A 72089-nucleotide genomic window follows, 5' to 3' on the forward strand; every position below is an offset into this window, starting at 1 on the left:
TGGAGGGTGCCAATGTCCGTCTTCTGGATATCTGTCATATCAGCAGTCTTCCCCATGATTGTGTAGCCTACTGACCCAGACTGAGAGATCATTGAAAGGCTCAGGAAACCGTTGCAGGTGTTTTTAATTAATTAGCTGATTAGGATGTGACACCCTGAGATTCCAATATTGAACTCTTTCACAATATTCAAATCTTCTGAGACACTGAATTTTGGGTTTTCATTATCTGTAAGCTATAATCATCACCAAAATCATAATAATTTTGATTAATTATTTAGAATCGAATTCCAGGTAAACACAAGAAAGTTGTGGTAAAGAAAAAATAGATCAGACTCAGAAAACACTTCCCTGTAATCCCTATGTAGACCAATGAGCAGTGCTGGCCAACATGTCATTGGGGTCATCAGGTGGGAACCTCCTTTCATCGGTGTTTAGTCTAGTTGGGCCCACGACTCCTCCAGGAGGCTAGACAGTGATCACTGGTGTCCCAGAGTCACTCCCCTAACGCCAGCCATCACTGCTCCTCACACCACAACAACCATCTTTTTTTTTTTTTCCACAACCACAACCCTAGCCTCTCACCAACTGCACACCAGTCAATGGAGATACAAACCCTGGTTCGGGTAGGGGGTAGAAATAAAAGACGTAAAGATAAGTAAAAATGGGATTTAGACCCTGGTTCTGGTAGGGGGTAATGAAAGTAAAGAGAGTGCTGGAGGTGGAGGCAGGACAAGACACACCAGCAGATTCAGCAGACAAACTCACCTAAACAGTCCTACAATCACTAAAAATATCAGCAAATACAAGGCCATACAGGCCAACTCACCTGAAATGGCCACCTGCTTTCAAAAGGCTCACATTGGCCACACCCTCCACTTAAATATATCCTGCATTTCTTCCTTGCTTCTGCCAAGAGTCTGTTTACCTTAAGTGCTCCCCCTGCTGGTGCCCCAGCTACTATTACTTCTTCTAATCCAAATCCACTGACTGGACCTTAATGCCTCATCTGATATTTCCTTCACTATTTTCCTCACACTTACACCCAACTCCCTCAACAATGAGACAACAGACTTTGCAGCAAATCCTCTACTTCCGACTTCCACTGGACAAATCCTAAATTTCCATCCTCACTGCTCTGCTTCTGCCCCTAACTCCACATACCTAAGCTTTTTTCTTTCATATGCTTCTACTACTAAGTCCTCCCAAGGAACACTCAGCTCTATGAAATAGACTCTCATTCTACTCCTAGACCACAAGACTATATCAGACCTAAGATTTGTAGAGGCTATTTCCTGGGCAACAACAAGCTTTCATCCTAAATCTACCTGCATCTCCCAATCACAAGCATCCTCTCAGCTGCCTTGCCTCCTTATTGTCTTACTTTCTCCCCCTCTTGAACAAACTGAATTGCCCTTCTCCTCACCTTAGACTAAATTCACCTTCCTTCAGTTATCTTCAATACCTGCAGCTAAGCTTCTTAATACTTGGTTATGTCGCCACATATACCGGCCTTGTGACAGACTAACCTTACAACCTGACAAAATAGAGTTGCAGTACCTGAACATAATGAACATAACATGTCTCTATTTCCCCAGAGTTTTAGGTTCTGGGGAGTTGGCAATACATCATATCTTGCCCCTATCAAAAATCTAATACTCCTTTCCTCCATATTCCACAGCTCTTTCCAACTAAGCTTTTTCTTCTCTACACCTTCCCAATTCAACCACCGTCCCTGCTTAGCCTGAGCGACTACCTGTGTACCCCTTAGCATTTCCTCCTGTCTACGAACCTGTTCAACAACTAGCTTTCTCGTCTCCACACCGGTTTGCCTGGGCCAAGTCCCAAGCCTCCGCGGCCTATTTGAACATTACCCACAATCTCTGTATGTCTAAGAGTTGCTTCTGCCTCCTGAGCTGCCATTCTTGGATTCCATTTCCTTCCTTTGGTTGGGTTTAGAACCACCTTACCAACTACCATATCTTTACTCCCAGCTAACTGGAGCTCTGTCCTAATTTTACTACATTTAAACTCCTCCAATGGACTAGATACTGGGAGCTGAAGTATGCCTTTCAGTGTCCTAATGTAAAAGCTAACTAATCTTTCCTTTTTTTCTGCAAAAGATAATGGAATATCATACACAGTCCGTGGCCACATCAACTGAGGAAACTATCCAAACTTCAGACACCACAGCTTCAGCTTTCCTGGAAGCCATGATTTGTCTATTCTATCCAGTCCATCAACATATTTCCAAAACTGCACAGCCTGCTCTCCATCATTTAAGTCTGTCTGGTACCACTTACATAAACTCTTTTCTGCCTTTTCCCTAATTATTGGAATTTTTTCTTCATCTGTTACAAACTTTATATCACTTAATTTCCCTCTACTTATTGACATACTTCTAGACTTAATAGGTTTGATTTTCATACCAGCCGACTTTAGATTTTTATTAAGTCTCTCAAGTACTTTCTTCATACCCATGCACTGTTGTAGTCACCAAAGTCATATCATCCATGTAGGCCCTAATTAGTTTAAGGTACATACCATTCTGACATCTCTCTCCACCTACAACCCACTTGGAAGCTCTAAGAATTACCTCCATTGCCATTGCAAATGCTAATGGAGATATCGTACACCCTGCCATAATGCCTATTTTTAGACTCTGTCAACCTGTTGTGAAACCTGTTGTACTTAGGCACAATCTAATATCCTGGAAATATGCTCTTATTAAATTAACAACAACTACAGGCACTCTAAAATAATCAAAAGCTTTCGAAATAAGGCTATGTAGCACTGAACCAAATGCATTTGCTAAATCCAGAAATATAACATGCAAGTCTTTTTTCTCTAGCTTGGCTGTCTGAATCTGCCAAATCATACTTGTGTGCTCTAAACATCCTGCAAAACCCGGTATTCCTGCCTTCTGCACAGTAGTATCTATTAAGCTATTCTTTTCTAAATAACTCGCTAATCTCTGTGCAACTACACTCAAGAAAATCTTCCCCTCTACATTAAGAAGAGAACTGACTCAGGTCCAAGGACTCTTTTGCTCTAGGAATGAACTGTTTCTACCAAACTATTCTTAATTGCCTCCACAAAAACCTTAGGATATCAGGTGCACTTTTATTAACCTGGTAGGGGACTCCATTTGCCCCTGGGGCAGACAAAGCCTTTGCACGCCTGACTACCTCCTTAACCTCTTTCCATCTGAGTGGTCTAACATCCATATTATGAGCTATCTCTCCTAATGGTGGCATGTCAAGTGGAAGGCCTGCTACTCTACACTGCTCAAGATCTGAATGTGTATTTCTTAGATACTCTTCCACCTCTGACTTTTATTGCCTCAAGCTGCCCTCCCTTTTCATGGCTAAACAACCCTTTAACAAACTTGAATGGGTCAGTGTAAAATGCAGTCCTTACATATTCTTTCTTCTTTCTCGTTTTCCTAAGATATTCAGTCCTTCTGAGTACTGCTACCCTGCTTCTCAATTCTTCCTGCAAAACATTAATTCCCTCCCTCTCTTCTTCTGTAGCTTTTTTCCACTGCTTTCTTTAGTTCCTTCTTTCCTCCACCAATTTCTCCATCTCTCTTTGCCGTCTAGACTTAACTAAATGTACTCTTTCAACCCTCTTTCTATCTTGTGTGGGAGAGCAAAGCCTCGACTCTGCTCGACATATAATGTACATTGACTCTTGATCCACATATTGCACGAGTAACATGTTGTTGAAGTCAGAATGAACACTGTCTAGATAACGACGAAGACGCAGTAGCGTCCTCAGACAGCAGGCGCCAAATAGAGATTGGGTTTGGGACACATACACACTGAATGTTATAGAAAGGTATAAAGGGTTGTCCGAAAACTGAGATTATTGGTATTTCCATGTATGTTGAAATGTACATGTGTCTAAATTCCCCATAAGAGGATGACACAATGAGTCCGACTACTCTTTTCTCCACAACATAATGGTGACCCCGACGTGTGACGTCAAGAATCCAGAACTTTTCAAAGATATTCAAAAAATATCTCAAAAATGGGAAAAACAAACAAAAAATCTGTCCTCACCTTGGCCAAAATATGTCACTTTCAATGTAGCTGCGTGTGAGAGAATGGGATTTCGGATCGTAGATCACAAACCAAAAGATAAGAGCTAAAAGAGACAACGAAAAAAAGTGCTTGAATTCAAAGTTTCAAGCTTGTTTGAAAATGAAGGTCTTCACTACAGAAAGAATTTGAAGGAGGGTGTAGCAACACTGAAGAGGGAACTGGTAGAAATGGATAAGTCCAACCAACGCCCCTTTGTCAAGCAGCAATTTTCACAACAGGAAGATGCCAAAGCCAGTAAAGATAAAAGTTATGGTCTGAGATACAGACCCAATATCAACCCACCATATTCATACACAGGGGTTCACAGAATTATTACATATATTTTTGAACGATAAGGTCCATGCTTACATGTGAGTGAGGGCAGATTTCATCTTTCAAGATATAGCATCAGAATCAGATTGACTTGGCTTTTAGAGCTGATCACGAGGTAAGGAGAAAAAGACCCATATGAGATGAGTTTTCTTGAGTTAACAGAACATTGAAAAGTTCTATGGTCCGTCGGTACCGGACTGTTGCAAGCATAAGCTCGTCCACAAAGCTGTGCATGACCATCCAGAGAACTGTTTGCAACTGCAGCTGATGAGGAGGGGCGTAATGCTCAGGGCACACATCAGCATGTTGAGCCTTCTGGTGGCAGTAATAATGCCAACTTTCGGCCGAAGGAGTCATTCTCCATACTGGAGATGAAACATGATGCTCAAGTAAACTGTAAGGAAAGAGAACAATCTCATGAGTGAGCAAGGCATAGTAAGCAAGAGCTGCTGAAAAGCAGGCAGTGTGCTGTGTTGAAGGGCAGGAGAAGATCTCTACCATTCCACCTGAGAACCACACCATCTTCTGTCAAATGGTGTATGACTTTGGCTGGATTTCACTAACGTTCAGAAACAGTTGCTTCTGTTGTCCATGTGTTTGTTCAGTCCTTGATCCTTACCTGGTCACCAGTGTGCAACTGAGGTAGGTTCTGTACTCATCTGTTATAACAGAACTTTCTTTGTTGCTTCCTTAATTTCTTCACCTTCTCCCCCCTCTGTTGTAGTCAGAAGAGTCTTAGTGGGAGACCCAAGAAACCTTTTTCTTTGATCTCTTGGTAGTGGTTTCAAAACCACCTAATTTACAATCATGAGAAAGGGGGTGGAAAATCATTCCAACCAAGGACCTTCCACCTTCGGAAGATTCTGGAGTCAGATTAACATCTGCTCGCCCCCGGCCAGAGCTGGGTTTGAATAAACAAAGACTCACCTTTTGGTACCAAAATGGGGGAGAAGGATGCATACCAAGAAAGGACATTACCATTCTTGTCTAAAGAGTTGTAAATTAAAACATGACACTTTGGGAAATAAGAAAAGTCTTCAGAGCCAACTCCAGGCAGATTAATGAAACTATGACAAATATGCTTCTACAACTGTCTACAAGTTGTGAAACATAAAAACGGACAGCTCAAGATTAATTTTAAGAATTTTCACAACGTCATATGTAAAACACCAGGAAAGTATTTATTCTGTCAAAAGTCTCGGCTGTCGTGCCGTGGAGCCACAGTGCCATCTACAGATCGGTGGTACTGAACCATTGAATTAGGACCATTCTGCATTTGAGTATTCCTATGAATATCCTGTGACTGTAGCATTGATATGAATGAACTGTGTGCGTTATGGTAAACCAGAGGTCCAACTGACTGAATAACATTCAGTGAATTAAATGTGTATGTAATAACCGCCTCCTACTTGAAATTGGTACCGATTCAAACTCACAATAATCAATTGTCTTTTATTATATGGACACTGTCAACTGGTTGCTGTTTAATCATGCTTATGTTTAATGCCTGTGTTAAGTATTGTATTAACGTACTCCTTGAATATGCGTTGGGATGCTGGGATAAGAGAGATTACTTTTGCTTTTATAAAAGTTCATTTAGGAATGAAGCCATTCTGTTACGCCCAAACCAAATCAGACATCTTACTGGTTGAGAGCTAAAAATTAAAATCCGCTCTCGCCAGTGAAAACCAAGTGGCAGATATTCTAATTTCTCTCTTGTAAATTTCTTGACTCTCTTGTGTTCTTTTTTCTTGACCTCTTAGGCTTAGACTTGTTTTTAACTTTGCCCTGACTTCGCTTATTTTATTTTCCTCACTGCTTTTGTACACTTACTCAAAAAGAAACTCCATGTGGTAGACTGGAGTTAATTCCAAAAGGAAAGACCAGAGTATTGCATTTTGTTTACACTTAATCTAATTCCCTTTTTTGATAAAGTTGATTCAAACATTATTTTTGGTTATTTTGACTCAACACCATTCCGAAACTACTCAGCCACAGATCCAGCATCTTCTGCCAAAGGGAGAGGGGACTGCATGCACCAAGTGCCGTCCAGCTGATCCGAAGCAAACCACTTTGCCAAAGGAACAGGTACCAGCTTGGGACTTCACTTTCCATACAGCCTGAAAATTAGCTGGAGGACTCTATGAACCTGCTCAAAGTAAGATCGACCCACTTCTGATTTCCTGAGAGTTTTGGACTGTGGTTTGGTGTGAAATAAATGCCGAGTTTAAAATAATGAATACTTTATCCATCGTAACAAGCTATCTCCATATTTAGCATGAGACCCATATTAGAAGTGATATTAAGACAAAAGTCCCATATCTCTCTGAACCCTGTCCTTTGCTATTAACCGAAACGGTGGGGGCGCACGAGATGTCCTGAACGAATCTTAAGGTTTCTGTTTGCTGTTAATGTTAAATAAATAACCATATATAATCACTAGCCATGGTTCATGTTTCTTAAGTAATTCTGGTCAATTCAGAACTCTCTCCTTCAGTAATAAGCTCCCGAGTTTATAACTTCTGATCCTGTTTCCCTCTATATTTTGAATGGAGGCGGTGCCCCTTTGACGACGGTAATTGAACATTAAATTAATTTCATATCTAGAACGCTACACAGGGTTCCTTGTTTTGTATTTGCAGTGTATTATGCAGTTTGAAACCTCACACCGCACATCCTGATTAATCCCTGGTCAATAAATCCCATCACATCGTCATTTTGTATTTTTCAATCCCAAGATGTTCTGCATGAATTTGCCTGATTATCTCAGGGTGCAAGCTCTTCGGAGTGACTATTTTACTTCCCTTGTTTATTAGATCATTTCCAGTTCTGCCCTGTATTTCCAGTACTCTGCATCATAATATGAGCAATATTTCCTCTTAATGAGTTCTATTATGATTTTGCTCAGTTTTATCAGTTTTATCTTTTCTTGTCTCTGTCTTTATGACAGGCATGCCCAAAGACCAGCCCCTGGGCCAAATCTGGCCTCGTCCAAATTTCCACCAGCCGGAAGCATCCTGTCATAAAATCAATAATATGTGGCCCACCAGCAAAGTTTCCCACAGTCAACGATACACACATACGAAAAAGCAATTTTATATTTCACCATAGGCCGGCAGTAGACCCGTGGCTGCACTCTCATAACTAGTTGCCCTTGAAAATAGTCAGAAAATTGCCTTTGGAAAATGAATAACAGGGCACTTTTTAATGAAACTTTACGGTAAACTTCCTATCCCCTTTCCTGCTCTGTGACCAATCAGCTAACAGCATATTCACGCATGAGTAGGAGAATATTTTTGCCCATTTCGAAAATGGCAACTGGTAAGAAAAAGAGAAAAAGTTGACAATGAGTGCAGCCGTTTCAAGGACAAGTGGAAATCGGAGTACTTTTTCACTGACAACTGTGAAACAACTGTGTCTGCCTAATTTGCCAAGAGACTGTGGCTGTTTTAAAAGAATTTAATATTAAGAGGCACTACCAGACAAAACATGCTAACTACGACAAGCTAACCACGAACGAACGCACTGAAAAACTGAAGCAACTGGAAGCTGCTTTGATAGCACAGCAGAGTTTTTTCACAAGAGCCCGTGAATCAAATGAAAATTCTACAAAGGCCAGTTATGAGGTGGCAATGCTTATTGCCAAGCACTGCAAACCTTTCACTGAGGGTGAATTTATTAAAGACTGCGTGATGCAAATTGTGGAGAAAATTTGTCCTGAGAAAAAACAAGACTTTGCCAGTGTTAGCCTGGGTCGTAGCACTGTGGAACGGAGGATAGAAGAAATTTCATCTGATATCAAGACACGGTTAGAGGCAAAAGGAGAGGAGTTTGTCTTTTTTTCGTTAGCCTGTGACGAATGCACGGATGCATCTGACACAGCTCAGTTACTGATTTTTTTTGAGAGGAGTGGACAATGAAATGTGAGTGAAGAGTTTCTTGACCTTCAGAGCCTTAAGGACCAAACGAGAGGAATAGATTTGTTCGCTTCTGTTTGTTCCACCGTAGATGACATGAAACTACAATGGAATAAAATCACTGGGATTATTACAGACGGCGCACCTGCCATGGTTGGTGAGCAAAGTGGGCTATCAACGCTGGTCTGCAAAAAAGTCAGCCAAGAAGGAGGCAACGCTATAAAACTCCACTGTATTATTCACCAACAACTTCTGTGTGCCAAACATCTGAAATATGATCACGTTATGAAACCCGTGATGAAGGCAATTAATTATATTCGCTCCAGAGCCCTGTGCCACCGCCAGTGTCAGCAGTTTCTCCTCGACATCCACGCTGAATATGGAGATGTTGTGTATCACAATGGCATAAGATGGCTCAGTCGGGGGTCTGTACTGCAGCGATTCTACTCCCTCAGAAAGGAGATCGGACAGTTCCTGGCACAAAAGGGACAACCGGTGCCGGAAATCTCTGATCCTGTTTGGTTGGCTGATTTTGGAATTTTGGTTGACATAACATGACATCTGAACGCACTGAACACGAGCCTTCAGGGGCAAAATGCGATGGTAAGCCAACTGTATTCCTACATTAAAGCCTTTGGGACAAAGCTGCTACTTTTCCAAAGGCACCTGACACAAACGCCGCCCAATACCGCACATTTCCCATCACTGCAGGAAATCATGACCACTTTTCCAGAGAACAATTTTTGAGCGCAAATGAGGAGGTATGCAGAAAACATTTCATCTCTGAATGAGGAGTTTCAGCAGCGTTTCAGGGATTTTGTAGTTATTGAAAAGGAGATCACACTTTTTTCGTCCCCTTTTTCCTAATGACGCTCCAGACCACCTGCAACTGGAGCTCATTGAGCTGCAGTGTGACGTGGAGTGTCGCAATCACTACCAACAACTCCCTCACGGCAACTTCTACCGCCATCTGAACAAAGACAGGTTCTAAGAGATTTGGACATATGCGAAGAAAATGCTGAGCTTGTTTGGCTCGACATACCTGTGCGAGAAGACGTTTTCAGTTATGAACATTAACAAGAACCACGTGAGAACAAGACTAAGTGACTCTCACCTGCATAACATCTTGCGAATGAAAACCACTGCTTTTGATCCAGACCTGGCCCGTTTACTGCATTCGAAACACCAATATCACCCTTCTCATTAATGCAGGTAATTTTTTTTTGAGGAGGAGAATAAACTCCAAAGTCTCTGTGAATTGCTTTTTTGTGACGATCAGACCACAGTTTTTTCACATTTCTGATATCTGATTTGACTGTACTATTTTTCAAAATGCACTGGGATGTGATTTGTTAAAACAAAATCAATACATGGAATAAAAATTTCAGTCAACTTTCATAAAATCGTTCATTTGTATTCAATTTTTTATTATTTTAACCTTTAACTCTCCCGATAATGAAATTGACAAGAAATTCTCATTTGCAATATCGTTCTATCCGCAGACAGCAAAGTGATATAGTTACATATTTACAAGCTAATTTACAATGGTAATGGTTCGAGGAATGTCAGGTCAAATGGTCGGCCCCCATACATTTTCATCTGACCGAATTTGGCCCTCTTTGCAAAAAATTTGGACACCCCTGCTTTATGAGCTCCAATTTTTCATCTGCAATAGTACTGTAATCATGTTTACAGAAGTATTTATGTCATCATTTCAGTTTGTTGGACATTGGTGAGCCATGTGTATTAGCTTTCCAGGGATGTACACCATATTCACTTTTCTGGGATCTGGTCAAATCCCCTCGCTACTCAAAATGTGTCCCACATATGTCAGCACTCTAACCCCAAGCTAGCATTTTTCTTTGTTCAGCTTCACTTATCAGAATCTTTAATTACCAGGCCCCTCTCTTGTGGAACCAGCTGCCAGTTCCCTCACTACTTTTAAGATTAGGTTTAAAACTTTCTTTTTTGATAAAGCTTTTAGTTAGGGATGGGTCGAGTGACCCTGAAACATCCCATAGTTATGCTGATATAGTTGCCGAGCTTACAAGATATATGTTGCTCAAAAAAATGAAAAGGGAACACCTTAACAACACAATGTAACTCAAAGTCAATCATACTTCTGTGAAATACCTGTCCAGTTGGGAAGCAACACTGATTGTGAATCAATTTCATCTGCTGTGCAAATAGAACAGACAACAGGTGGAAATTAGAGGCAAATAGCAAGACAACCCCTATAAAGGAGTGCACAGCAGGTGGTGACCACAGACCATTTCTCTGTTCTTGATGTTTTGGTCAATTTTGCATTATGTCAGTGCTCTCACCCCTAGAGGTAGCATGAGGCGGTGTTTATATTTATGCTTTTGGCAGACGCTTTTATCCAAAGCGACTTACAGGTAGGCAGGTAGGGTAAGGGTGTCTTGCCTAAGGACCCTTACTGGAGGTAGTACTTTGCATGGGATTTGAACCCAGGTCACCAAAATGAAAGGTCTTACCACTACATTATCTTGTCCATGTGTACAACCCACAGAAGTTACTCAGGTGGTGCAGCTCATCCAGGATGGCACATCAATGCGAGCTGTGGCAAGAAGCTACACTGTTTCTCTCAGCACAGTGTCAAGAGCATGGAGGAGATACCAGGAGACGTGGAGGGGGCTGTATGAGGGCAACAACCCAGCAGCAGGACCACTACCTCCTCCTTTCTGCAAGGAGGAGCACTGCCAGAGCCCTGCAAAATGACCTCCAGCAGGCCACTAATATGCATGTTTCTGTTCAAACTGTCAGAAACAGACTCCATGAGGGTGGTATGAGGGCCCGACTTCCATAAGTGGGGCTTGTGCTTACAGCCCAACACCTTGCAGGGCGATTGGCATTTACCAGAGAACACCAAGATTGGCAGATTCACCATTGGTGCCCTGTGTTTTTCACGGATGAGAGCAGGTTCTCACTGAGCACATGTGACAGACGTGACAGAGTCTGGAGATGCCGTGGAGAACATTCTGCTGCCTGCAACATCCTCCAGCATGTCTGGTTTGGCAGTGGGTCAGTAATGGTGTGGGGAGGCATTTCTTTGAAGGGCCGCACAGCCCTCCATGTGCTAGCCAGAGGTACCGGGATGAGATCCTCAGACCCATTGTGAGACCATATGCTGGTGCAGTGGGTCCTGGGTTCCTTCTGATGCATGACAATGCTAGGCCTCATGTGGCTGAATGTGTGTCAGCAGTTCCTGCATGATGAAGGCATTGATGCTATGGACTGGCCTGCCTGTTCCCCAAATCTGAATCCAATCCAATCTGAAGCACATCCTGGACATCCCGTCTCGTTCCATCCACCAACGCCTCGTTGCACCACAGACTGTCCAGGAGTTGACTGATGCTTTAATCCAGATCTGTGAGGAGATCCCTCAGGAGAACATCCACTGCCTCATCAGGAGCATGACCAGGAGCTGTAGGGAGGTCATACAGGCACATGGAGGCCACACACACTACTGAGCCTCATTTAGACTTGGCTTGAGGAATTTCCACTGAAGTTGGATCAGCCTGTAATGTGATTTTCCACTTTTATTTTGAGTATGATTCCAAATGCAGACCTCCATGGGATAATAATTTTGATTCACATTGATCATTTTTATTTTTATTAATTTTGTTCTCAACGCATTCCACTATGTAATAAATAACAAATTTCAACTGGTATATTTCATTCGTTGAGATCTAGGAAGTGTTATTTAGTGTTTACTCTCCATTTATATATGACATTGTTCTTGTCATAAACGAGTGTTTCTTTTTTTCAGCAAGTGTCCTTTACCTGTTGTTATGTTTCTTGTTAACTCCTCTTTCCTGTCTTTTCAACCCACCACCCAGTCAAGGCAGATAGCCTTATTCTGCCAGAAGTTTCTTCCCGTTAAAGGGAGTTTTATCTTACATAGTACTATCCCGACGGGGGATTGAATAGAGAACATGTTTCAATGCAATCTGTTGGTTTTCTTTCGGAAGGAAATTTATTTTGTTGTTTTTTTATGAATTGGACTAATTTGTAATTCAATAAATTTGATTGGATTATTATTGCATTAAAATGAATTGGATTATAATTGACTTTAACTGGACTGTGTCTTTGAAATGCATTCAGAGAATGTATTGGGATTTGTTTCTATATAAATTGAACTTGAGTATGGCTCAAGAAAAAAAAACATTGTTAAATACATGTAAACATGTTAGTCTAACATAGCTCTGAAAAACGTATGAAATCAAGGTCTCTAAACCAGACTTACTCACGTATATAATGTAAATGTGGCTCAATTTAACCTTGCGTGAATTGTCTTAGCTGGATTTAAATGAGCCAAGGCTTCTGTACATACTTGGCTTTCTAGAACTTTTTTTGTAAAAATAGTAATATTGCATAATAATATGCATATTAAAACAGTCAAATTCCCAACAAAGCCGCTTTCTTTCACATATTTACGTGTCAACTCATGCTTGTTTAAAGCAATTGCATCCTATTACTCTGCTCTAATAAAATCTTCATCTTATAACCCCAGCATCATCAGACCAACATCATCATTCAAATAACTTGAATACAATGCATGTGCAGTTAATATGGCTAAACCTGTACAATGATCTCCCACTGATAAAGTTTAAGAATGCTTTGATTTTTTTCATATACAGTTGTCGTCATACAACAAGGCTTAGGGGAAAGTTGTTCATGCCTCTGAATCAAGGAGACCCATGTATCTCAAAATTACATGTCAGCTACAAAGTGGCACCATATTGAAGGTCAATGTGTTGTAGCTTGTAAGTGCCAAACAATCCGTCACACAGACAAAAACCTGATACCCACATATTCCTTGAATAGAGCTGAATCACATGACATACATCATGCCCATTTCTGCCAATTTTTTTTTGCTACATTGCTAAATATGCTAAACCTATTTTATACACTCCTGTCAGGGTCTAAGCCTTATCAGCGTAAAAGTTTGCACATAACTAAGAAGTCAATTTTTTTTTTTAAAAAGAGTGAAATTTTACTATGTTGCTTTAAGTTATTGCTTTCAAGGCTTATATGCAATAAGAAGTTATTGCATACAAGGTTTATCTTGATAGCTAGCAAAACAGAAAATGGGGCATATCTCAATTTTAGTCATTTCTATTAACATGTTCTCAATGAGGGAGACCCGCGCCAAGATAAGACAAAAAGGAATAGACTCCTACCTCGTCTATCCAGCGATTCTGAAGGTAAACTACAAGCGCAGGAGGATGTTGTTTAACTCGGTGGAAACCGCGAGAGAGGCCCTGAATCTGTCGGTGCGGGACAGCAAGGAAGAAAACCAGGAATAACGTAAAGTTAGATGCTTGGAGGAAATGGGTGAACAGTAACAGTTAACGTTATAAAAACCGTGACTGAAAATATTACAACATTGATAAGTGTATGTACCATGGCTGTAACAAGTTCTTTCGGCATGAAAACCGAGGCACAGTTGTAAGGTTTCCCGTCCATGTTGTTATTTTTTGCACTGCACCAAGGGCTAAACAGTAGAAGGACAATACTGTTTATTGGTTTGATTTATATAACACTGTAAAGAGGATATAACGGAGAAGAAATGCCGTCAGTGTTTAATTTGTCCATATATCTAGAAATGTTAACCACTCCTTCCAGATCCTAAATGAGGGACCAGAACAGCTCACAAGATCCTCATGACGAAGAAGAAAATTGGATCCCGTTATCCTTGGCTCGGATGCGGGTCGCCGGGGCCTCCACCTGGAACCAGGCCTGGGGGTGGGGCCCGGCAGCGAGCGTCTGGTGGCCAGGCCCGTGCTAATGGGGCTGGGTCGGGCACAGCCCGAAAACATAATGTGGGCCCCCCTTTCGACGGGCTCACCACCCATGGGAGGGGCAAAGGGGGTCGGGTGCAATGTGAGCAGCTGGGATAAGAATCAGCACCTCAAAATCTAGACCATGGTTCTCAGCCGGAAAAGGGTGGAATGCCCTCTCCGGGTTGGGAATGAGGTCCTTCCCCAAGTGGAGGGGAACGATCTCGAGTTGGGGTTGGGGTCTTGTTCACGAGTAACGGATGAATGGAGCTGGAGATTGACAGGCGGATTGGTGCGGCGTCCGCAGTGATGTAACGTCCGCAGTGATGCGGGCTCTGCACTGGCCCGTCGTGGTCAAGAAGGAGCTAGCTGAGTCAGAAGGCAAAGCTCTTGATTTACCGGTCAATATACGTTCCTACCCTCACCTATGGTCACGAGCTGTGGGTAGTGACCGAAAGAACGAGATTGCAGCCAAAATGGGTTTCCTCCACAGGGTGTCTAGAAACAGGGTGAGAAGCTCGGTTATCCGGGAGGGGCTCGGAGTAGAGTTGCTGCGCCTCTGCATTGAGAGGTGGCTCGGGAATCTGTTTAGGATGCCCCCTGGACACCTCCCTGGTAAGGCGTTCCAGGCACGTCCCACTGGGAGGAGACCCCGGGGAAGACCCAGGTCGCTGTCCCTGCGACCCGATCTTCGGAGAAGCGGCAGATGATGGATGGATGGATGGATTTACGCTTATCCTTAGCCAGCAGTTTTTTCTATGTCAACTGCTCTGGCCACTGAAATGCATTTGACTATGGTCGCTGGTGTCTCTAATGCCACGTTTCTGACTATAGAGCTGCCAATTACCAGGGTTTTGTCCTGCAAATTTTGTTTGAAAATTATGAATGGGGAGAAACCTCAATTTGTGATATCATTCAAATCATAAATGTGTGCCAGGTCTTCACAGCAGTGTGAGTACGATCTCCTCACAGCAAGAGGTTTCCTGGTTCGAATCTGGACTATGGCCTTTCTGTGGGGAGTTTGTATGTTCTCCTCTAGCTTCCTCCCACCATCCAAAAAAATGGATGGATGGATGGATGGATGGATGGATGGATGGATGGATGGATGGATAGATAGATAGATAGATAGTAAATATTCCAGTATTTGAGGTATAGAGTATTTAGTCCAGTTCTGTATTAGTGGCTCTGGCAGAGGTAGATGAGTTGTAAAGTCTGATTGCGGTTGGGAGGTGCAGCAGGGTTGAATGGGTCTGTTGCTGAAGCTGCTCTTTAGTTTGTCCAGTGTTTTGTGGAGGGGGTGAGAGGGATTGTCCATGATTGCCAGCAGTTTTGCCAGCATCCTGTCCTCCACCAACTCCTCCAGGGTGACACACTTAGAGCCAACAACAGACTCTTGAACAGTCTGTTCAGTCTGTTGCTGTTCTTTGCCTTGATGCCCGCACCCCAGGACACCACAGCAAAGAAGATGGTGGTTGCCACAACAGACTGCAGACTGATAAAACATCTGCAGCATCTTTTTGCAGATGTTAAAGGACCTGACCCTGCTCAAGACGTAAAGCCGGTTCAGGCCCTTCTTATAGATGGCCTCCGTGTTAGTGGACTAGTCCAGTATGACACCCAGGTACCTGTATGATGGTACCATCTCCACATCCGTCCCACCGATGCAGACAGGAGAGGGGAGGGGCTTGTTGCTCCTGACGTCTACCACCATCTCCTTTGCGATGTTCAGTTGCAACTGGTTCTCCCTAAACCACTTCAAAGAGCGGTCGACCAGGTCCCCGTACTCAGCCTCCCTCAACACACCCCACAGTGTCATCAGATCATTTCTGCAGATGACACGACTCAGTGCAGTACTTAAAGGCAGCGGTGTATGTGATAAAGAGGAAAGGGGACAGCACAGTTCCCTGGGGAGCTCTGATGCTACTAATCAGACACACAGTTCTGCAATCTCACAAACTGTGGTTTGTCCGCATTACTGGTGTCTGTAAATTGACCTTAAGAGTGAGTGTGCGAATGGCTGTTTGTCTCATTTGTCTCTGTGCAGCCCTGTAATGGACTGGTGACCTGTGGGGTGACCAGGATGTACCCTACTGCTTGCCCAATAACAGCTGGGACATGCTGCAACCTTGAATGGGTTAGGTGGGTAAAAAGTGGAAAAAAGCTTGTTGGATGGACATGGCTCTAAATTAACAGTAATGGAATATTCTGATATGTGATGTTATGTATGATAGGGAGGCTATTTTGCAAAAGACACATGATATGTAATATAATACACACACACATTAAAATACTAATATGATAGAGAAGCAGATTGTGTACTACTCAGCTTTTTTAATAAGTTAAAAAATGAAGAAATAATACATTATACATCTCTCTCTCTATATATATATATATACACATATAAGATAAAACACAATAGACAGAAGTTCTATATATATATGAATATCTATATCAAGATTGAGTCAAATTGGCTTTATTAAAAAAATACACAACAAAAGCACAACTTTTAGGGCAGCAGTAGCAGTGCTGTGCTGCTTTCTAAAACCTGACTGAAAGGGGTTAAGAATGTTGTTTGATTCTAAAAACTCCTTCAGTTGGTCACATATCAATTTTTCAAATACTTTCGCCAGAAAACATGATTTTGAGATCGGCCTGTAATAATTCACGAATGAAAGTTCGCCTCCTTTTAGCAGTGGCTGGACAAATGAGGAGTTCCAAACTGGGAAGTTTGCTTGTGCTTTGGCTTAGATTAAACATACAAACTAAAGGCTCAGTATCAGCTGACTTATCAGGACCAGCTGATTTTTTGGAGTCCAACTCTTTTAGCACACTATGAACCTCAAAATGAAAAGTACAGTCAACAGGGGGACAGCTTACAACAGCGGGTTCATTGTTTAAAAGAGTGTTTTTAAAATTACTGTTTAAAGAATCAAACAAGTGCCCTGCTGTGATATAATGTTAATTAAAATAGTTTAACATGGCACATTTATCAGCCAAATTTAGACCTGTGACCTACTCTCCTGCCAAACTTGAGGCTGCTGGGCATCCTCAAAGCAGTGCTTGCTCCCTGTGACATTGTAGGCTACTTTGATATCTCCTCAAGTTCCTCATGGCTGTTGCATTGATTTCTTTTTGTAGAGCAGACATCTCATCTTTCCTCTGCTTGTTGGATGAGTCCTCCTTAATATGCCTAAAATCCTTGTGAAATGTTACACAGTTCTGAATCCTGCTATGCTTCTGAAGATGATAAGAGGAGGGGGACCATGATTGTGATGATCTGAAAATCCAGATTGCATTCTTTTTGTGGATGGTTCTGTTTCTGGCTGGAAAGGCTACTGCCTCCTCCCCCTCATCTTCTGTGTCTCATGGTTTCATCTGATACGTCTCCTTTGTTCTTTCTCCCTGAAACTCTCTCACAGTGATTTTAAACATGCAATATTTTTATTTCTTAAGTTGGCCTGTGGGTATCTTCTAGGTGCCGTAAGTCTGACAACATCTGATCTGTCCCGACGCTGTTTCCCCATTATGCAAAGTTGACATATGGGTTAGACCATGTGTAAAAAGGGAGGATATGTGCTCTTATATACTGCAATACATATTAAATAATATTAGGTACACTGGTTTTCAGCTTTACAATGATGAACTTTCCAGTTTATACAGTGACTTTGATAATACTTTAATTCAACAAATTAGAGGATTTTGTCATATCATAAAGGTAAACGCATAGCAGTCCCTCATTTTATCAGAAGGGTTCAAAATTGGAAATGTATAAAAAAATTATTCTGAAAAACTGCCGGATGAATGAGTTGAAGTTAACATAATAAAAAAGTTAAACAGTCGTCTCTTCTGAATATAGTTAAATTAGTACAGTATAAAATTGTAGAAACTGGAATTACTACATTTGAATGCAAGAATAACGTAAAATGCTCACATGAGGGGGAGTCTGAGACTAAAAGACTGTGGGGTCAAATTTAAAATGGTTGCAAAATAACAGGTCTTTTTCAGTTTATCAAAATATATATTTATTTTCAATTTCATCCTGCCAAGCACCAATCACAGTGAACATTTAACCCCGCAAACTGTTGAGCCACACCTTTTTCTACAAGCTTTCTGCTGCCTTTTTTTTCTAACATTCATTCGCACATGAAAACATCCCCTTGATCCAGCAGTCCATGTTCTGCATCCATTTAATCCTGGCGACTGGGTTGTTGCAATGACCTGCGAGCCAAGAGGTGGAACCATCAGAGGTGGCGCGAGACATCTGGTTCCATGACAGGCTTTGTAGGATGGATCCTGAGCCAATAGATGACTTCTCTTCAGCAGTGCTCCTAAAGAAGACTAGATAGGCAGAGGGGTGATAAAGACCAGAAGTGCTGCTAACCTCTCCTGCCTAGTTAGTGGCTTAAAGCTAAAGAAGAAGAAGTTCTTCTGAGCTTCAACGCAGTCATAAGCAGACAACTGTGATGTGCTAGCGAGTTCTAGTGTCACCATTGCTGCCTTCTTGATTTTCACCTTTTGATTTCCCGACCTTCAGAGACACACATTTCATTTTAATATCTCTCATACAAATTTACACCCTCATTTTAACCTTGACATCTTTGATCATTCCGTGTCAAAGTTATCTTAATACCCAGCTTACTCATTACCATAAAGATGTCCGTGTTTTGAAAAAAACAGTTCCTTGTTTTCCTTTGCCATGATTGTGATGTGACATTGATGTGATAAACGTGATGTGCCTGATATTTTACGTCAAGATGTACATATTCTGTTGGTCAATAAATGAAAGAGTAAGCAAGTGTGATGGTAAAATTTAAACATACATTGTGTTAGCTCGATAGATGGGGAAACTTATAGATGTATAGATATATCTGTTATTGTGTCACTTAATGATTATCTTAGCTCAACAAAGAACACTGAGCAAAGCATATCGTATATATGTGGGCATCACCTTCAAAGAAGGAAAAGAGAGAATTTTAAAATTCTGATATGTTAAAATTAATGTTAATCAGTCTCAAATGAGTTCTCGCCTGAATTGGCTGAAATTACATAAAGAAGCATTCAACAATGACTTGTTAAATATATATATGAATTATTTATTGAAAGATGTAACCAAAAACGTGAACCTTAAAGGACAAACAGGAGAAATGCGGTGACTATGAATGGCTGTATAGGGAACACTTAATGATTTGGAAAAGGGCAAGAGAATGGAGAAATGAAAAATTGTCTTAATTTTAGTTACTATTTACGGTTTAAGGCTAACATCTTTGGAGTCATTTATGATTTTTAACAGTGAATTCTCTCAACATCACCGCACCGTCTGAAAAGGAGAAGAAGGCAGACCTTACTTTGGTTGGCACTTAGCCCAGTTAGTAAGCTTTGAACACACCAAGTTCATGGCCAGCGGTGTCCAAGTGGGTTTCTCTCGGTCCCGCTGTCTCCGGGCCTTTCTTGGTTGTGGATGACTTTCCGTGGACTTTCAAGTTGCTTGGGAAGGTCTCTCTTCTGCACCGGGGGCTTCTCGTTGCCAAGGAGACAGCTGTATTGAGCAGCTCATGAACAACTGTGGATGTTCACCTGAGTGTTGGAGTTGGTTTGTTTGCTTGGTCAACTCTGGTGAGGTGAACTCCAATTCACAAAAACGTTAACAAAAAGTTGACAAGCTTATGCTGCCTTTCTTAGTAGGGAAAACTATTACTGTGTGATCATTTATGCAGCAGCGGAGGTTAAAACGTGTGACGAAAAACAGACATGGAGACGAGATAACGATGGACAAACGAAAAACAAAAAAACATCTTTCTATTACTTCACTCTGTTTTCTTTCTTCTCTCGGATCTTTTTCTTCTTCAACATCTCTCTATCCTTTCATTTTTTCATCCGTCTTTGCTTCTTTCTTCCAACAACCATTCTTTTCTAACATTCTTCTCATGGGTCCCCTGAGTTTGATTCATAGAGGCAGGGAATGACGCAGGCTTAAGCTCTACTTTCAGCCAATGATATGCCTGAAACCGTTATGGCGTTCGTCTGGGCGTATAATTCCAGGTAAACACAGGAAACTTGTGCTAAAGAAAAAATGGACCAGACTCAGTGAATAATCCCTATATAGACCAGTGCTGACCAACATGTGATTGGGGTCATCAGATGGGAACCTCTTTTCATCAGGGTTTTGTCTAATTGGGCCCACGACTCCTCCAGGAGGCTAGACAGTGATCACTGGAGTCACTCCCCTAATGCCAGCCATCACTGCTCCTCACACCACAACAACCACCTTTTCTTCCACAACCACAAGCTGCCCCAGCCTCTCACCAACTGCACACCAGTCATAGCGGGGTGGGGATACAGACCCTGGTTAGGTAGGGGTAGAAATATAAGATTTAAAGATAAGTAGGAATGGGATTCAAACCCTGCTTAGGGTAGGGGGTCATGAAAGTATAGAGGGTGCCAGAGGTGGAGGAAGACAAGACACACTAGGAGATTCAGCAGACAAACTCACCTAAACAGTCCTACAATCACTAAAAATCCCAGCAAAAACAAGGCCAACTTACCGAAAATGGCCGCCTGGTTTCAAAAGGCTCACATGGGCCACACCCTCCACTTAAATATATGCTGTATTTCTTCCTTACTTCTTCCAAGAATCTGTTTATCCTAAGTGTAAAGTAGTAGTTTTAATTCTGGTGTTAAGAGTTTGATAAACAGAGAAAACTCAATTTCTCCATTCTTTTGTCTTAACACACGTTTGTTCAGAGGATTCTGAAAACATCACACCTTGTTAAGATATAAAGGTAAAGACATGACGGAAACGTATGGTATAAACAAGGTGCGATTTGTGAAAAAAAAAAAAAAACAGAGGGGGGGGTAACCTTGAGAAACATTTTATTCAGAAAAATTACTACACAACAGTGTGAAAACTGTTGGGAGCTCTCCTCAGACAGGGAGATGCTGCTGTCCACCATCCGATCAACAACGTCAGCTCTTGTTTCATGTTTATGTATTTAGCAGACGCTTTTATACAAAGCAACTTACAAATGTTTCATCTTCTATTATATTTTTTCTCGTGGTCCTGTAAAATATGACGATATGCTGCTCTGGATTCTTTTCATTTTTTCTGCATTTAATTTAAGCTTTTGTTTTGGTGTGGATGACGCAGACAGGAAGTTGGACTTGTGAAACGCAAGACAATCCGGCTGGTTTTCAAAATAAAAGTGCTTTCTGCGAGCGCAGCCCCTCTGACTCGCCGGGCAGCTGGAGTACCCGGAGAGAACCCACTCATACACGGGCAGAACATGCAAACTCCACACGGAAAGGCCCCGGGTGGAAATCAAACCGGGAACCCTCTTGCTGTGAGGCGACGGTGCGCACCACCACACCACTTTGCAGACCTTTTGAACACCTAAACGTTTCCAAAATAGTCCAAAAAAACCCCAAAAACATTCAATTATTGATTTAATAATTTGATATACAAGTACATACATTATTTACCTGCCAGTTTGTTGTGACCTTGTAGAATTGGTCACCGACTCCACTCAGTGCTCATGTGAACACCTGTTTCAGAAGATGCTGACAGAACACAAAAAAAAATGCTCGGAATTTTACACACGAGTGGCTGTAGCACAGGAGGAAGATTGGAGGGTCAGTGGTTTGACTCCTGGGCCACGTCACAGCATCCTTAGGCAAGACACCGAACCCCACGCTGCCTGCCGATGCATCCATCAGTGTGTGTATGCATAGAAGAAAGCACTTCTATGCATTCAGAGCGTAAGAGTGAATGCTGCAGTGTTAAAACACTGAGTGCTATACAAATAGTCCATTTACCATTTAGAGAAACAGCCTTAATAACTACAATTAGAATGATCTTACTTAAAACAAGCACGGCTTTGTCAAATATAATTTTAATGATTTCAGCTATATAGTAATACAATAAGATTCCAATAAAGACATTTCTTTTATGCCGACATATCCGACTACAAAACTTTAAAAATGTGTGTACAAGATTAAACACACACTAGAGGAAAAAGAGCAAAGAAATTAGACCACTTAACGAAGAGATTAGAAACTAATTCTGAGCAAAAGGAAACCCCATTACCAGTGCCTTCACCACAGTTTAAAATAAGATTGGGATATTGAGAAACAACCACCTTCCATTACAATGGCACCTGCTGCCCAGCTGTTAAAGCACAGGTCAGCCATTATGGAGTGGCATTTAAGGTGGAACTTGAGCTGCATTACATTAACTTGAAATAAGCAGATGGCTGTTAAATAGGTTTGACAACAGAGCTGGTCATTGAATTGCGTTTCTCCTTGCACTTCCATCATTATGGTCTTCCATTCATTCATTTGTTAAAGAACTGAAGTTACTAGAGACATTTACTGACGACATGAAGCAAAGGAGCATAGAAACGAAGGAATGTTACAGTAAAGATATGGTTCCTGTTGATGCAACTACTTCAGAACTGTTCTGGTAGACTTTCCAGTCTGCAGTGTGGGCTATGCTTTAAACATAGACACAAATCTAAATTATACATTGGAAGTATTTGTGTATAGTGAACAGATTGAAAATGGTACAACAAGCGCTAATCCTTTTTACATTGCATAGCCAAGCTACAACATTATGCTAATCTCAATAAAAGCACAGATCTGGAAAAAAAAGCTTTGCTTACAGCAGTATGAAACTATTTTTAGTGAAATCAGACCTCAAGACTGAAAATATCTGCGTGAGAGGAAACCTCTTTTTAACTAATTCTCAATGAAATAAAAAACAGTCTCAGTCAACATGCACTGTACATTCAGATCTTTGTCAGCTCTATGGCATATGGTGGGAAGTCCTGATAACTGCTCAATGAAGCCACTGATTCCGTTAAGACCAGCTCCACTTTTACCACACATCTGAAGCTCAGCTGTTCAGAGAAAACCTTTATCCTCGTTGGTTTGATGTACCCACTTTTTAGGAAGAAGCTCACGCTGCTGTGTGTATTTTAACACTACATAAATGTTATAATAACCAAACTATAGTTACAGTGATTGAGAAATAGTTTCTATGATGCAAATCTAAAGGACTAAAGTGAAATACTTTGCCCATAAGCCTTCACAGTACAAATCTTTTTGATCCTGGTTTGAAGATTTTTCAATCACTCCACCAAACTACCAAGTAATTATTCTTTTTCCAAACAGTAAGGTGCACTTGAGTCAAAGAGAAAGAAAGCACTTTGTCTTAAAGCGAAATACTGCTGACAATCCAGAAGATTCCAGAGAAGGAGAAAGTCTCATGGCTTAAAATTTGGTGCTGAGCAAAACATTCACAGCTCTGACATTTGATATTGAATTAGCTTTGGAAAAGACAGAAGTTCAGCTGGAACATCACTGATCATCCCCAAAATAAATCCAGGAGACAGCAGACAGGCACTGGGATGGAACAGAAGCTGGATAGACAGGAAACCAGAAACAGACACGCCAGTAGAGGTCCAGGGTCATCTTCTCACTGGAGGACCTCAAAATAGTGCAAGATAGCCATTATATGCTGCGGCATGAAGACATAACCGGTGTACACAGCCATGCCGGCCACAGAGATCAGCAGAGAATCTGAAGAGGAGAAGTTAGTTAAGGAAGGGCTTATGAATGTGAACAAATCCACTTTTGACTGTTTAAATGGAAACCTTCAACAGTTACTTGTTGATTGTACCTGAACTGATGTTTGCATCAACTCTGCATCCTCTAATCTGTCCAGTCCTGTTCACGAAACAATTGCAATCAAATGAAACCAGCCTTCCTAAATCTCTCATTTTTTTGACAATATCTTTTGATGGCAGATCTCACACCTAACATGTTGGCTCTGGACTTCGACATCTTTCAGTCAGATACTGGTTCAGGCCAAATAGTCTGTATTTCTGTTGCAGGCAGGTTCCTAACTGAGTGAAACGACCTAAGTGTCAGCCATGATAACTGGCTGAAAGCTAATCAAAGGTGCTTACTTAGCATTTCACCTGATTCGTACCATGTCTATCTGTTGTACATACTACTTTACAACTTTTTTCCTTCGCCCTCGATCCTACGACCTTGATCTTGTATATGCCACTTTACATCTTCTACATACCTTTTTGCAATTGTTCATATTCCTTCATCACAGAGCTCTGTAACGTGCAATTTTCTCACTCATGGGATAATAAAGGTTATTCTATATTGATTTAATGCAAAGAAAGCATTGGGTCATTGTTAATGAAAAAAAGATCATACCTTCCTTCACAACTCCCTGCAGACGCAACATTCAAAATGACGCTCGATTATTCAAAAACAATGATAACAACTGAGTAAAAGTGTAGTACAGTAAAGTCCAACGCATAACTGACTCTGGGCGGACAGATGAGTTCCATTCAAATGTTTTTGGAGGAAGCACTTGCTCCATACTCCGTATCAAAATGATTCCTTTCACCAATCGTTCATTGACTGGCGCGTGAACCTCACGGATCAACATCTGAGAGTCTAACTAAAACATATTACTTAATGCGGCGTTACTTACAAAATGTAAGCGTTACTTTATAAAAATTCTACTCTTCGAACACGTTGGCAACAGATGAACGATTATAATTAATTAAAATAAAAAGCATGCACCGACAGGTAAATACAGCTTATGACTTTGTTAAAAGCTTTAAAGTGCCACACATAGCACAACCATGACTGACTACATGTACATTTTAGCATTGACAATGCTTCCTGTTTAGAGGCACGTTAGCCACACTGACAATCCAGCTTGGGTTAGCATATTAGCTCACATACACAAGCGTCTTCAGTCACTCTCACACGAAAAAGGGATACTGAAAACTGTCCTCTCCCATGGCTCCAGCATGTATAACGCCGTCACCAGAAGATATTGGTTGTAAAACCAGGACAACTGCTTCCAACAGTCTCCCAGCGCCATGGCCCCAACCAGCTTCCCCAGACTCGATTTTTCTTCCCTCTGTGATTCGTCAAGGACTACTGTCTGATAGTTTGTGACGTTTACTAATGTGGTATTTTTTAGCCAATCACAACTCCTTTTTCCAGCACATGGCTCTGACGCGTTCAGGAGTTCTATTGAATAGTCCGTGGTTGTGTCCGAAATCACTCACTCATTCCCTACTCACTACTCCCTAATGCATAGGGAAATAAATGTAGTGCACTATGTAGTGAGCTCAACAGAAAAATCTTTCGACACTTTCGGACACTACTTTTGGCGCCGGTAATTACGTCATCGCTGTCGTACAATTAAAACGTACCACATTAATGTCGCCTCACACAATACTTGTCCGTTTACAACTGCATTTTTGTTAAATTAGAGGAATTTGATTACAGTCCTGTCATTTTTATTTTCGTATTTTGTTTACCATTTAAGCATATTTTCATATTTTATTCTATTGGCTCTTCAGAAAAAAAAAGTTACAGTGTAACCTACTGGAATGTTTAATTATATGCTGTTATTTTAAACAATGAAAGCAGGAAGCTATTTAAACTGCCTTGTTTTGAAATGTGTAATGACATAAACAATGGAATAAACTGGCTTTGTGACTGTTGTACTGCTCTATAACTCATGAATTTGCCTCGCACCTGTCATCCAACGAGCAATACACCTGATTCATTAAAAAAAATACTCACTCCCAACCTGCTGCGAAGGCGAAACGTTGCATGATGGGATATCTTGCTCCAGTTAGTGACCATTGGATGTCTACTACATTTCGCAGTGAATTGTGGGATACATTCAGTGCACTATATAGTGAACATCAGTAATCAGTAAACAACTACAAAATGGCGTGGTCACTATATAATGGTTAGGGAGTGATGTCGGACACAGAGCTTAAAGGGGAACTCTGGTATTTTTAAACCTAGACCTTATTTCTGGCATGAAATACGTTCATCTACTCACCGAGAACAGTTTGGTGAAAGTCGGCGTCCTTCGGAAGATATTTAGATAACTGGAGATCCATATAACGGAGAGAACGGGGCTTAGACGATGCAGCCTCTAAATAAGGCATTATCTGTCTTTATTTCAACAATACTTTAAGAAGAATGAATGAATGAACGTGTGCTATAGCTCTGTTAGCTCAGAGCTGCTGTGTTGTTGTTATTGGCAGCTATCGGGGGGCTTATAGAGGGCTTTCTACACACTCGTCTACTGGGATGACGTCATTGACGCCCGCCGCTGCAACACAGCTCATTCACTCCGGTAAGAACGTCCATCTTACTCAAAGTTGTCGTCCACGTCGTCAAAATCTGATAAATATCCTGTCATGTTGCACAAAACTATCAGCAGCAAACTCCGTGTGAAGACTGTCACAGAGCACGGAGTGAAGCGCTTTCAATCGATTTGAACAGGATGCAGCGCAAAAACAACTATTTTCTCCGCAATTTTTGGAAAATATTGACCAATAATGTGCACTGACTGTATTTTATCAAAACATTATTTTTGGGAGCGGCAGAGACTCAACATTTATCACTATTCTAAATGTTAGAGGGAAGCGAGACTGCAAACACACCTTTGAATACATTTACAGATTATATTTAGCAATGAAAAATAAATGTTAGTTTATACAAAACAGTGATCAATATGAGAATGTCTGCAGTGGATAATGATAGGGTTAAACACATAAAGAAAACCAAACACAGGAGGTAACACTCATTTTAAAGCTCTTTCTGTTGTTCTCTGCATGCTAACCTTGTCCTTCTGTATGATTCAACATCCCTGTGGTTCAGTGCTCTGCTCCAGTTTACCTTCATATCTACTTCCTTCAACAAAGCATGTGATATTACTGTCTGTTCCCAGGATTTAGTCCTAATGTCCCATACACCCCATCTGCAGAAGATGTCATTCAGTCTGTCTGTTCTCTATGCTTGGTGTCACATGGAAAATGAGCTGAATGGCAAAGCTGATCTAAATAGATTCTTTTAAAGAAGTTTTAAATGACTTGGAGGAAAATATGTGGCTGTTGATACTTTGACTGATGACCTGGGATGAATTCTTCTTTTCTGTAGAAGACATAATTATTCTGTATTTCACGTTTTGCTTTTCATGTGAACTGAATTCATGCATCTGTAACCATGTTTATTGTGCTTCAAGCCAGAACACTACTGTAAAATATGAATTAATCGATTTAGATATTGATCTAAATAAATCTTTTACTGGTTAAAACAAAATAAGTGTGCGTCAGTTGTACAAAAACAAACAGCTTTCAACCAAACATTTTATTATACAATGTCATGGAAAATGGAAAAGAAGCCTTAATAAAGAGGTGCTTCACTGGTATTTTTGGCAGTTTACTCTACAACAATGAACTGTATTTGATTAAATTAAAGGGTTTGGACATTGGAAATGTACTGACCTTTCAACAATTGGGCCCTTGTGGCCCAATTGTTGAAAAATGCGTGCGAAACTGCCCTCTCGGGAGCCAAAATGCGTGCTGAACTGTCCTATTGGGAGCCAAAACGTGTGCTAAAGTTTCCTATTGGGAGCCAAAACGTGTGTTAAAGTGCCCTCTTGGTAGCCAGAATGTGTGCTAAACTGCCCTCTCGGGAGCAAAAATGCGTGCTGAACTGTCCTATTGGGAGCCAAAACGTGTGCTAAAGTGTCCTATTGGGAGCCAAAACGTGTGTTAAAGTGCCCTCTTGGTAGCCAGAATGTGTGCTAAACTGCCCTCTCGGGAGCCAATATGCGTGCTGAACTGTCCTATTGGGAGCCAAAACGTGTGCTAAAGTGTCCTATTGGGAGCCAAAACGTGTGTTAAAGTGCCCTCTTGGTAGCCAGAATGTGTGCTAAACTGCCCTCTCGGGAGCAAAAATGCATGCTGAACTGCCCTCATGGGAGCCAAAACGCGTGCTAAAGTGTCCTATTGGGAGCCAAAACGTGTGTTAAAGCGCCCTCTTGGTAGCCGAAACGCGTGCTAAAGTGTCCTATTGGGAGATAAAACGTGTGCTAAACAGCCCTCTCGGGAGCCAAAACGCGTGCTAAAGTGTCCTATTGGGAGATAAAACGTGTGCTAAACTGCCCTCTCGGGAGCCGAAACGCGTGCTAAAGTGTCCTATTGGGAGATAAAATGTGTGCTAAAGTGTCCTATTGGGTGCCAAAACATGTGTTAAAGTACCCTCTTGGTAGCCGAAACGCGTGCTAAAGTGTCCTATTGGGAGATAAAACGTGTGCTAAACAGCCCTCTTGGGAGCCAAAACGCGTGCTAAAGTGTCCTATTGGGAGATAAAACGTGTGCTAAACTGCCCTCTCGGGAGCCGAAACGCGTGCTAAAGTGTCCTATTGGGAGCCAAAATGTGAACTAAACTGCCCTCTCGGGAGCCAAAATGTGTGCTAAAGTGTCCTATTGGGAGATAAAACGTGTGCTAAACTGCCCTCTCGGGAGCCGAAACGCGTGCTAAAGTGTCCTATTGGGAGATAAAATGTGTGCTAAAGTGTCCTATTGGGAGCCAAAATGTGAATTAAACTGCCCTCTCGGGAGCCAAAATGTGTGCTAAAGTGTCCTATTGGGAGCCAAAATGTGTGCTAAAGTGTCCTATTGGGAGCCAAAACGTGTGTTAAAGTGCCCTCTTGGTAGCCAGAATGTGTGCTAAACTGCCCTCTCGGGAGCAAAAATGCGTGCTGAACTGCCCTCATGGGAGCCAAAACGCGTGCTAAAGTGTCCTATTGGGAGCCAAAACGTGTGTTAAAGCGCCCTCTTGGTAGCCGAAACGCGTGCTAAAGTGTCCTATTGGGAGATAAAACGTGTGCTAAACAGCCCTCTCGGGAGCCAAAACGCGTGCTAAAGTGTCCTATTGGGAGATAAAACGTGTGCTAAACTGCCCTCTCGGGAGCCGAAACGCGTGCTAAAGTGTCCTATTGGGAGATAAAATGTGTGCTAAAGTGTCCTATTGGGTGCCAAAACATGTGTTAAAGTACCCTCTTGGTAGCCGAAACGCGTGCTAAAGTGTCCTATTGGGAGATAAAACGTGTGCTAAACAGCCCTCTTGGGAGCCAAAACGCGTGCTAAAGTGTCCTATTGGGAGATAAAACGTGTGCTAAACTGCCCTCTCGGGAGCCGAAACGCGTGCTAAAGTGTCCTATTGGGAGCCAAAATGTGAACTAAACTGCCCTCTCGGGAGCCAAAATGTGTGCTAAAGTGTCCTATTGGGAGATAAAACGTGTGCTAAACTGCCCTCTCGGGAGCCGAAACGCGTGCTAAAGTGTCCTATTGGGAGATAAAATGTGTGCTAAAGTGTCCTATTGGGAGCCAAAATGTGAATTAAACTGCCCTCTCGGGAGCCAAAATGTGTGCTAAAGTGTCCTATTGGGAGCCAAAATGTGTGCTAAAGTGTCCTATTGGGAGCCAAAATGTGTGCTAAAGTGTCCTATTGGGAGCCAAAACGCATGCTAAAGTGTCCTATTGGGAGCCAAAACACGTGCTTCGGTGCCCGCTCAGGAGCCAAAACGCATACTAAACAGCTCTCTCAGGAGCCAAAATGTGTGCTAAAAAGCCCTCTCAGGAGCCAAAACGCATGCTAAAGTGTCCTATTGGGAGCCAAAACGCGTGCTAAAGTGTCCTATTGGGAGCCAAAACGCGTGCTAAAGTGTCCTATTGGGAGCCAAAACGCGTGCTAAAGTGTCCTATTGGGAGCCAAAACGTGTGCTAAACTGCCCGCTCAGGAGCCAAAACGCGTGTTAAAGTGTCCTATTGGGAGCCAAAACGTGTGCTAAACTGCTCTCTCAGGAGCCAAAATACATGCTAAAGTGCCTCCTTGGGAGCCAAAACGTGTTAAACTGCCCTCTTGGGAGCCAAAACATGTTAAACTGCCCTCTTGGGAGCCAAAACGTGTGCTAAACTGCCCTCAAGTGCCCACTTGGGAGCCAAAACTTGATAAAATGTCCTGTTTGGAGGCAAAAATGCACCTCTACCGTGGTGAGGACGCGCTATATGTGCCCTTTTTTTTTTCCTTCTTTCTGCCCTTGCCCTTCAAAAAGTCTGTGCACGCCACTGACTGGCAGCCAAGTTGAGCATATGTGTTCCTCATCCGTTACTCATATTTGGGGCATTTGTATGTTCATTGTACTTTAGGAAATTCTGAGAAATAAAGCCACAATTGCCGAAGTAGAATGTTTTTGTTTTTGACTTTCTTGGAGTAATGAACATTGATTCCACTGTTCCCACTTTATCTGTGTGTAATGCCCAATCCTTAGATCAGAAAGTATTTCCCATTGGGTGGAAACTTTATAGGTCTAAAACCATTCCTTTATTATTGTAATTATTGGTGAAAATAGTCAATCTGCAAGCTCACAATGTGTTGAATGTATATGTGTGGCACTGCCCAACAGCAATCTCCAATACTTATTGACCTAAATGAATTTTTTTAAAGACTATACTTCTTTTTTTATTACTAAAACTAGACTAAAACCTCTTCGACTTTTCTTAAAGTAAAACTGGACTAGAACTATCACATATAGAAGTGAATAAAATCTGACTAAAACTAATAAGCATTTTAGTCCAAAAGACAAAGACTAAATCTAAGATGGTTGTCAAAAATACTGGTATCTCTAAGATAACTTCTCTTCTCAGATGCGATTCCATTTCCTGTCAAAACTTGCATAATCTACACATTATTTGTCCCACTGCTACATGTAGGAAGAGAAATAATTCAGAAAGTTTTTTGTAATTCTAAGGTCTTAATGGACTGTCTTTTCAAACATACCGTCCAGAACACGTCCCTTAATTATGCAGTATTTGTTTTCTTGAAGATTACATTTTGAAATAACTTATTCCTTCCTGCAACAGAGCATGTTCATCATATTCATGCAAAAACAAAAGCAGTAAGCTTTATATTGTTAAAATCCAGCTTCAGTAAAACAAACTACTCAATAAATAAGCCTTTTTCCACACATGAACACTGGAGATGTTCAGGAAAAAGTGTGGACTATTTCATCTGGTCTTTTTCTGCAGTTGCTGTTCACAAAAACACAAGGGAGGGGGTACAAGGGTCTAAGTGTGCAGGACGCAGCATGTTTAAACACGCAGTCATATTTATATTCCAGTGATTTTACTATAAGGCTGGGTGGAAAATCTCTCCAGAAACTTCCCAGCCAATGTTGAGAACATCTGTAGTATTTTTCAGGATTCTGGCTACTTCTTTCATGAAAATGAGGGATATAACATAAAACTAACTTATCAGAACAACCGTTGTACTAGAGTACCAACAAACACTCATATAAGATAGTAACTAAGATCCTAAAGGAGACAAAACTGTATAAATACATACAAACGTTACAACTGCAAAGTAAAAAAAAAAAGAAAATCTGTAGCTTTATGAAAAAAGTTTCAGAAAAAGGGTGCACAGGATTCTAATTTAGAGCTGAGCAGATTCATTTATTTTTTCAAAATCAGAAATTTAGATTTTTACAGTCAAGGTTTTTGTGAACAAATGACTGAAGCAGAAATGCATTTACCTTTCTTCTGCAGGCAGGTCTAATGGCCTGTCAGAAGACAAATCTGAACTGTTTGGGATCATTCTCATAGTGATTTGGTTCCCGAAACTGGTCCCAAGATGCTAAAATGTACAAGATGTCAGTTAGGCCAACCGCAGCAGGACTGTTACGCTGTTACACAAAGATATTACAATGAAACATGGTGAACTTAATTACAAAAGGTTGAATATGCGATTTATTCAGTTTTCATAAAAAGAAAAAGGGAAATAAAACAAGCTCCAGCTGAGAGCTTGCTTTCAGCAGTGGCTGGCCAGGATGTTAAAGAAATGGTAGACCTCGTCTTTATCGAACATAGCCACCTCTGTGGAGCACTCGGAACATTGCACCGGGTGGTAAACGTCATCGGTGAAAACTCCCGTTTTCTGTCCTCCTCTCCTCGTCCGTCGTTTCTTTTCCAGCTGATGTTTGTAGCGTAACACCTCATCTCCTTTTACTTTGCAGTTCATCACAAACATGGCTCGATACTGAGTGTGGTACTTTTCATGCCTGAATGAACAAAACCGAGACAAGTGTACATATCAGTGATCAGGGCGGCTGTAGCTCAGGAGGAAGAGCAGTTCCACCAATCGGAAGGTCGGTGGTTCGACCCCGGGCTACATGTCGAAGCGTCCTTGGGCAAGACACTGATTAGAAAGCACGTAGTTATGTGTAGTATACTTAAGACGTGCTGTGTGAGTGGGTGAATGTGTATAACATGTAGCGTTAGAAGCGCTTTTAGTGGTCAGTTAGACTAGAAAAGTCCATTTACCATTTAATTACTTCTCGAAGCAGATAATACAGAACTTTGTAAGAAAAGGCTTTCAATAAGACTTGTAACTTTTTTCTGTATTGATCAGGTTTGTTACTTTTTTATTCTAATTTCTTATCATATTTCTATTACATTTTATTTGTTAGCCAGATAAATGTCAGGAAATAGTTGACATGTATCATCTATGATGTTTAAGCAGATATCGTTATAATATCATTTGTATTTGATGAATGACTCAGCAAACACGAAACTCTTTCCAAACAAAAAAAAAAAAAAAAAAAACAGAAAAAGACTTTAGGCTCAGCATAACACAGAGTTTTTATTCTTAAGCTGCTTTGGAAGCGTTCTGCCAGATGTAAGGACCGTGTTTTTAACATTGGAATCATGTAACAGCTAATCAGTTATGGCTTTATACATATGGAAATTCTTGTCTGCATATTTTATATGATGTCTTGTATAACCCTGAACATATGAACTTGTATGAATGTGGATAACATAAAGAAATCAGTTTTGCATTCAGTAATGTATCATAGAACGTCAAACACATTGACTTACTTTTAATATTGTAAGCTCTACCTCTTAGCTGAGTTTTAAACTGCTCCGATATCTCCATCGTAGCTCCTTGGTGCAACAGGAAATCATAGGCCATGCCACTTTTCCCACACAAGAAGTATATTTTTACCCCCAAAGGGTGTGGTGTGCCTTTAATATACTGCTTGACAAACAGAGATCCACGAAATGGCACCATTTGATCATCAATACAAATGTTTTCCTCTGGTGTAAGCGCCATCATAGAGTGGACGTACCTTGAAAAGCACATCATTTTTCTCAGCTGGCTTCTCCAAATTGTTGACCAAATGTAAATGTGACCAGAGCTGGAAGAACCTGTCACCAATGTCCATCCCAGTTTCCCAGTACATGGAGACCCTTGGCCTTTTCATCACAGGCATGACTTAAACCCAGTGTGCCACTTTGTATGGCATAGACGTTGGCGCTGTCAGCCATCAGATTGAAGATCTCATCTGTTTGAAGTATTCATAAAGGCCTATGTCATGCTTCTTGGTAACTGTCATCTGCTCATGACCATCTTCCCTCCTGCTCACTGAAATCTCCTCCTGTTCCTCTGTGACTGCATTATCTTCTGTCTCAACCTCAGCTGCCACCTCAGCTTCTTCTGACATGTGTGAATCCATTGTCCCTCTTCCTATTCAATAATTCATTTTCCATGTTCTCACTTATGAACTCATGTATTTGCTCCAAGGGCCCTTAGAGCTGATCTAAAGCATTACATAGATAAAAACCTTCTGCTATACTCTTAACATTTACTCTTACCATCTATCTCATTGGCATTCTCATTTGCCTCATTTCCTGAATCCAACTCGTCAAGTTTGGATAGCTTTCCATGTAGAAGGTGCTGAAGGAGGTCTACGACTTTATACTCTTAAAGAACATCATGTAAAAATAAATAAATAATGGAGTTAAATACATGAAATAAATCAATTGTGAAATCATAGTTTAGCTTTGAAATGCATAAAAGTATTTTGTTTATTTGTATGTGATACTGGCTAATTGAGCGGTGGTTAATATCTCCTTACTCCTGATGATGTCCATTGGGATTAAACTTTGAAAAAATCTTGTAATTGAATGATGTGAGATATTCTCAAAATATGGGTTCAAATCCCCTGCATGAAAGGTACTACCTCCAGTAGGGGTCCTTAGGCAAGGCCCCCTTACCCTATCTGCCTACCTGTAAGTCGCTTTGGATAAAAGTGTCCCCCCCCCCCCCCCCCCCCCCCCCACACACACACACACATCTTTTGACCCCACATTGCGGGCGCACCATATGTCCCACAGGTTTATCCCGAGGTAGCCTTATTTCAGGTACACATCTGGAAACCTGTTCAAAGATTTATTTTCCCTCCATGTATTGATTTTAATCTCAAAAGTTCCTCTGTAACACACAGATTTGAGTCCACTCCACAAATGAAGACTGACAGCTGGGTAGTATCAGATGTGTCGCTGCTCTCATTCACAGCAAGGGAGAATACAATTAAATCTTTTCCCTTTCCCAACAGCTGTTCATGTAGATTGGTGGCAAGATGAAATGCATGATGGGCTATTATGTTCCTGCTCAGGCTCACATTTAAGAATGTTTGCCTTGTATCTGGGCACACCACGTCGCAAACTTTGGTCATGCACTTTTTGACAAACTCTCCCTCACTAAACGGCTGGGCTGATTTTACAATCTCTAAAAATAAAACTAGCCTTTGAAGCTGCCTCACCTTGTGATAAGGCTTTTTTAACATAGTCTGTCATGAAACCAAACTTCTTTTCATCTCCTCTCCTTTTAGGCACTTTGGCGTTACGTCCAGGTCCTTGTCCTTTCACAGTGTCTTCTTGTGTTATATTCCTTGGTTACGTTGGCGCCGCACACAGGACCAACAGTTCTGTCCTTTAAACTTGTATACAGATATTCTGCTTCCCACCTGTCTAATTTTTCTTTTCTTTGTCCATTTTTGGGAGGGGTGGCTGACTGGTAGCATGAGGTCGCTAATGAATGTCAGCAGAGGAGCGATGGCTTGTGGGTCCTGACTGGCGCGCCAATGCACCAGCAGAGCATTCTAGGATTTGTAATATTTGTGGTGCATGCGCTGTCTTTCGGTGGGTCAGCTCTAGTCTTTTGTTATTATCTCACAGGCCCAACATTATTAAACTGCAGGCCAGATTTGACCTGCAGTTTTCTAGTCTAGCTGACCACTCAAAGCGCTTCACTACATGCCGCATTCACCCCACTCACACACACTCATACAGCACGTCTTAAGATACACATAACTACGTGCTTTTCTAATCATTCACACACATTCATACCCCAGTGATACAACGGGGGCAACGTGGGGTTCAGTGTCTTGCCCAAGGACACTTCGACATGTAGCCCGGGGAAGCCAGAGTCGAACCACCGACCTTCCGATTGGTGGAACTGCTCTTCCTCCTGAGCTACAGCCGCCCCAATTGATTGTTAAAACTTCACAGAGGATCTGGGTTCGGTTTAAGCGCTATTTTGGCCTTTTCTTCCTGGATAGCAAAGCCTCTGGGGATCTGTGTAAACTTGTGTGCATGTCTGTGAGTCAATATAATCCCACACAGGAATGTTATGGGTCTCCTAGAGATTCAGCATCAGTTGTTCCATACCCGTACATCATGTTTAGATATGGAGTGTGTATCACTACCGCTTCTTATGACGCTCTTAGAGACGTGCTCAGGTAATGAAGAGAAAAGCAACTCCTTCATGAAGTATTGCATGTTTAAAGCTAGATTTGGCAAGTGTTGGACAAGATGTTACAGGAAGTCACATGTAATTAAAAACATTTCTTACAGATGTGTTAGATCATCTGGTTTTCTTACCTTCTGTATTTTGTGATTAGGCTATTTGTTGTCAACATAACGCAAGGCAAAATGTAGATTTCCAAAAATCTGGGGCATCACCCAACATACAACTGATACACATTTGATGTTGATCTTGTTCCAGTTCTAGAATGAAGTCCTGGAAGAGCTTTTTGGACTGCTCTCGGTTTACTTTTGTCTGTCTGCCACATTTGAACACTCACCGGCCACTTTATTAGGAACACCTGTTCAATTACCTGTTAACACAAACAGTTAATCAGCCAATCGCCTGGCTGCAACTCAATGCATTTAGGCAGGTAGAGGTGGGGCTGGTGGTGGTGTAATATTTTCTCAACACACTTTGGGCCCTTCGCACCAATTGAGCAATTCTTCCAGCAGGATAATGCACCATGTCACAAAGCTCATATCATCTCAAACTGGATTCTTGAACATGCCGATGAGTTTACTGTACTCCAGTTGCCTCCACAGAGCATATTTTTTTGGGCTTTTCAGTGCCTTTATTGATAGTACAGTGGAGAGAGACAGGAGACAGGAGACAGGGCAGAGAGAGGGAATGACATGCAGCAAATGGCCGTCCGGTTCGGGACTCAAACAGGGGCCAACTTCATCGAGGACTAGCCTCTGTATATGGGACGTCTGCTTAACCCACTAAGCCACCAGTAGAGCATTTTTGGGATGTGGTGGAACAGGAGACTCGCATCATAAATGTGCAGCCGACAGATCTGCAGCAACTGCGTAAAGCTATCGTCTCAATATGGACCAAAATCTCTGAGGAATGTTTACAACACCTTGTTGCAAGTATGCTACGAAGAATTAAGGCAGTTCTAAAGGCAAAAGGGCCTCCAACCTTTTACTAGCAAGATGTCCCTAATAAAGTGGCTGGTGAGCGTATGTCAGTCTCTCTTCTACATGTAACGAGATCTACTTCCATCAAAACATGTTAAACTTGCAATCATTTTTAAAAGGTGACTAAAGATGACTGATGCCACATGATACTGGAAAAAGCCACATACCTCTGACAGTCCAGGCAGAGTGTTGTCATGCAGGCAGGACAGTTGAGAACGGCGTCACTTTTCGGCAATCCTTGGGGCTGGCGAGGTTGTGATTGAAATGCTACAGTTGGTTCATTTTGGCTGCTATACCTGCACAGGAAGATAAGAGTCTGAATGACTCAGAAAAAAAAGAATCTGGCATAACTCTTTTTTGAAAGCCTGAAAGAAAAGTGTCCACCTCCTAGCATCAACCCAGGCCTGGTCATTGTCGTCCCCATCTGGGTCATAAAGAAGCTCATCGTTGGTAGGAATTACTCGTTGTGTCTGCCTCTGGCCTGTGGAGCTGCCTACAGTAGATATTTAAGAAAAATGTGAAATACAAGGTAATAAAAAAACCTTTGTAACCATTTCTAATGACGTTTCATTTGTTGAGAGGGAAAACCATTCATTCATTCTTACTTGGTGTGTCCTCCTCTTCTGAGTCCGAATCAAAGTAAATGTCATCATATACCTGAGGTTTAGGAATATTTTGATCCCCCTTAAGATCCTCACTTCTTGCTCCAAGAGCAAATTCTGTCACTGAATAAACATACATCAGCGTTAGAAATGCATCCACAAAGAGGGATGAGTGACTTAAGCTGAAAATAACATTGCTGCAGTAGTGTCACAAACTGGCAGGAACCCTTCAGTCTAAACCTGTGAAGAGATCATTTTGTTCAAGCCAACTTGACAATCTTAGAGTATAGATAAACAGATAATATACTTCTGTCTACTTGGGAGAAAGCAGAAACAAGTTGCAAAAGAAGCGATAGGATTTATTTTTAGGTTCAAACAGCAAACTTAAGCAGACTGAATGACATAATATTCCATTTCAGCGAGTGAATGAGCCCAGCTGTTGAATCTGTAACTGATTTTCTATTATCTCTATTATCTCTTTTTTTCTCTCTGCAATCTTATCAGGAAAATATGCCCACCTGTTGAAGAGGTACTTTTCTTAATAATCAGCACCAAATGACGCCTGTACATAGTAATTCATTAAAGCCACCACTGAACAGGCAAACTTTGCTGTCAATGCAGTGTGATAACCACTTCTACATATCTGTGCATGAGGTCTGTGTTCTAACAGTAGGTGGCGCAAGTGAGAAAATGTCATAATTGAGGAGGGACTAATGGAGGAAGGACAGTTGTTTAATTGCAGTTTTAAATCACGTAATTATTTTTTAGACATATTTTAGACATTGAAGAAACCTTTGGTCCTTCAAATTCATAATGCATTTGATCCCATTTAGCTGCAAACACTAAATGTTTCAGGGTTAACGTTATTTCATTAGCATATGGAAAAGAAAGCGAATTCAATCATGTTCAGTTCATTTAATAATTGACTGTAAAAGCTGCCAAATCTGAGTTAAGAAAACAGTTGCATCTTAATTGTAATGTTATATCAGTACAATAACTATAAAACAGTGCCAATGGGTACTACCTGCTGCTGGACCCCAGGACCCCTCCATCGCCTTGACGGTGGAGGTAAGTTCCGCCTCCATTTCTTTGTCAAACTCATCCGCACTGGATGACTCACTTTCCCCTGTCAGATACTCCCTAATTAGCTTCTTTTTCTGGTCTGGAGTTCCGTTCAGCAGCACATCTAACTCATCATCCGAACTGAAAAACAGAAAGATTTTGCTCTGATGACTTCTTAAAGTGACGATTGCCGTTCAAAAAATAAAAGCAGCTGCAATTCATAGCACACAACCAAATCTGAGAGATGGTGTCCTTATATTTGGACGTTTTTTAACAATTTGGTTTACAGACCAAGCAAAGAAGTGAACAATTTCATTTTTTTTTACATTTATTAAACTTCATGCTGGTTTTGCATACAATAGAAAAGCTGTTTGTTCAGAATGAAAACCTCAGTCAGCACTCATCGAAACTTTCTTTCAGTATCATGATTCAGTAATGTTCAAGACAGAAGCAGACGGCTCACATCGTATCTATCTTTCAAAGCAGGAGTATCGTGGCAGGACGCTTCAATGCCTGGCTTCGCCAAGTAAAAATCACACGACTCTCCAAATTAAGCTTCGACGTGTCACGCCAGTTTTCAATTTAGGGCGGAGTTATCAAACTCTCAAAATGCTTATAAACGGACACAATCCCTGCAAAGTTCGTAGGTTTTTTGCATGTTATTGCTATCGTTTCATTGATTGACAACCAGAGAGTCTCAGTATAAGATTAAACAAACTGACATAACGTACAGTCACATCGGCACAAAGACACTCCAACACTATCAGTGTTGTTATACATACTTACATATTCATATAGAGAAAGATTAACAGATTAGTTAGCAAACTGTGAATGTGGGATGTGTTTCTGTGTTTGAGACTGAGGAAAAGAGAGATGGGGGAGAATGGAGGCAGGGCCCCCAAAAACATCATGATCTTATCATATGCCAGCTCCTTCTGTGCCATGTGAAAGGGTTTTCTCCAAAGTTGGAGAGGTGGTAACTAAGAACAGGAACTCAGCTGTTTTCTTTAAAAAAAAAAAAACCCAACAACTTTGAACCCCCCCCCCCCAATTCCCCGTCCCAGCTTCAGCAGCATTTTGTACAACTACTATCAACAGTTACAAGATGGTGTTATGTTGAAAGTTGGCCAGCAGATGTCGCCATAATTAACTGTATCAAATACTTCTCAACATTGAACCATCTCAACACAATGGCTTCATATTGTCCATAAAGCTTTCATTTCTCCATCACTAGTTCAAGTTAATTTATTGCACATTTTTGCTGTTTTTCTTTGTCATAATTCTAAAGTGAAAAACTGCAGCCTGGTAACGTTTCAATAGATTGAAAAACAAATGAACAGATACACTGGCTGGCCAAAAGAAGAAGAAACATTTTTTGAATTGTGTCACATTTCAGCCCACGGTTAAACTAAAAAACTAGAGCCAAAGCTCAATTAAGCTGGTCGAATCCCAGTACGAAGCATCTTTATTAGAGATGTGTCAGCCAAAGGGAATATTTATGTGCCCTAAAAGAGAGACTGACGACGTTAAAGCTAGATGCTGCTGACTTTTAAATATTCGGAATTGTCATTTATAACTAATATTCAAAATCGCTTCCTTGACATTTCCTCTAAAACTACTAATACGACACTAGTAGGGATATTAAAATCACAAATTGGCATCAATTGATATATGTTCATATTCATGTATATTTGATTAAGTTTTTAAAAATTAAGTATAATAATAAAAAGAAGAAATAAAAAGCCCACTATCTGGAATCGCTTTCATGTTTTTCACGCTTTTCATGTTCTTTTTGGTCCTTTTGTAGCAGAGAGTAGTTGGAACATCCAGTATTGAATCTGACAGAAAAGGACCAAAACTTTATCAAATTCTTCAAGAATACATCTGTATTACACAATGGCAAAACGATCGAATCAACTTGGGCTTTAAAGGTGACATATTATGCCCTTTTCAACTATTTTATGAAGCTGTATGAGCCAGACTTCGATGGAAATACCTGTTTGTTCGTGTGGTTTGCAGTGACCTGACCTGACCCCCTCCGAAACTGCAGCATCCTGTTTGGAGAGGCGAGACTGAGCTCAACCCTGCAGTTCTGGTGAGCTAAGCTGCTAGTCTTGTTTCTGTAGTTGTATGTTGGGAAAGGACACACTTATGTAAGGTATGCAGGAATGTCACCGCACTGAGCCATGCTGGCTGTGGCGCTTTACAGTGTCTTTGCGTACGCAATCTGCGCAACCTTTTATCATTTCAACCACTAAACGCAAATTTAATGAAGCTGTCACAGTCATACAGGATAGTCTAGTCATAGCTCTCTGCATAGATACAGTTACTATACTGATCCAAGATGGAACTAGTTTAGCAGTGTAGTAGTAAAAGTTAGCAACTGATGCTGGTAAACAACGCTGGAAATGCACACAGCCTCGCTTATAGCGATTCATGAGTACCACCAATCACTGCATTTAAACATTTTACGTCATTAAACAATGGTACTTGGGAGAGCAGTTATGTAATGGTAAAAACCAGACCAGTGCACAGCATTCAGTGCAGCAACGAGCGTGAGAAGAGGACCGATGTTGTGCTTCAGCTGCGTCCGCGTTAGCGCGCGACTTTCAGCCCGAAGCGTCGGTGCTGGCTTCTTAGGAAACACCAACTTTACCGCGACAAGTTCGTGGGTCTTACAGATACTTCGCATCCAATTTACGACCAGTTAAGTCTTGAGAATGAAGGAAGCAGCTAAATTAACCCGTGACCACTGAGGCGTAAGGTTATGTGACCATCTCAGTTACATCGCATTTCGTTTAACAGAGATAAAATATCTGTTCGACTTCAGAGTTACTTCTTCACAAGTTGTAACTTTAAGTTGTCGTCATTGGGAAGAAATGTTCTTAATCGTGGCTTCATCGATTTGCTGTGTAAGAGACCTAATTGTTCTGCCTCACCCGTGTCGGCTTCACTCAGTTGCTGTTATGTTGTGTTAGCATTCAGTTAGCTGTCCTCACTAACCTCACCGGTTTTCTAAAAGCTGACACAAACTTCCTACCTGCTTTCAGATCGCTCCTCGTCACTCTGCTCATCGATCTCATATGGATCAAACTCCTGTGATTTACAAAGCCCGTTCATTTTAACCATGACAAGGTTAAAATACTAGAGCACGAGATGCTGGTAAACAACTAACTTGCAACTGAATCTTCTTTCGGGGGCTTCTTCTTTTGGTTAGGTAGAATAGACGCACCAATGGCGTACTTCTGCCACCTACTGTTCATTATTATCCAAGTCAGTCTACTTTTGATTGAACAATGTATCATTTTCAGGTTCCTATATTATCTTAAACAGATTAACAATGTGTAAATATTTCAGTAGTTTCTTTGTTTTGGTCCAGCTATCTAGATTCAGAAGTGTGTGCACATTGAAGACAGTTGCTCCAGTTGAGCCAAGCTCCTCTGTGATAAGTGCCTGACTGTTTCAATGCTCAATCACTGCATGAGATTGACATATTTTGCTTTTGATCCTCAACCTACCAGAGAGCCTATAAATTGGGCAACATCTCTGTATATTTTTACATATATTTTTACCTTGGAAAGTGTAGTGGAAAGATTGCCACCTTTCATGTGGGTGTCCAGGGGTAGAATCCTGCATGGAAGGTACTACCTCCAGTAGGGATCCTTTGGCAAGATCCCCTTACGCTACCTACCAGGGATATGAGTGTTAGTTGCTTTAGATAAAAGCATCTGACAAATGCATAAACATAGCCATTCAATTTCAATGCTGTTCCAACTATGATTGAGTTATTTTTACTACATCTCTGCATCATCGAGGAGGAACAGTGAGAGCACCCCTCACTAAGGGGCCCCCATGCTGCAGACTACCACCTCAAACACACAGTTACGGAGTCTCATGTACTGTGGCCTATTGGTGAGGTAGTCGATCGTCCATGATACCAGGTGTCCATCCGCACTACATTACACTGATCTAGATACATTCCAAGAAATTGAATCTGCTTGACTTATCCAAGTTTTTTTCTGCATACTTGCAAATGCTTGACTGGCATATTCTTTTTATGTCCAAATACTTTCCTTACTATCCTATTAAAGAGGATACATGTATTTTTTTTTTTCCGGCAAACTAGGCCCAGCATAGTCTACTGTGCTACTGCTCTACTCGTTTGCAGTCTGAATCTTATGATACACTGTGATAGACTGGTGACTTACCCAACTGAACCACAACTTTAGAGTCATAATCTGCTGCTTCCTCCATCACGAAAAAATGAGTTTGCACAATTAATATCCTCTACCAACTCTTCCTTGGACATTTTAAGAGTCACCTTATATATCAACCCTTTTGAACATTTTGAACAGTTTTTTCCCCCTGGAACAAATCCCCTATGGTGTCCAGTGAAACTGAGGAGCAGATTTACAGAAAACAAGCATTTCCCCATCTGTCAAAATCCTAGCATTTCTAACTGCAGCCAACTCTCTTTCAGTGTTCCAATGCCAAATTGGGTTTAATTAACTGAAACTCAACTGTTCATCCTTCAATTTGAATATAATTTTGAATGTCTCTGCCTGCCATCTTCATGATTTTTTCTTTTCCTTGTTTATTTGTCCCTCCACTCGATTCCTATGACGAACTAATCTTATTCCTCCTTTTCCTATTGTCACTCTAGCTTTACTACTTTCCCAACTTCTCCCACACTCATCCCCAAACTACAAAATGGAAGTGCTAGCTTCCTGAGAGCTCGTCAAGCAACTAACGTTTTCTTTGACTGAAAAGACTCTCTGACACACTCCAACTAATTTCTCACTGAACACATGCAATACTAATAACTAGTATTTAAAATAGGTTCAGCATTCCAAATTCTAGGTTAACATGGAAAGCCAGTATAAGCAAAGTAACTGACAGGTAAGAAACAGAAGCTCATCAGAACCGTCATGGAATGTCTCACATAAGTGGAGTGAGGAGCAGATTCTTCATTACTGAAATTCATCAATCAGGCATTAATCAGGACAAGGATAGATTATGGAAGAGTTGTTTATGGAACATCAGCTGTCTCTTCACTAAAACAGTTAGATGTAATCTGCTCTCAGGCCCTCAAGTTATGTTTGGGAGCTGTTGTGACCCCAGTAGAAGCTGTTGAAATGCCATTACATATTTTTAGTAAATTGTTCATGGATAACTACTGGATTCATTAAGAGGGACAGACACTCAATGAAAAGGTCTTGCAGTAGTTCTGAAAAAAAGAGAGGGGGAACTAGTAGTTTTAATTGGATTGGAAATAACATGGCGAGGTGCATGATAAAGAGTTTTGTGAATCTGTAGTCTTGTCTACAGTGTCAGTATGGACACTGAACTCAGTGGAAGAGGATTTGGAATTGTACAATATATGTTTATAGAATAAGAATGCAGATCTACTGCATGAATATTGTAGTGTCTGATGTCTACCATCTGTGCAAAGTTGCCTTGGGAAAATGATAAGAAGTCTGTTAATTGCCATCTGTGTAAGGGAGTTATGGGTATAAATCAGGACATTTTGAGAATAACTTACTCCCAAGTAAGTTTGTCCAAGAATAGGCTCAAAATTACGCACACACCATATCCGGCCTTTGTGCTTGGTGATGAGAACATGAAACATCTTCAAGGTCACTAAGAACAGTCAGATTCTTCTTAACGAAGAGCTGCACCCTCAGTAAGGCAGAGATTTTGGGGAATCCGGGCTTGACACATCTCTCCAGACTTGATGCATTATTCTGTAATTCTGATACAGACCTGGTTGACAATAAAGGTTTCTGTGTTCGACCAAGTCTGTGTCAGCAGAGTTCTTCCTGCATCATCTACACACAGGCTGTTTGAAGGCAACCATCCCCAATACACCACAATATTTCTAGAGAATTTACCAGTATTACAAAGAATATGTGCAGATATTTACAGATGGTTCAAAAGAACAGGCACAATAAATCTTCTAAGTGTATTTACTGTAGAAATATATTTCTTAATCATGCTATTACAGTGGATAGAAGACTGTTGGTCGTGACGATTCCTTATTTGCAACAACTCTATTGCTGCATTATGTTGTGTATTTTTTAGGGAGACTATGTCTCTCGGCTGGCCGAGGAACGCCTCGGGGTCCCCCCGGAAGAGCTGGAGGAAGTGGCCGGGGACAGAGACGTCTGGGCTTCTCTGCTCAAGCTGCTGCGCCCGCAACCCGACCCCCAGAGAAGTGGTAGATAATGGATGGATTTTTTAGGGAATAATGAGTAGGACAACATATAGCAAAAAGGAAGTTACAATAAGATGGCTAAGAAGAGATCATTGTAATTTCAGTTACACAAAGTATATGATAAAAAATCATCAATCTGAACTATGTGACACTTGGACTTTGGAATACTCATTCAAGTACTCCAACATGCAAAAAGCTTTCCTATTGCCATACTTAAACATAACAGATCCCAATTATAAATTTGATTTGTATAGTGCCTTTCCAAACATCCAAGGGCACTTTACTAGGTAGGGTTACACAGACAAGACATAAACATAGACAAAGTCAAAAGAATTAGGGGATTTAATTTTTTTTTTTTAAAGATGTGGTGAACAGATTGTGTTTAAGAAGTTTTTTGAAAGCGTCCAGAAATGGGGGCATGTTGGATGCCAGCAAATAATGAATTCCAGAGTAATGGGGCTGTGGCACTGAAAGCTCTGGCACCAAAAGTCATCAGTCGGTTTTGGGCAACAGCATCAGAGAGTGATGCTGGAGTTTCAAAATGTTTTTGAGGTGGAAAAGGGCTGATTTAGTGGTGGATTTGATATGTTGTGAGTAGAAATCATTCCAGTTAGACAGCATCCAAACCAGAATAGAAAAACATTTAAAAAATCTGTGTTTTCACAGAAAAATCAAAAGAAGATGCAAAGGATACAGTGAGTTCAGAGCTACTGCTACTCTGGTGTGGCACCATTCTAGAACTCTCACTCTTCGCTCTCATTTTCAAGACAGTATCTTTGCCAGGGGTTCTTTTGCATTCTTCAACAACACGATGCAAAACCACATTCTGCCCGTGGTACAAAGGGATAGCTGCAGAAAGTCATTTGAGCTTTCGGACTGGTCTGCCTGAAGCTTGCCTGACCATTTCCCGACAGAAAATGTGTGGAACATTTTTAAACAAATTTTTTACCTTAAGATGTGTTTCCAAAAACAAGTGGGCAAAATAACACTTGAAATGCTTACCTTGCTGATACCTTTTTAAGTATTGTGAAAAGGAATGGCAACATCACAAAGTGGTAAAAGCTTTACTGTTTCAACGCTTTTTGGAATGTGATGAAAGCATGAAATGCAAAAATTAATTTAAATTAACAAGAAAAATGAAGGTAACAATAAAGAACATTAAATATAGTGGGTTTGACTGGGCAGAATTAAATCAAAGTTTAAGAAAATATTATATAATAATATAATATAAGAAAGTATTCTCAGAATAAATGTAGGTACATTAAATCAGGAAATTATTTAAGGGAAAATATTACAGTAAGTTTCTGTCAGTATCTGTTGTATCCCTGGAATGAAGCGTAGATTAAACTCGGTAGAACTATGTGGGAGTGGCTGTGTGACCTGATAATCTGGTAGCCTGACACATAATGATGAGCTTTACGCAGTAGAACAGGCATTTCCTGAAGACAGTCCATTAAGATGGAGCAGTTGTTGTTTGTGCTGTTGGCCTGTGTCCTGGTGTCATTCTGCAGTGGACAAAGTTCAAAAATGTGCCATCAGCAGCCGTGTCCAGAGTACCAAGTTACTGAGACAAACAAGGTAGGCTTCACAGTGGCCCACACACTATTTCAATGCTGTAGACTAGATGAAGAGTTTTGCTTTTGTTTTGTGCAGGACTTCGAGGAACGTCTTTATGTTGCCACTGACTGGATTACCACTAAATTGGACAGTAAAGAGACCGTTGATGTCCTTGCTGCAAATAAGAGGCTGAAAGATTACTGCCAGAGACAGAAGGAAGCAGGTCGGTCAAGATCTGAACTGTTTATTTTAACCCATGCAGTAGTTTGGTTTGTGATGCTATTAGCACTAGTGGTATACCATACTGGCAAAGAATGAAATAATTAGTCACTGAAAGTGCAGCTGTGATATAGAGAAAGTAACATTTTAAAATTATACAGTTGTAATTTTTTTGCTTCCAAAAAAGATGGAAAGAAACCAAAAAAAAAGATTTAAAGTTCATATTTTAAAATATCTGAATTATTTTAAAGAACAGTGTCTTCAATTTTTTTCTAACTTAAGTAGTTTGGGAATTTTAGGTTCTGCCTTCAAAAAAAAATATTACAGGTACATTTTGAGAAATGTATATAGGATGGTGAGTTTTCTTTCTTATTAGAGGAAAGTAGGAATTACTTTTCTGTCTGCTGTACCTCACTGGTTTACATGGCATGATTCACGTTTTCCAACCACTCTTACAGGTCATGACATCCCTGACTCCTGGCCTGTACTGATAACAGTCACAGAGGGAAAAGATGCTTCTGATTTTTACTTGTCCTGGTTTGTCCCACCTGGTACAGAGCCTGAAATCCCTGATGCTTTGGTCAATGTGCAGCACAAAAATGCAGCCACCGTTTATGTCAGGTGAAGCTTTATTGATAGAGATGCAGGGGGAAATTGTGCACATAAGTCTAAACCAGACAGTCATTAATGACTTTAACGAATTGCAAATTAACTGTCCGTTTTCTTTTCTCTTTAGGTCTTTTGGTGGCTCTCCAAGTCTCAACAGTGGTCAGGAAAATGCAAAAGTCCTTCGTGAGGCCTTGATTAAAGCTGGGAAAACCTTTGATCCTCACACTTCTATTGGGGCTGCTTATGACTCCTATTTCTCCCTTATTCACCACAATGAAATCTGGATCTATGCTGCATTATAGCAGCTGATGTCATTAGCTGAACCCATTGTTGCATATTATATAGTTGTTGGGATTTATCTATAGTTATCCTCCAGACAGTAGTTTTTACTGTTCCTCCTTCCTCTTAGAATTCCAGTTCAGTGTAACAGAATCACAGGCCCTTATTGCATCAGCAGTGACAGTATTTCCCCTCAGTGCATTCCTCCTAAACTGAACACATTGTACCCAGATGACAGATAGTCATGCTAAGGTGTTTTTGTTGCATGATTGAAACTGGTTTTTATTCTGGTATTTAGAGCTGTCCTTTTGTTTACAGACTCTATTCTCAGACTCTGATACAATTATGTGATTGTACTCCATGCTCAAATATCTATTCCCATATATACTGTAATGAATCAATTTAAAACATGTTAATATCATATCTATAATATGTAGATTTCTGAAACTATTAAATTTACTAAAAGTTTATCCTATAATCTTTTGTGTGTGTGTATCTGTTGTTTTGGAATTTGTTGTCTGAAATTAATAGGAACTTCATGATAGTTTAGAAAGGCAATCTACCAATTAGACTTGTTAGACTAGTCGAAAGCTTTAAGCACACTCACAATCAATTAAGTTCAGTTTTACACAGTGCTAAATCAGAACAAATGTCTTCTCAAGGCACTTCATAGTTACAAACCAGTCACTTAGAATATAATGCACTGTAATACAATAATAGTCCAATTAATTTAATTGCAAATTAGTCCAATTCATATAAAAACAATTAAAAGAAAAGTAGCCTAGCTAAGGGAACCAACAAATTGCACTGAAACTTCTCTTTGTTCCAATCTCCCATCCTGAGCGTTCACGAGGTGACTATGGAAAGAAAAAACTCCCTTTTAAAGGGAAGAAAACTGAGGCAGAATGAGACTCTGGAAGGGTGGTCATCCGCCTTGACCAGCTGGGGTTTGAGAGCAGAAGAAAGAGTGGACAACATAACACCAGACCAGGAATACCTGCTGAGAAAGAGAAACAAGTTAATGACAACGATAATGTTGCATGAAAAACAAGAACCAGTCTACTTTAAGAACATCTAAGAGCCACAAGTGAACCTGTTAGTCTGAGAACAAAGTGCTCTGTTAAGTAAATATTGATCTTTCGGATACGATGAAGCTCGGTCATTAAGAGCTTTATTTGTGAGGAGAAAAATCTCAATTTCTACTCTGAATTTGACAGGAAAGCAGGGAAGAGAAGTTAAAACTGGAAAAATATGATCTCCCCTGCTTATTCTCTTAGAACTTTTGCTGCAGCATTTTGGATCAGCTGGAGGCTTTTCAGAGAATATGTGGGACAGCCCAATAATTTAGAATTACAGTAGTCCAATCTTGAAGTAACAAATGCAGTTTTTCTGCATCACTCTGAGACAGGATGTTCTTAATTTTGGCAATATTACGAAAGAACGAAGGCAGTCCTAGAAACCTGTTTTATATTGCCTAAAGTATTCACTCACGATCCAAATTATTAAATTCAGGTGTTCCAATCACTTCCTTCCCCACGGGTGTATAAATTCAAGCACCTAGGAATGCAGAGTGCTTCTACAAACATTTTGGAAACTCTCAGGAGCTCTGTGAATTCCAGCGTGATACTATTACAGCATACCCAGCTGTGCAACAAGTCCAGTCGTGAAATTTCCTCGCTACTAAATATTCCGCTGTCACTGATATTATAATAAATTGTAAGCGATTGGGAACGACAGCAACTCAGCCACAAAGTGGTAGGCCACATAAAATGACAGAGCGGTGTCAGCGGATGCTGAGACGCATAGTGCGCAGAGGCCGCCAACTTCGCTACAGAACTCCAAACTTCATGTGGCCTTCAGATTAGCTGAACATGAATGCGCACCAGTGCACAAAGCAAGATCCATAAAGACATGGATGAGCAAGTTTGCTGTGGAAGAACTTGACTGGGCTGCACAGAGTCCTGACCTCAACCAGGCAAAACACCTTTGGGATGAATTAGAGCGGAGACCGTGAGCCATGCCTTCTCGTCCATCACCTGTAAACAAAGACAGATTGATCAAATCCAATATTGAAGTGTCAATTAAGGGGAAAACCTCCTTGAACAGTCTGGTAATTGGTAATTGGTAATCGTAATTGGGTCTAAAATACAAGTTGATGGTTTAGAAGAGACTATTGCTGTTGTTAGCTCAGAAAGATCAACTGGGCAGAAGCCGTCTAAATACAAATCAAGTTCTAAAGATACTTCTAAAGCTGCTCTACTTGATGATACATCAGTGATAATAGTGGGAAGGATTCCATTAATCTTCTCTCTGATAGATACAATTTTATTGATAAAGAATCTCATGAAATCATCACTGCTGAGTTAAAAGAATACATGGCTCAACAGAACTCGGACTCTTTGTCAGCCTGGCTACAGTGCTGAAAAGAAACCTGGGATTATTCTTATTCTCTTCTATCAATGATGAATAATAAGCAGTTCTAGCTTTACGAAGGGCTTTCTTATACGTTATTAAACTATCTTTCCAGACTAATTGAGACTCTTCTAAATTTATTCCCCTCCTCCAATGGTACTGTGAGCTCAATGAGGTGCACAGATTTTAACTTGGTTGACCACACAACTATGTCAGGACGGAGAGATGTGGTGGTGATCTCAGTGGGGAAACGGATGTTCCACTCCTGGTCAGGGGAGAAGAGCCTTGGTGTTTCTCTTGGCCTGGTGTTTCATCTTCCCCCTCCTTACCTGACAAAGCTGATGTGGTCCTCTCCTGATGGTAGTTCTTTGATGCTCTGTTGACACCCCTCCAGTGCTTCGGCTAGCTTTCTTGGTACCTTGTCATGGTGCCGTCTGTAGCGCCCCTGAGAGAGTGTGATCTTACAGGCTGACAGGATGTGCTGGAGGCTTGCGTTGGGGGCATTGCAGAGTGAGCAGCATTCTTTGCTCCCAAATCATTGATGAAGGTTCTGAGGACAGGGAAGCGTGTCATAGGTTGAGCAAATGAGGAAGCTGAGTCTTGCCTGTGGAATCTTCCACAGGTCCGACCAACTGATGTTACTGTTAACAACTCCCTCGCTGGTTGTCCAGCTTCCTTGTCGGCCCTGCAACACTGCCTTGATCTTGTAGCACTCTTCCTCTATCCTCGTCACCTATGCCACCACAATCTCCTTCCTGTCTTTATGATTGGCCTTGGACCAGAACCATGGCGCCTCTCCCCATCCCAACCCTGCTCTTCCTGCCTAGACTATGCCAACGACCTCTCGTGTTGCAGCTGACTGACAGCTTGGTCGACCTCAGTCTGGGCATTCCACTTTTGGCCAGTAGGAATCTTGGCATTTGCGTTCCTTACGGACTGGTCTGTGGACTCTCTGATCCCAACAACAAGCCTGGTCTTCTCTTGCACGTAGCCCAAACTGATGGACTGCAGTGGCAGCTGCAGAGTGTTCTTCCCAAAGGGGCCAGTTTCAGAAAGGCACCGTGGCAACCCCGATCACATTCGGATGAATAAGTTGGCTTTTCCATCCATCGTACTTGCGATCGATGAGTGGATATCGCTCATTTTGAAGGGCCATATAACACTTCTGTAGAGTGTAAACTGGTAGCACCAGACCTTGTACTTCTCAGGGAGTTGGCTTTGGTCGATCCTATTCCAAGCCAGGCCGTCAGAGACCGGTTTCATGACGGTTCTCCCCATCTGTTTATCAGACAGTTCTGTAGTGTACTGCCTTCCCAGGCTTTTGATGGGTTGCTCATGTAGAAGTGTGATTTTCTCTCCCCCGAGGAGAAAGATGGTGCTGTTATTTCTTACTCCCCTTCGAGATTTGATCTTCATTCTTGCCCCTGACATCAACTGCTCCATCCTTCTCAAAAGTCTTGATGTACATGCCGCTGTCTGAAGGAGGCTGGTGATACCGTCCTAGCCTCTGACCAGTTTAATCCCTCCAACTATTTGTCTTGCTCCGATGAGGATTATCTCAAATACTGCTACAAAAAGTATTGGGGAAATGGCACACCCCATGGCGATGCCTACTTCTAGCTGTTCCCACCCAGTGGGGACATCCTGGCGGGAAAAGCACATCTGTAGGTCGCTGAAGTAATGTGCTATTAAGTTCTTGACGCAGGAGGGCATGTGGAAGAATACCATGGTGTAGTTGATCAGCTGGTGTGGGACTGATCCTTACTCATTGCCGAGGTTGAGCCAGATGATTTGCAGATTGATATTTTCCCGCTTGGCCTTCTGAATCTGGTCCCAAATCATTGTTGAGTGCTCTACACACCCTGGGAAACCTGGGACTCTTGCCTTCTGGCACTTAATTGATGTAGCCATTCTCTAGCAAGTAGTTGCTTCTTGCCTTCTAGCCATTACTGAGAAGAAGATCTTTCCTTCTACATTCAGCAGGGCAATGTTCCTGAATTGACCTCAACAGCTCTTTGCCACTAGGATGGAATGAGCTGCTTTTTCCAAGCAGTTCTCATTAGGTACCATAACAGCTCTAGTACCTTGGGGCAGTTCCTATAGAGCTTGTAGGGGACTCCATTGGGGCCTGGTGCTGAAGAGGACCTTGCCTTCTTAATGACTTGCCTGACCTCACTGAGCTTGGGGGGCATGATGTTGAAATCAGCTGTCGGTAGTGCAAGCTGAGGCATGTACCCTGGTGTTCCTAAGGGGATGTTCCCTTGCAGATCACTGTACTGCCCTTTAACACGCTGTTCCAGTTGCTTCCTGGTGGTTTCAAGCTTGCTACTCTTCTTTTCCTCCAGCAGTTGTCTGGTGGGCTTGAAGGGATCCTTGAAGGAGCTGACTCACTCTTTTTGCTTCTGTTTGCTGCGCTTGCAGATGTATTCAACTCTGCGAAGCCTGGCCTTCCTTTTTCTGACCTCCTCCCACTCTCTGCATGGATTGCCTTCCTCCAGTTCTTGCGGAGTTGCCAGCGTCTTTGGACTAGCCGGAGGATTTCCCTTTCCCTCCTTCCCATGTATATCTGGGCGGTCCTCTGAGTGGAGATAAATTCGCCAAACCTGTCCTTACAGGTTACTCAGCAAAGTAACTGTGGCGTTATTTTTCATGTTCTATACGCTATTACGTTCTATAACATCTTTAACGTCAAAGATGTTTATATTAACTGATTGAAGAATAAAAACACCATATATAGTATTTTAGAACATTTGGTATTTATTTGAACTCAATCCATCGCAGCCTGCCATATGACATGCAAAGAAATAAAAATATGAAAAATAAATATTGAAAATAAAATTCAAGTGTAAAATTAAGAAACACGTGTAAACAGGTCAAATTAAACTAAGGGAAATATGGCCATTAAATAGTGCAAATCTCTGTAACTGTATTTTAGGCTGACTGCAGAATTAACAGAACACTATATTTACATATTTGGGCTTTGGGTTGGGTTAGCAGCAGCAGCAACAACAAATGTCATGTTAGCATGTGTTGATATGAGGTGCTTCATAAGATTTGAGTTGCTTGAGGCAGACGTGGATAGTCATTTTTCCTGGGCCTTTATTCAACAGCCATACTTATTCATCTATCAAAATGGTCGTCATATATGCAATAATCTGTCAACCACAGTGCAATAACTTAATTTAATTTAACTTCACTAAATAACGGTCAATTTTCCACTGTTTACTTCTATATTCTTTAAGAGTGTAAATTTTTTAATCTAAATTTGTTATCCAATCTTGTGTGTTTTTTCAATATATTTAGTTTATTTTGTGTGCTGACTCTTTCCTATTGTTGTGTAAGCTGCTGGACACTGCTGAGACTGAATTTGCCAGAGGAAGTCATCCCAAAAGGATCAATAAAGTTGAGTCTAAGTCTAAGTCTAAAAGGATGTGATCCACGTCCTGCAAAAGAGCAGAGTCTGGGGTTAGTTTAAGGGGTTCCAGACTGACTTTAAGGGCAGCATTGTCAATAGTGGGACTTTCACAGTACACCTGGTATAACCGGGTAAAACACCATTCATCTGGCTGGCCAGTATTTCTAATCTTTTTACAGGAAATAATGTAATGTGCACAGGTGACTTTTCACAGGGATCAATGAGGCCTGTTTTTTTAAGAGATTGAAAAACAGGCTTAATCCCTTTAATTGCTTCAGGCTTCAAAGGGTATTGTTTTTTACACGGGTGAAAGTCAGATTTACGGGTGACAATTACTGGTTCACAGCCTTTTATCAACCCCACATCATATTTGCTCTTTGCTCAAAGATCATTGGGCACTTCAGCCAACATGGGTAACAAAGACAGATCTATGCATGCCAATACCACCAATGCATGATACATGATCATGGCTGCCAAATGCAGCTCCTTTTCAATCTTGTCCCTTTTGGTTGTTTTACGGGTCTCAAATTGGTTCTGGGCATGGCGTCAGCCAGATGCGGACCCTCACACCATCCCAAGTAAATATTCTTTACTTCAGTGGCGACATCTGGCATGAGTCCTTTAATTATTGCATCGCATGCAATGAACGACGACACACCAGACTCGTGTGGACATATCCGGCTTCACAGACGTACGAATAGTAATTGGAAAGGCGGGGGTGTAGTTTGTTTAATCAGAGATGGATTAACCCCCGCAATGTGACCGTTAAGGAGAGGGTATGTTGTCCAGACATTGAACTGCTGTCAGTTAGTTTCTGTGTGTTCTGTGCGCCCATACAGTTTCCATATACAGTTGTCATCATTGTTTACATTCCATGTCATCCATGACGCCGTTGCTAGAATACAGACCCAGCACCTCTGCAGCAGCTTCCACCACCAGGCCTACTGAGCTCAACTGCACATCCACCTCTGCGGTAGCTTCCACCGCCAGGCCTCCTGAATCCTGCCATACATCCACCTCTGCGGCAGCTTCCACCGCCAGGCCTCCTGAATCCTGCCATACATCCACCTTTGCGGCAGCTTCCACCACCAGACCTCCTGAGCCCAGCTGCACCTTCACATCTATGGCTGCTCCCACCGCCTGGCCTCCTCCGTCCAGCTACACCTCCACCTCTGCAGCAACTCCCGACCACTAGCCCTCCTCTGTCCAGCCGCACCCCCACCCCCATCTGTATGATTGATAGCAACATCGCTCCTGTCGCCATCCCTCTGCTACAACCTCTGTGTCTAACTATAGAGGAGGTTGGAACTGAGCTCAGGAGACTTCTGTCAGGGAGGGCTGCATGCCCAGATGGAGTCTCTCTAAGGCTTCTGAGGGACTGTGCTGGTCAACTAGCAGTCCCTCTGAAGAGCCTTCAGATGGAAAACGTACTGGTACAGTGGAAAACTTCTTGTCTTATACGGGTGCCCAAATTAGGGCAACCGGTGGAGCTGAATGACTACAGACCGGTGGCTTTGACATCTCATATCATGAAGACCTTGGAGAGGCTCCTTGTTCGTCTCATAATATTGCAGGTTGCTGAGGATCTCGACCACTCCAGTTTGCCTACCAGAAACATATAGGAATGGAAGACGTGATTCTGTACCTGCTGCTTCGGGCATATGCTTATCTGGATGTGCCTGGTTCATATGTGACAATCATGTTCTTTGACTTCTCCAGTGCCTTCAACACCATATAGCCACTCCCATACTGAATGACAAGCTTCTAGGTATGGGTGTGGCCCCCTCCCTGAAATCATGGATGACTATTGCTGCTGACAATTTGACCGCCAGACCACAGTATGTCAGGATGGGGAGATGTGTTTCTGGAACACCGGAATGCAGTAATGGGGCTCCGCAGGGTACTGTTTTGGCTCCTTTTCTTTTCACCCTGTACACATCGGACTTCAGGTACAACTCGGAGTCCTGCCACATATAGAAGTATTCTGATGATACGACTGTTGTGACATGTGTGCGCGGTGGACAGGAGAAGGAGTACAGGGACCTTGTGGAGTCCTTCAATGGCTGGACCAAAAATAACTGTTTGCTCCTGAACACTGCCAAAACCAAAGAGCTGGTGGTGGATTTCAGGAGATCTAAAACTCCATACCAGTTAGTCTGCATTGATGGTGGGGAGATAGAGACTTTTCAGACCTGCAAATACCTGGGGGTGGTACTGGATGATAAACTGGAGTGGTCTGCCAATATAGAAGCAGTGTACAGGAGGGGCCAGAGCTGTCTCTTCTTCCTGAGACAGCTCAGGTCCTTCAATGTCTGCAGTGATATGATTTGCATTTTTTATCACACTATCATCGAAAGTGCACTGTTCTGTGGTGTTGTCTGCTGGGGGAGCTGCATCACAGACAAAAACTGTAGGCGCCTGGACAAACTGGCGAAAAAGGCTTGTTTTGTTGTAGGGAGAAGGCTAGACCCTCTCAGTGCTATGATGGAGCAACGGATGAGGAGGAAATTACATTCTGTTTTGGAAAATAATAGACATCCTCTCCACAGCATCCTGGTAGGACAGTGGAGCAGCTGCAGTGAGAGACTCATCTCTCTGTGCTGCAGGACTGAGTTCAGGAGGTCCTTTGTCCCCACAGCCATAAGACTTTTTAACAGTGACTCCTGACATGTTCTTCTCAAATGTATGTATTTATTTAGTAATTTCTTATTAGTATTTTTATTGTTGTCGTTGTCTAATATACAATCATTATAAATATTTATAATTTTTTGAGCTACTTGATTAATTCTAATTTCCCCCACTGGGGTATGAATAAAGCATTTTTCTATTCTATTCAAATACTCCCCCATGGTCCTGGTTCATTGCCTAAATCCATTTTCCAATCCAGTCTTATGACCGCTGTGCTTGCTGACTTCCTCAAGCATGCGGTGTATGAAGTCATCAGTCCCTTCACCAGGTTTCTGTTTGCAGGTGTTGATGTGGGACATATTGATTTTAGTTGGAAATTGAGTGGTGGTGGCTAATGCTTTGTATTGAATGTTATCATTATGTCCTGGCTCACTGTTGGTAGGTCCAGTGGGATCAATAGAAAGCAATCTTATTGCTTCAGATTATCTTTTTTTTTTTTTTAATTATCCCAGCTCTGGTATCCAGGAAATGGACCTGTAAGCCCTCTCTCTCCAAAAGGCCTTGGAGTTATATCTCTGTTTTTTTGTCAGTCTGTAAAATTTCCACCAAGATTGTGGTGGAAATTATAGTTATATTTTTGTTATTTTTCTGAGGAGATAAGATGCTTTTATAATAATATCTTGCAAGAGAGAAGTTGTTCTGCCAGAACAGTATAAAATACAGAGTTGCTCTGACCACTGAGGCAAAGACACTTGAGTTATATTGCCCATTGTCACGTCATTGCTCCTTGGGTATAGTCTACCTTTCCTCCCCAACCACAGTTAAGGTTACCTAGACACTTAGTTGTAAATACCAGCTTCATCCCTGTCCCATTCTGCAAAAAGACCATAACGGTACAGTTGTACACTCAAATGGGAACTTAAAGGGATATTCCAGTGAATTTTGTACAACAGACTGAATAGCAAAACGACAGCCAAAGCTTATTCGATAGGGGCAAGAAGACTGAAACTTATTTTGCATGCACTATTTGGTCTGTTGTACCAAACTCGTTCTTTTTCCTACCAACAGCACTCTGTGATCTCAAATGACAGGTCTATGGGTTGAAATGCACCAGAATATACCTTTAAAAATTGAGCTGGTTACAACATGTGCAGAACACGAGCAGCAATTGTTGTAAACTCCGTGTTACTCTTTTTAAAAACAATAAAAGTTCATTTCTGTACAGATGCCTGTACCCTCCAAGTCACTCTTTCACTGAATTTACGCTCAAATGATGTTTTACTCAAACTAAAGCAAGAACTGTGTAGAGCCAATTGTGTTAGATTTTGTGGAATCCACCACCATATCTGACTGCTTGTCTGACCGCTGATTCTTCTAAACTCATCAGAAGCTGTGCTGGGAAAGTTGCAGTCTGAGTACATGCACTCACAGTTGGGTAACACACAGTGATCTAGCATCTCTCTGCATTTATGGTTGAAAGTGCATGTTATTTAGAAGTTACACCTTTCATCATTTCATCATGTTGTACAGTATGCACCCTCTGAGCTGCTGCATTGCTGCATCATTCTCATTGTAGAATGCTAGACAATTGCTCTTTGAATAAAGCACAACATTCAAAACTGTTGTAAAGTTGACATTTTAAATTTTATTATTTTAAAACTTACCAAATTATGCTTTTTTGCTGTAAATTTCCATCTGCCTCGAGAATCTGCACTTTGCAAAGTCAATCCAACCCACAACATTAGAGACCAAAGGCGTAAGTTTGATTTTAGCTTTGGTAGGGACAACCCCCCCCCCCAACCGACACGGAGAAAGAAAATGTAGTAGACCCTAACCATGTATTTAGCCTTTTTAGGGCACTGAAGCTTCGCTCAGCTGATCAACTGATGTTACAGGCACAACCATAAGTACCCTAACTAACTTCTCCACCTCATCAAACAGGCCTCTTACTTCTCTTGATATTGCTCTAAGAACGTCTGCAGATTCTCTAGTAGACTTGACTGGATGTTTTGAGAGAAACATTCGAAGTTACACCTTCAAAATATCCCTGACTATTTCTGAGTATTGTACAATGATATCATCCATTTTCCCAGTGAGGAGAACAATCTCAATTTTTTCAAGTGTCTCCAAGTCTGTCTGATTAAATCTCCCCTTAAACTGTACAGCCAAACAGTCCAACACCTTGAAAAACTCTACCTTAAAGAACTCTTTAGGTGTCTTTGCCTTGTGGTGGCTAGTCTCACCTGTAAATCTCTTGGGTGGAGTTCTCTGGGAGGGAATTTGAATCTGCTCTATTCCCACTTTTGTATATTATTTGGAAACACGTCTCTCGCCTGCTCAGTGTAACAAACTTGTGTTGTCCTTTATTTAGATTTAGTAATTTACTTTATTCATACATTTCCGTATCTTTCCCTGGGTGGCGTTGTTGAGTTTTGAGGAATTTTTCTTAAGTTAAATCATAAACTATTGGGGCATTCTTTTCTCCACCATCACATGCTCACCACAAGACCAAACTAAATATTAATGAGAGTATTTACTTTCATGATTTTGTGATGTCAAGCCTGTCTGCAACAGCCAATCTGATATTTTACCGTCAATCCATAATTTTACAGTAACTCTGCCACACAGTGTGTCTCTTCGTCGGGAGCGGTGAAGAGAAGGGGTTTAATATCTTCATGTGCTGACCCTTCAACCAATCAAAGGGCAGCATATCTAACCTTGTTGCCATACACTGAACATTGTGACGAGAGGGCACATCAGAAAAACAGATCTCTAGAAATGCTTAAAACTACGAATGAGTTTGTGAAAAATATTATATTTAATGCATTATGTAAAAAATAAATTCTATTAGAATATTATCAAAAATATTGGTAGGGACAACTCTGTCTTTCCCAAACTTTGGTTGTGACTTGTCCCTATGGTCCCTATGCAAACTTACACCCTTGTTAGAGACTCAGCATCTGCAGAATGTTCAACCTGAAAATGTGCAAAATAAAATATAGAACACAAATCTAATTCAGATCTAACAGTACTACACAGATGTTCACCTTGCTGACAGGATTCTAGATAAGTCATGTTCTCTTGAGACAGAGAGTTTAAGTCCACCTCTAGTCTGCAGAGGAAGTTGTAGCACCACTCTTTAAAAAATGCAGTGTGTGGGCCACCCTGTGCAAGGCTGACTGCCATTATTTGACTTACAATTTTGCAAGCAAGGTAGAAAATGTCTTGAGTTAAAAAGAAAAAAAAACTTACATGGATGACTAATAAAATTTACAAATGTGAACATCTCATCAAGGTCTGTCAAAGAGTATTTAGGATTTTTACCCTGTTTCCAGCTTCTTCAAATAATTTATTTCAATACCTGAAATCATCCACCCATTTTCTATACCCTCTTAATCCAATTTAAAGTTGCAGGAGGGCTGAAGCCTATCCCAATGACATTAGACAAGAGGCGAGGTACACCCCAGACAGGTCGCCAGTCCATCACAGGGCCACATAGAAACAAATGAGATACGCAACCACGTACGCTCACACTCAATCTTCAGGACAATTTAGAGTTACCAATTAACTTAACATGCATGTTTCTGGATGGTGGGAAGAAGCCAGAATACATAGAGAGAACCCACGCATACACAGCGAGAACATTGATTGAAGATTGAAACCTGGAACCCTCTTCCTGTAAGGCGAAGGTGCCCAATACCTAAAACCATATCTTACAAAAAAGCACCACCACGGCTCAGAGAATCCATTGGTTTTGTATCACATCAGAACAAGCTGTTACAAATCACCTACTTTCCTGTATCAATGCCTGCCTCTCCTACATGGGCCACCTTTGGGGAATGATATGAAATGCAGCTTTTCTCCTTTTCCACTGGAGAATTCCCCCGTCTTGTAGGTGCTCTCTGTTCACGCACAACTTAAATTGTGTTGTAGTGTCGACTTGTTTAAGTCTTCAGTGCTAGAGGAGAAGAGGGAAATATAAGACAAGTCAAATTTCAAAACTATTTGTACAAGGGATAAAGGATGACGGGATGTTCAAATATCAAAAGTTAATGCATGTTCGGGGTGGCATTGTAGCCGCGATGCCTAGTGGTATAAACGATGCTGCATATCATCGACTCTGTTGTTGACAAAACCTACAGCTTTGTTTATGTTTATGCATTTAGCAGACACTTTTATCCAAAGTGAATTACAAATGAGGATATAACATTAGCAATGTAAAGCGGCATGAACGAGCAGCAGAGGTAACATGATTTTTAAAGGTTAGTTGGTCATCAGTCATGACACCCAAGTTTCTAGCTACCTTTGATGGAGCAAGAGATAGGGATTCAGTTTGGATGCAGATGCTGTGGTGTATGGTTTGTTTTTGGCTGGGAAGACAAGCAGTTCAGTTTTTGAGAGGTTAAATTGGAGGTGATGGGCTTCCATCCATGTTGATATGTCAGAGAGACAGTCTGAGATTCGTGCATGTGGTTATCAGGTGGAATGACAGAGCTGGGATGGGAGGTGGAGTATATGGCAAAGAGAAGAGGTCCCAGAAGTGAACCTTAGGGGACCCCTTGTTTTGCATACTGAAGTTTGAGCAGGCCTACTTTGAATGCTGTCATCTTCTGCAGAAGTCACTGTATGCCGCTCATTGATTGGATGTTCCTTTCACAGATGTTTATTAACACCACATCAACAATGTAGAACTAAATGTTCAAGTAGACAAAATAAAAGACAACATTAGTCATTGTTATTATTACAGAAATAGCATTGCTTAGCATTGTAGCTGGTACCAATAAATAATACTCAGAGTAATACTGACCACTTTAGCCTGCTTCTCAACCAACGGTCATTCCCCAGAGGCACTCTTCATGGTCAAAAATATGATTCTTCAACTTACACTTCTCCTACCATCACATTCACAAAGTTGTAGCAAAGACTACGAAGCATGGAGTAATAAAAAAGAAATACAAACTAGCTGGCAACGTCACAGCTACTAGTGATGTGCGGATCGATACAGATATATCGATACTTCCGATACCAGATCTGTATGCTCTAAAATTGATTCTCAAATGAAAATAGATCATTTTGATACTTCAGTCATTTGTGGTAATGTTTATCATTAACAGGAATATGTTGGAAAGTAACAAAACTATTCAGATCTTGTCTAAATGACTCGCCGCTGGTAGGAACTATTTTTTCATCTGCCTGGGTAAGTGCCTAATACGTAAGCGCAGTGGCACACTGATGCTGCTGCTCACTCATCTCTGTCTCAGTCTGTGTGTAAGTCAGTGGCGGAGCGGAAGAGAAGTCATGTGTGGAGCTATTTTAGCTCCACAAACAGCATGCAGTGTGTGACATCTGTGGGAAAACCGTGAAAAGTTGTGGCAACACAACCATCCTAGTGAAACACTTACAAACAAACCACAACACTGAATATGAGACATTTGCACAGAGAAAGACAGAAGAGCAGCCGCAAATTATGTCAGGTGCTAGGGCAAGGCAGACGTCTCTGGCGGAGTCCTTCAGTGCTGCAGGCAGGCAGGTATAGAGAGAGGAAATACAGAGCTTTAAGCGCAGCTAAGCACTGTTGCTGTTGTAATAAATATGGTTATGAGATAAGTAACAAAAATTAATACATGCTTCAACAAATATCTGCATGAGTTCAGCTTGGAGTAATACCCTAATATGTGTATCGCTGAGATAATCTCACATATAAAGCCTGGATTTATTCATGTACGGTGTCCTAAAATATTTATCATTTAAAGTGGATTACATAGACTAGGTGTCATTAAATAATACAGAGCAACTGCGATAAAACAGCCATGATGAACTTAGAAAAATATATATCCTACTTGAAAAGATGGATGAAAAAATAACATTTTATCTATATAATATATTTATTACATCTCATAAAATCATAGAAGTGGCGTCTTCTCGTGCACTGTTAGAACAAACAGGTCTGAACTGATTGAGAGCTAGCTGCAAAGTCCCAAATCTAAAATTCTTCAACATGATATTCATGGTCTGTGTATTTTGTGTTTTTTATCTGCCAGGGAATAAAGGTAGAAAAAAAAACAATATTCAAATGACGTCAAGTTAAAATTTTCAGCAAATAAAATCCTATCTGCTTCTCCACAGGCGCCTCTGACACCAAAGATGTCAACCAAACTCCTCTTTTCATCATTAAGAAAACCGGAGAATCTGTGGACAGTGAGATTAAATGTTCACACAACATACCAAGTTATCAAGTCATTCTGTGGTACAAACAAGAAGAACACAGAGCTCTGAAACTCCTGGGACATCTAAATTTCGAATCCGTAAATCGTGAAAAAGATGTGGAAAGAAAAATCAACTTTGATGGAGATGGTCGCAAACAATCAAGCCTCACCATCTCTGATCTTAAGCTGAACGACAGTGCTGTGTATTTCTGTGCAGCCAGTCGACACAGTGCTGCAGATTCCCCAAAAGTCAATGCAAAAACCCCTTTCATTTGTTCCACTCACAGACGTTTAAGCTGCTGAACACCTGCAGGGAGCCACTGACTCAACAAAGACTCTCAACCAAGATTTTATCAACGATTTGATGTACTTTGATGCTTGTAAATATATTTAAAACAATAATGAAAAAGATGGTTGAAGGTTACATTTTTTTATTTAATCTACCCACATTTTCTTCAAAGGTGATCTTAAAGTGATGAATCCTTCGAATTATAGATACCAGGAAATTGTGTAAAATGCCTTTTCCATGTCCCTCTCATTATATGAAGAGCTATTCTTCAAATTATGTCTTTATGCTCACAAATACAGAAAAATGAAGAAATGTTCACTTTTCTCAGGCTGGAACATACGAGTATGTTTAAGAAGCACTTAGTGTGACTTGATTTCCCTCTGAAGCAATTCAAAATCAAACCTGATCACAGATTATTCTCAGTAACTGATACACAATGACAAGTCATTTGTGTTAAAATATGTATAAAATTTCACAAAATCCATCATATCTAAACTTTTTTAGCTTTTATCTTCCTTTATCAGGAAATGACATACTCTGTGGGGAACCTCTACTAAAACCGAAGCTGTGCTTTAAAAGCTATTTAAAAGCCACTCCCCTTTCAGCTTTTAATATCTGTGTAACTCAGTTAGAATGTGCCAGCTTCTGTATAACAGGAAATGGATATAATCATCGTTAAATAAAATATTCTGCCATTACTAGTCTCTTTAATGTGGACATCAGGTAAATTACAAAATTAATTTACAGAATTTACTGATGCATCAATAATATCTTTCGTAAGCTTTGCTCTTACATTTACAGGTTTTGCTGATGGGAGTGATGTCACCCAGCCCTCCACTGTGTGGAAAAACAGGGGTGAAAATGCAACAATAGAATGCAGCCACACCAAAGGCAATTTTTACTTCCAGATGTACTGGTACAGACAGCTGCCAGGAGAAGCCATGAAACTGATCGTCTTCACAACAACAGGAATGAGTGAGCATGACTTTGGGGATTTTGGCAAAGACAAGTTCTCAGCCACCAAGCCCGATGCTCACACTGGGACATTCACAGTGAAGAACCTGGTGCCAGAAGACAGAGGCTTGTATTTCTGTGCTGTCAGTGAGCACAGTGATGCAGGCATGCATGGAAGCTAAACAGAAACCCCACTGCAATACTCACAAACCTAACCTAAGAATCTCATGTACTCTAGGGGGACCTCAAGTACCAATAATAGTAGCATTACTCACAATGTGCTAACTGAGCCTCCCTCACTCTTGCAGTCCTTGTCAACCAAATGTTAATATCAGATGGAAATTATTCATACAGTATGCTGTTAACATTATTACAATCTACAGGACCTGGAGGTTTTACGTTACAGGACTTTCAAGTTTTGAATGCAGGCAAGAGTGACATCTCTCCTCCTAAAGCTAAAACTGCTCTGCTCAGACTCATGGTGGACGTGCTTGTCTTCTGTGTCTGGTGGCTACCTACGCGTTCCTTGACCCAGGCAGCAATGTAACTTTCTGCACTGAGAACTTGATGGCCTCACTGAACATCACCGGCAGAAAAACTAGTATTCTGCTAAAGACCATGGGAGGTGAGTGGCTGGTAAGCAGCCAGGTGGTGTCTGGTTTGGAGGTCAGCAGTATGAGTAGTAAAGACTACCTGGAGCTGCCCAACACCTACTCTCAGAAGGTAATTCCAGCTCGCAAACAGAACATCCCACTACAAGAGGAAGTGGACAAGTGGCCTCATCTCAGTCAAGTAAAGATCCCAAAGATTCAGGCAGGGGTTGGCCTTCTCATCGGACGTGCCCAAGGCTATGGAACCATGGCAGGTGGTGCCCAGTGTGGAAGATGGGCCGTATGCAGTCAAAACACCACTTGGCTGGATCATCAATGGCCCCCTCCGAGGAGACGATGGCCATGAAACTACGAGTGGACTTATACAGGTCACCTCCAACCACACATCAATGGCCACCCTGGGTGAGCTGTGGAGTCAGCAGTTCAAGAATGACTTCCCAGAGTGCCAAAATGGCCGACTGGAGTTGTCGAGGGAGAACATCCAGTTTCTGGAGATGGTCTCACAGTCTGCTAGACTTACAGATGGTCACTACAGCATTGGTCTACCACTGAAGAACACAGCCATCAAAATGCCGAACAACAGAAGGGTAGCTGAACAGTGAGCTCTCAACCTAAAGAAGAAGTTCATGAAGAGTTCTCAGTTCCTGGCTGACTACTCTGCATTCGTGGAAGACTGGACTGCAAAGCGCAAGGAAGGCCCCATGGACGAGCTGCACAGCCTGGAACCCAGGAAACAGGAGCTGCTGGAGGCCAGGTTTACAGGAGCTGTCAGCGGCAACACAGTAGGCAGCACTGGCAGCACCAGTGGAGGTGCTAAGGGTCTGGCCAATGAATCCTCTAACCACAGCTATGGAAATCTGGGCTCATCTGGTGACAAAGAGTAGGAGAACTCTGATTTGAAAAGAGGGAGCTCCCTTGCCTAATCAACCCCAGAGAAGAAGCACTCCAAGTCGTCCAGGGGGATGAAAAGGAGAGCTGACACCTATTATGTGAGCAGTCAAGGGAAGACTTCAACACGTGGGCCAAAGATCAGCAACTATTTTGACTTCCTGGGTGGAGATGGTTCCAGTCCAGTTAGAGGCCTCCCATCAGCTCGCCGCTCTCCGCAGAGCTCGCACTCTGCTCCAGGCTCAATCGTCTGACAGAATAGCTCCTCTCCCATCAGTCTGTGTTTCGGGGAGCATAACCTCAAAGCCTCCTTCAGCAAACTTGTGCAGGAGGAGCTGCGCTGGAGAGCAACAAGAGTTTGGACCTGGAAAAGAAAGAAGAACGAATAGATGACCTCCTCAGGGTGAACTGTGACCTGCGGAGGCAGATCGATGAACAGCAGAAACTTCTGGATAAATACAAGGGGAGACTGAACAAGTGCATCACCATGAGCAAGAAACTTCTCATAGAGCCCCCATCTCGGTCACATCACCGTCAGACATGGTGCATTCTACACGGAGCAGTGGACAGATGGATATGCATTACAGAACCTGATCAAGCAACAGGAGAGCATCATCCAGCAGAGGGAGGACAGGCAGAGGAAGCTGCTTGCGAAGAGGAAGCCACCGAACCCCGTGTCTCCCTCCCTTTCTGTGGCCTTCAAATCTGAACCCAAGCAGCGCAAAGCTCAGGTGGTCAACGGCAGCGATTCCAACCCCTTCCTGAAGCCTTCCCTGCCTCAGCTATTGACCCTCGCCGAGTACCACGAGCAGGAAGAATTCTTCAAGCTTTGCCTTGGACACTTGAAAAAGGAGGAAGCTGAGATCCAAGCAGAGCTGGTTGGAGCGGGTCAGGAACCTCCACATCAGAGAGTTGAAGAGGATAAACAACGAGGACAACTCGGCTTTTATAAACCAACCAACTCTGAATGAGGGGTCATGAGCCGACATTTGTATGTCGGCTGCTGCACTTGCTGGGCAGGGGCAGCTTCAGTAAAGTCTATGAGGCTTTTGACCTGTTTGAGCAGCACTACGCAGCTGTTTCAAATCCACCAGCTCAACAAAAACTGGAGAAAGGAACGAAGGAGAGCTATCGAACAGTGGAACAGTTCTAAGATTGAGAGTTGTCTGTGTCAGAGGGGGATCCAGTGGATATTCAACCCCCCAACTGGTTCTCACCAAGATGGGGTCTAGGAGCGGATGACCGCTCGGTCCGGAATATCCTCAGCAACACATTAAGGATACAGACCCTGGATGAAGAAGGTCTACACACCCTCTTGTGTGAGGTAGAAGCTATGGTCTACTATCGGTAGAATAGTCGACCGATAACCAAACCTTCCAGTGACCCTTCGGACCTCTTTGTGAAAGAAGAACTTTACTCCCGAAGGAGATGAAAACAAGTCCAGTAAAAGGCGAACATATTCTGAAAATAATGCACAAGAGATTATCTACCCCAGCTACAAGAGCGACAGAAGTGGTCTCGTGTTTCTTGCAACTTCGCAGAAGGAGATGTCGCCCTGATCATCGACGCCTTTGCACCCCGAAACTCCTGGGTCCTGGGCAAGGTCATCGAGGTGGTTCCTGACAAGCTCGGGCTAGTGCACCAGGTCCGTGTCAGGACGAAGACATCCATGTTAGACAGACCCATCACTAAAGTCTGTCTTCTCCAAGAAGCTGCATGAGGTGGTGGTAAAGACTGTCCTCCTATGGTGCGCTATGTACTAGTGACCTCTGGCACCAGGTACTGAGACACAGAGACATTTATCGGTTAAAATAGTGTTTTAGTTGTTGGCTCCTTGTTTTTTTTTTGTGGGTAATTGTCTCTATTTTTAGTAGAGAAATTAGGGGCCGGTATGTAGGACCCAAAACAGCCATAGATACTATTTGGTATGTGAAATGGCTCATATTTTATTTATTTTATAGGATGGTAGACTTGCAGTCATAGCCCATGTGTAAAGGCTGCAGCACAGCAAACAGGAAATTGTTATTTTCTTAATTATGCTGATTGCTGTTTTTGTATGTTCATATAATGACTTAGACCAAATTTATAATATCGTTTGGTAGGGGTTAAGTCAGGAAAATGTGTTATTTGTACAGAATTTGCATTTTGGTTTCTTGTGCTACTGTCTCATGATCACCCCAGCGTGATCAGATTGCATAACGTCATTGCGGCATCATAGAAAACAAACTAGGTCACCTGGAGCACTGCCATCAACTTTATTCAAAAGTGCAGATTTGAAACTATCTCCTAGTTTTTATTTGACCTTGATACACCACGTAAAACCGGAGATATGATAGTTTCAATTTGGTCGTAAAAAAATATTTATCCGATCGTTAAAAAAGGGCGGGATGGGAGGGGCAGGGGTTGCATTTCTTTACATATCTTCCCCATTTTTTGTGATTTTAGAAAACGGGAAAAAGTGGTCGAATCTGTTAATACTACTCTACATAACCAATGTACCAGAGACATCTTACATCGACCACGGGATGCGGGGAGCGCCAAAAATCGCTGAACCGGAAGCCAACCGCGGTAGTTAGCGGCGGACGTTTTTGAGGAGAAGACGAGTGTTTTTGGAAGAAGAAAGAAGACAGAAGAACAAGTTAACTGTGTTTTTTAGAGAGAAATGAAGCTGTCATTGGATGTCAATCAGGCCCTCAGGCTGTTGTATGCCGAGAACGACAACGAAGACGATGTCATTTCCTTTTCATCGTCCGAGGAGGAGGAGAGCGGCGATGAGGATGATGAGGTGACAGATCCGTCTTTTGTCAACAGCGACATCGTCGGTGATGAGAGATAAGTCATACTAATCATGAATATTTGTAGCTTTTGTTTTGTTTACTGCTGTATTGTAAACGTTATAAAACTGTCTGATAACGTTATATACTTATGTAGGTTTATGTGTACAGAAGAGCAGGGCTGAAATAATAAATACAGAGCTGGGTAAATGTTCGGCATTTTGTTGTCCTCTTTATCTGAATTTTCATACTTATCTCAAGGAGATGAATATTCTGATTTTACTAGTGTGTATTTTGAGTTATATTTAATGTTATCTATGTTAATTTCTAGTTGTATGTATTTATTTATACCTTTAAGTTTTTTTTGTAAACTGAGTATTCACATTGTTGTAAGGAACCAGAGAATTACAATGTTAGTGCCCACATTTGCATGGTGGTAACAGATTGTGGCATTGTACACATTCTGTGGGAACAGATGCCAGCCTGAAAGCCACACAAGGCCGCAGGAGTTGCCTACATTGCCACCAGGTCGACAAAAAAAAGAAATCTCACTCCCTGGAAGTGCCAGTCGTGTGATGTGGCGCTGTGTGTTGTTGTGGACAGAAACTGCTTTGCAGAGTGGCACAAATAAAATTAAAAAAACTTTGTCCCATTGTTTGTATATTGTTTTAGATATTTGTATATAGTTTGATTACATCTCAATTTTACCTCTAATATTGCATTTTCACTATTTGGAACTCTGGGAGTAGCTATTTGAGACTGGGAATACAAAGCACTGGTGTAGCTCTCTGTATTACTTTGCACTTACTTTGTTTTGAAGGTGATATGGTAAAAAACGCCTGGAATTATACATGCTTTTTATGGTAAATATTTGTATAATGTATTACTTTATTTAAATTTTACATTTATTTGTTCATATTTGCAACCTATGTTACCCTTTCCAAGTTCCAAAACAGTTCATTGAGCATGTTTGTGTTTTTTATTGTAATAAATAGTATGTTTTTTAAATTCGGATTTGATAATTTCTGTGTATTTTTGGGCTCAATGTGTTAATAAAGTAAGTCAAAGTGAAAAAATAACTATTAGATCATATAGATGAAGTTGTGTTGAAAAAAAAGATACCAAGCATGGGTATGCCAAACAATCTTTTTGTGGTATATAAAGGCAAAAGCAAAAGTATTAAAAAACCACCAAAATGAGCTCAGACCCCAGAGGTCTGAGAGACGAAGATCGCTGGCAGATAGCGAGGCAGCATGTGTTTTTTACAAGTCAGTGGGGACTGGAAGTCGCAGAGCTACACAATTCTTTTACCGTAGCTGTTGGTTAACATTTTAGATCACTCCTGAATTAGACTACCCTGCGGAAACGAAAATAAATGTTCGTCTGTCATCTTATACATCGGAGTATTGTGGAGGTTTTTTCCGTTGGCTGCAGCCACTACAGCACGAGTAAAACTTTGTCCTGCTGATTTGCGGCGCCTTCATGCGGGTTTAGCCTGCTGAGCATGAACATGATTAATGATAATCCCATCGTGTTTTTTCCATTTTTGCTTTAGGTAATAGCCCCCCCCCCCCCCCCCCCCCCCCCCAAAAAAAATACAATCACTGCATTATATTCTGCAAATACTATAATCAAAGCAATAGCAGTTAGCAGTGTAACTAACTGCTATATGAGGGTAAAAATTTAATACTTTAAAGCTGTAATACTATTGCTCTGAAAACATTTTTCAAGCATAAATCTCCCTTCATCAAATTCCAGTAACTCAAATATAAATGATGATAAAATACCATAATTTTTTTGTGACAAGCAGGCATCTATTTTCATAAAGTGGCACTATGGCTTTCTCATCATCATCATCTCAGCTTCGCTTTGGTAAGACGTATTGCATCACTTCCTGTTGCTTTGTGTGTGCACTATGACGTATCTTGCTCCTCTTGAACTACTCCCTACTCCTTTATTTCTCCCTATAATTTACACATCTTGCATAGTTAACTCTATCCCATACTTGTTATATTCTAACGCTCACTCTTACAGATCTTTAGTTTTTATTGTTCACTTTTTAGCGGTGTGTCGGGTTCTCTAGCTTAGCATGGCTACCAGTTCTCTTCCTCCATCTCCTGCTTTCACCTGCTCTGTGTGTCAGATGTTTAGCTACTCCTCTGCCTCCTTTAGTGGTAATGGTACATGTAACAAATGTAGCATTTTTGTACTTTTGGAGGCGAGGTTATCTGAATTGGAAGCTCTGCTCTGCACTGTTGAAAACCACCCGATAGTGAGCCAGGCCCCTTTAGTCAGTGCGGAGCCAACTAGCCTAGTTACCTTTGTTAGTCGTCCCCGAGCAGATCCCGAGCCGCCTCACTTTGCTCTCTTTTTCCCCGTTTAATTTCTCAAATGATATTATGTCCATGTGACATTATTGTGGTTAATAACTTGTGTTTCCCTGTTCCAACAGGTATCCTTTGAATAGTGTTATGGTGTTTTCCCCCCTCTTTTGTCCTTAAATCCAGCCATGAAACACCACATGATCATCACAGGCTTCTGCATAACCTTTCACCTTATATGGGTCTCAGGTAATGAACCAAATGTGCTTTTATCATTTTTTCAAATGAAACACTTTTAGAAAAGTTCTCAGTTATTAATATATCCTTCACTGTATATCTTCATGGGTTTTCTGTTGGTGCTTTTCCACAGGTTCCTCACTCAGTGACAAAGTCAGCCAGACTCCACCTGATCTGTACAAAGAAGAGAAGCAAACAGTTGAAATTAGCTGTTCACACACTATCGAGAACTATGATACAATCCTCTGGTACAAGCAATCAAACACACAACTGCAGTTCCTCGGACACATGCGCTATGGTGCTGAAAATGTAGAGAAAGGAGTGAATGTGAAGATTGAAGGAGGTGCAGACAAAGGAGAAACCTGCACATTAACAATTGAAGGACTCAGCCTGAACAGCAGTGCAGTTTACTTCTGTGCTGCTAGTTACCACAGTGGAACATATCACTGCTCCTCAGTACAAAAACCTCTCAGCCACACATATTATACCCTTACATCAGTATCATTTTCCTTCATTAGGTGGCAGCATCAGACCTTCATGCTCATCTACAAACTAAGAGGAGGAACAACTGTGACACCACCCATCTGATGATTTCATGTATGTTTGGTGGTGCTGCTGGAGGGTTAACTCAGAAAGAAGCTGGAAATAATCAGTATAACTGCTCAGGCATTAAGGGAAAATTCTTCAATATAACTAAACATTTGGAGAACAGAAAATGCTGATCTTTCTTCTTTGCATTGCTTTTATCACCGTGCTGCTTTCAGGTAACGACCTCAGAATAATTCAGACATTTCTGTTAAACTTTAATGCAGCATTACTGGATTAAAAATAAATCAATTTCTCTTTCAGTTTTCTGGTTTCATCAGTGCTGATAATGCTTCTTGCTGATAATTTCTCAACAGGTTCCCCTCTCAGTGATGAAGTTAAACAGGATCCAGCAGAAATGTACAAAACACTTGAAGAAAAACCTCAAATTAAGTGTTCACACAACAGTGATAGCTACAACCGAATCCTCTGGTACAAGCAATCAAACACACAACTGCAGCTCCTCGGATACATGCTTGCAGGCACTGAAAATGTAGAGAAAGGAGTGAATGTGAAGATTGAAGGAGGTGCAAACAAAGGAGAAACCTGCACATTAACAATTGAAGGACTCAGCCTGAACAGCAGTGCAGTTTACTTCTGTGCTGCTAGTTACCACAGTGGAACATATCACTGCTCCTCAGTACAAAAACCTCCTGATCACACATTTCTTTTTCTCATCTCTCTGATAGCTCTCAGCTCCCTGCACCTGCATTCTAACCAGTGTTGGTCTCCTCTGATTATAATCATAGATTAGAATGGAGGTTCTTACTGTAGAGGAGTGACTTTAACCCCCACCTCTCTTTATAAACAGCAGCAAGTTCAACCATTGATAAATCAGAAGTTGCTGCTTCTGATTGTTGATTATTTCTACTCATTTTCAAGTACACAAGCTAAAAGTGCAACAAAACACATTTATCAAAGGACTTCTGAGAAACTTTCACATGAGAACAGTCAAAATGAAACATTTTCTCCTTTTCCTGCTGCCTGTCTGGTTGGCTTGACATTAGATATCCCCATTTAGAAAAAATAAGACCACTAAAGCCCTAAAGAAAGCTCAAACACATAGGTTTCAGTTGCTGTTTTTCTTTTCAATATCATGAAAGTTTAAAATAGAAAACTTTTTAGTTCGAGGAGGAAATCATGACTGATTTTATGTTGGCACATAATCATGGAATTACAATATTTCAAATAAACCCTGTTATTACCAGATATCTGCTTTAATGATCAAGTACCCAAAGTTTGCAGGGCATTGTGTTCTATGAGGTTTAGGAATGATGAGCACAATTTACATTATCTCCTCATTCAGTGTTTTTAGTTTGCAGCACATCAGTGTGTTAGTTTAATCCAAACAGGTGATCCAGGACGTTGATGGAAAAATGTAAGTATCAGACTGGACAAACACCAGAGTTAGTGGTTCAGTTCAGGTCTTTGTTATTTCAGTAATATTCATCCAGTAAGGTGGCAGTATGTCTGTAGTGTATTGTGGCACTTTGAAAAGAGAACAACGCATGAAGGCCCCGCCCACCTAACGACACATTTCCTGATGGATAAGTGAGCCCTGACATGAAAGGTGAATAATCAGCTGAACTGCAAACAAGGCAGCAATAACAAGGATGTCCTTA

General features: G+C 41.4%; 3 protein-coding genes and 1 pseudogene across 3 annotated transcripts; 2 read left to right on the forward strand and 2 right to left on the reverse strand.

Annotated features, from left to right (window-relative positions):
* Positions 1 to 22006: 22006 nt before the first annotated feature.
* On the reverse strand, positions 22007 to 25188 carry sptssa (serine palmitoyltransferase, small subunit A). The gene is made up of 2 exons (XM_072365670.1): positions 24940 to 25188; positions 22007 to 23709 (listed from the first exon to the last, which is right to left on the reverse strand). Exons 1-2 carry the CDS (start codon positions 25040 to 25042, stop codon positions 23606 to 23608), a joined length of 207 nt encoding a protein of 68 aa, XP_072221771.1. The 5' UTR covers positions 25043 to 25188; the 3' UTR covers positions 22007 to 23605.
* A 6283-nt stretch (positions 25189 to 31471) lies between these two features.
* eapp (e2f-associated phosphoprotein) lies at positions 31472 to 41487 on the reverse strand. The gene is made up of 6 exons (XM_072365685.1): positions 41310 to 41487; positions 38232 to 38410; positions 37211 to 37330; positions 36990 to 37098; positions 36773 to 36901; positions 31472 to 32095 (listed from the first exon to the last, which is right to left on the reverse strand). The coding sequence occupies exons 1-6, from the start codon at positions 41396 to 41398 to the stop codon at positions 31846 to 31848; spliced, it is 876 nt and encodes a 291-aa protein (XP_072221786.1). The 5' UTR covers positions 41399 to 41487; the 3' UTR covers positions 31472 to 31845.
* Positions 41488 to 45920: 4433 nt separating this feature from the next.
* On the forward strand, positions 45921 to 47510 carry soul2 (heme-binding protein soul2). The gene is made up of 4 exons (XM_072365095.1): positions 45921 to 46061; positions 46137 to 46263; positions 46718 to 46880; positions 46996 to 47510. The coding sequence occupies exons 1-4, from the start codon at positions 45942 to 45944 to the stop codon at positions 47168 to 47170; spliced, it is 585 nt and encodes a 194-aa protein (XP_072221196.1). The 5' UTR covers positions 45921 to 45941; the 3' UTR covers positions 47171 to 47510.
* A 16838-nt stretch (positions 47511 to 64348) lies between these two features.
* On the forward strand, positions 64349 to 65782 carry LOC140270682 (serine/threonine-protein kinase tousled-like 1-B pseudogene; annotated as a pseudogene).
* The last annotated feature ends 6307 nt before the right edge of the window (positions 65783 to 72089 follow it).

The sequence above is a fragment of the Leuresthes tenuis genome, unplaced genomic scaffold, assembly GCF_036924035.1.
Source record: "Leuresthes tenuis unplaced genomic scaffold, fLeuTen1.0.hap1 SCAF_15, whole genome shotgun sequence".
NCBI classification, from domain to species: domain Eukaryota; kingdom Metazoa; phylum Chordata; class Actinopteri; order Atheriniformes; family Atherinopsidae; genus Leuresthes; species Leuresthes tenuis.

Bases quoted from the DNA above. Each gene is read 5' to 3' on its own strand.
- sptssa (XM_072365670.1), bottom strand. From the start codon at position 25,042: ATGGCGCTGGGAGACTGTTGGAAGCAGTTGTCCTGGTTTTACAACCAA. The intron at 23,710-24,939 runs GTATCCCTTTTT...TCTCCTCTTCAG, and splicing joins ATGGGAGAGGACAGTTTTCA to ATTCTCTGCTGATCTCTGTG.
- eapp (XM_072365685.1), bottom strand. From the start codon at position 41,398: ATGGTTAAAATGAACGGGCTTTGTAAATCACAGGAGTTTGATCCATAT. The intron at 38,411-41,309 runs GTAGGAAGTTTG...TCTGTTTTTCAG, and splicing joins GAGGAGCGATCTGAAAGCAG to TTCGGATGATGAGTTAGATG. The intron at 36,902-36,989 runs GTGGACACTTTT...CTTCCTGTGCAG, and splicing joins GCCTGGGTTGATGCTAGGAG to GTATAGCAGCCAAAATGAAC.
- soul2 (XM_072365095.1), top strand. From the start codon at position 45,942: ATGGAGCAGTTGTTGTTTGTGCTGTTGGCCTGTGTCCTGGTGTCATTC. The intron at 46,062-46,136 runs GTAGGCTTCACA...TGTTTTGTGCAG, and splicing joins AAGTTACTGAGACAAACAAG to GACTTCGAGGAACGTCTTTA. The intron at 46,264-46,717 runs GTCGGTCAAGAT...CCACTCTTACAG, and splicing joins CCAGAGACAGAAGGAAGCAG to GTCATGACATCCCTGACTCC.